The 71,674-nt window shown below is 48.0% G+C and overlaps 1 protein-coding gene across 2 annotated transcripts; it reads right to left on the reverse strand.

Annotated features, from left to right (window-relative positions):
* Window positions 1-16,507: 16,507 nt before the first annotated feature.
* Bend4 (BEN domain containing 4) lies at window positions 16,508-42,614 on the reverse strand. Of its 2 annotated transcripts, none has more exons than XM_051165060.1 (5): window positions 42,023-42,614; window positions 32,887-33,453; window positions 24,444-24,532; window positions 18,413-18,653; window positions 16,508-16,912 (listed from the first exon to the last, which is right to left on the reverse strand). In XM_051165060.1, the coding sequence occupies exons 1-5, from the start codon at window positions 42,549-42,551 to the stop codon at window positions 16,695-16,697; spliced, it is 1,644 nt and encodes a 547-aa protein (XP_051021017.1). In that variant the 5' UTR covers window positions 42,552-42,614; the 3' UTR covers window positions 16,508-16,694. The 2 variants fall into 2 exon arrangements, with proteins under 2 accessions (XP_051021017.1, XP_051021018.1); XM_051165061.1 differs by having other exon boundaries at window positions 16,772-16,912; window positions 18,484-18,653.
* Window positions 42,615-71,674: the final 29,060 nt, after the last annotated feature.

Consider the following 71,674-nt stretch of genomic DNA (forward strand, 5'->3'; position numbering starts at 1 on the left):
GGGGTAGGGATGGAGCTCAGCAGGTAGAGTGCTTGCCTACATGGACAAAGTCCTGGGAGTTAGCTCCATAAAGACAGGCATGGTGGCCCGTGCCTGTAACCCTAGCTCTTGGAAGGTAGAGGCTATCCTCAACTGTATAGTGAGTTCAAGGCCAGCCTGGGCTGCATAAGAGCTGTCTCAAAACAAAACAAAGACTATAACAAAAAGAAAACAACAAACAAAACTTCTCAGGGGTAGGGGGTAGGTGGGGAAAAGAGAAAGCCAGGATGCATATAGTAACATCAGGAAAAGTATACTTTTAAAGTTATCAGGGATAAAAGTTACCATATAATAAAGGTGTTAATTCTTCAAGAGGTCAAAGTAATCCTAGAAATTTATGTATAAATGTAGACTCTCAAAACACATGGAGCAAAAGTAATGGAACTGGAAAGAGAAACAGAAAAATCTCAAGAGACTCATATGCAACAGTTGGCAGATAGGTACTCAGAAAGTGTATGGCAGGCATGAACAATGCCCTTATCTGACATTTCAGCACCGTCCATCCCGAATCAGCTGTCTTCTGACGGGGAGGGAGAATATTTGCCAATACAGACCATCTGCTTGGCTATGAAAAATAATCTTAATAAAATTAGCAGATTTTAAATCACACCAAGTATGTTCTGTAATCACAGGGAAATTGACTTAAAATCCTACCAAAACCATGGAAAATTAAAATATTCAACAGCAGCACAAAAGATGGGGATGAAAAATGGAAGGGCAGTGTGAGGCTGTCACAGTTACTGAGACAGCAGACTTTTATTTTATTTTATTTGGTTTTTGAGACAGAGTTTCTATATGAAGCCCTGGGTATCCTGGACTTGTTTTGTAGATCCAGCTGGCCTCAAACTCACAGAGATCCGCCTGCCTCTGCCTCCCGAGTGCTGGGATTAAAGGCGTGCACCACCACACCCGGCACACACTGCCCCACTTGTACACGGGAGAATTGCTGTAAGTTTTCTTTCCTGTTTTCTGTCAGCATGTAGAGACTGATCCTATGCATATTCCCTGTCAGGGACATTCTCAGTAGGGTTAGTTCTTTCTTCTCCCATCACAGGTGCTGCCGGCTCTGAAGCTGCCATGCACACACCAAGCCCAAAGCGGGCAACAGCGGTACAGCTTAGCAATCAACCCGTCCTTTAAAACTTCAGCATGCTTGGATCAAAGTTATTTATTTACATATTAATGCTATCTTTAGAACAGTTGTGGGTTCATTAAATACATCAGCCAGCTATTTAGTTTTCCTCTACCCTCCCCCACGTTGCCCCAACTTACGAGGCTTTTAACCCATTATCAACAGCTCACACTGGGATGGAATGCCTGTACAAGAAATAACCTACAATTGACATGATGTAGGCAAATGTAAGTTTACTTTAGGGCTCACTTGTGCATGAATGCAAACCTAAAATGACATGTATTCATCATAGCTGACCCTTCCTTCCTTCCTTCCTTTTTTCCTTCCCTCCTTCCCTCCCTCCCTTCTTTCCTGTGCTGTGGGTTGAACCTTGGACCTTGCCCATGTTAGGCAAGCAGCTTACCACCAAGATATGACCACAGCCTGGCCTTGACCTTACTCGCCTGCCTCTGCCTCCCAAGTTGCCGAGGTCACAGACGACTCCAGGCGTAGCTTCCATCCCACCTCCAGGCACAGTACCCTCAGAGCCCCGAACGCCCTCTGTGAGCATCTACTCAGCCCTCTGCTTCCCCAGATCCTGACAACCACCGACCCTCTTCCTGTCTCTCTGGTTTCGACTTTTCCAGAATGTCACATGGTTGGACCTTCCTTGGATTGTCTTCTCTGACCCAGTCACGTGTGTTTAAGGCCTTGCTATGTCTTTCTGAGACTCAGTCGATGGCTCATTCCGCTGCTGTTCATCACCACTGCACTTGTTGGATGCACCACAGCTTTTATCATTCAGCCACTGAAGGACTGCTTGATTGCCCCAAGCTCAGGCAATTAAGAATAAAACTGCCACAAACGTTCGCTTGTGTGAGTTGTTTTGGGATGAAGAACGTTAGTTCAGGGTGCAATTAGCAAGGAAGATGATGGCTGATTGCATGCTGTGTTGGGTTTTCTGAGAAACTTTCCCACTTATTTACAAAATGGTGGAACCATCTCACTTTCTTCTGCATCTTCAACAATATTCAGTGTCCTGGATCTAAGCCGCTCTTTGGGGAGAGGAGTGTTACTCATTTTATTTTGGGACAAGGTCTCATGTAGCCCAGGCTGGCCTTAAAATTTTTATGTAGCTAAGGCTGATTCAAAACTTCTCCTCTTCCTGTCTTTTTTTTTAATTTTAATTTAATTTTTTTATTAATTTATTCTTGTTACATCTCAATGGTTATCCCATCCCTTGTATCCTCCCATTCTTCCCTCCCTCCCATTTTTCCCTTATTCCCCTCCCCTATGACTGTTCCTGAGGGGAATTACCTCCCCCTGTATATGCTCATAGGGTATCAAGTCTCTTCTTGGTAACCTGCTGTCCTTCCTCTGAGTGCCACCAGGTCTCCCCCTCCAGGGGACATGGTCAAATGTGAGGCACCAGAGTACGTGAGAAAGTCCTATCCCATTCTCCACTCAACTGTGGAGAATGTTCTGACCATTGGCTAGATCTGGGTAGGGGTTTAAAGTTTACCGCCTGTATTGTCCTTGGCTGGTGCCTTAGTTTGAGCAGGACCCCTGGGCCCAAATCTGCCTATCATAATGTTCTACTTGTAGGTTTCTAGGACCCTCTGGATCCTTCTACTTTGCTATTCTCCCATTTCTCTTCCTGTCTTGATCGCCCCAGTGTTGGGGTTACAGGTGTGTTCACCACACCCGGGTTATGGGGTGCTGGGCATTGAACCCAGGGCTATGTGCATGTCAGGCATGCACTCCACCATCTGAGCTGTGCCTCTACCCCTGCATCATGTGGCAGATTTGATGAGCTGCCAGCCCATTTTTGAGACAGAGTCATCATCTTAGTTACCCTGTAGGATTTCTGAATAGTCGTTGGTAAATATTTTCTGGCAGACTGCGATATATTAATCTCTTGAGAATATCTTTCACAGAGCATAACACTTTAATAGTCAACTATCAATTCTTTCTTTCACGAATAATCATTGTTGTCAGATCTAAGAAGCCGCTGCCAGGTCCAGGGGCACATACATTTTGTGTCTCCCGTGCAGCTAAATTAACTTCAGGAAGGATTGCAAGGTCAGTGCTTAGATGGTTTTTGTTTTTGTTTTTACAACTTGGATGCTTGTTGCAGTACAATTTGTTGGGAAAAGTTTTTTCCCCCGTTTTGCATTTATTCAAGTTTCTGCCCTTTGGGGTACCATAATGTTTTGATTACTCTAGCTCCTCACTACATCTTAAAATAAGATCACATCATTATCCAATGATACAGCTAGACATATGCCACCAAGTAAAACCTCCAGCTCCTGGAATGAGTTGCATCTTGTTGAGTCCTTGGCCGTAGAGACCCATGGGGCTCCCCTGGCCTGAACCATCATGGGCTGTTTATTGCCAAGGCTATCACATACTCTCCACAGCCTGACGGTAGGGTCCTATTGCAAAGACAACACTTACAGAGAAGCTGAGCTGGTACCAAGCTGGAAGCTGCATCCCTACTGACTGTCATTCATGGTGTTGGACGGTACTCAGTATAGTACTAGAGGAGAAAGGTGACTATCACCATCATCACCTAGCTACAACCACCACTGTGATGTGCATCAGTGACACAACCACTGTGATGTGCGTCAGTGATACAAACACTGTGGTGTGCGTCTGTGATACAAACACTGTGATGTGCATCAGTGACACAACCACTGTGATGTGCGTCAGTGATACAAACACTGTGATGTGCGTCAGTGACACAACCACTGTGATGTGCGTCAGTGATACAAACACTGTGGTGTGCGTCTGTGATACAAACACTGTGGTGAGCATCAGTGATACAAACACTGTGATGTGCGTCAGTGACACAAACACTGTGGTGTGCGTCAGTGATACAAACACTGTGATGTGCGTCAGTGATACAAACACTGTGATGTGCGTCAGTGACACAAACACTGTGATGTGCGTCTGTGACACAAACACTGTGATGTGCGTCAGTGACACAAACACTGTGATGTGCGTCAGTGACACAAACACTGTGATGTGCGTCAGTGATACAAACACTGTGATGTGCATCAGTGACACAAACACTGTGGTGTGCATCAGTGACACAAACACTGTGATGTGCGTCAGTGACTCGCTTGCAAGACATTCTGGCACAATAGTGGCATAACTGTTATGAGGGCAACCAATCACTTTTTAAAAAATTAGTTTTAAGGCCCACTTAACGAGATGGAACTCATAGCTGATAATGCTAAAGTGGCCGGTAACCTGAGACTAGCTAAATCGTGGGTCCAGGGGAAAACCTATTACTGTTATTCTGCTAAAGCTGTGCTTCTCAGCCCTCCTAATGCCATGGAGTTACTCGTGTTGTGGTGACCCCCCCAGCTGTAAAATATTTTTCATTGCTACTTCATAACTATACTTTTGCTAGTGTTATGAATTGCACTGTAAATATCTGTGTTTTCCAATGGTCTTAGGAGACCCCCATGAAGAGGTCATTTAACCTCCAAAGGGTTACAACCCACAGGTTGATAACCACTATGCTAAAGGAACATAGCAATAAAATGACCTCTAATGACACATTATTACACCCAGAGATCAGTGCATCACTCAGTCCTCATTAGGGAAGCTTCTTGCAGTACATGGAAAATTATACACAGACTGGGTTTATTTCCCAGCATCCACACAGCAGCTCACGACTATCCTTATCTCCAGTTCCAGAGGCTCCAGTGCCCTCTTCTAGCCATTTGAGGACCAGACATGCACATAGTAAGCATAAACACATACAGGCCATTTCTTCAGTGCTACTGTTGTGATTATTTTTAAAGCTATTTATTCTGACTCACATTGCTCAAAGATGATTCCTTCCTTCCTTCCTTCCTTTCTTTTCTTTCTTTTTTTAATTTTATATTTTATTAATTCATTCATATTACATCTCAATAGTTATCCCATCCCTTGTATCCTCCCATTCCTCCCTCCCTCCCTTCCATTTTTCCCTTACTCCCCTCCCCAATGTCTGTGACTGAGGGGGACCTCCTCCCCCTGTATATGCTCATAGGGTATCAAGTCTCTTCTTGGTAGCCTGCTATCCTTCCTCTGAGTGCCACCAGGCCTCCCCATCCAGGAGACGTGGTCAAATATGGGGCACCCGAGTTTGTGTGACCACTTTGGAAATCTATCTGGTGCTATCTCAGAAAACTGGGAATAGGGCTTCCTCAAGACCCAGCTATTCCACTCCTTGGAATATACCCAGAAGATGTTCCAGCACACAACAAGGAAATTTGCTCAACCATGTTCATAGCTGCCTTATTCATAATAGCCAGACATGGAAACAGCCTAAGTGCCCCTCAGTAGAAGAATGGATAAAGAAACTGTGGTGCATTTACACTATGGAATACTACTCAGCTATTTAAAAACAAGGAATTCCCAAAATTTGTGGACAAATGGATTGAACTAGAAATGATCATAATGAATGAGTTAATCCAGAAGCAGAAAGAGTCAAATGGTATATACTCCCTTATATCTAGACACTAGCCCAAGGGACATGTCCCATGAAAGTCTTCATTCACCAGGAAAGTGGGACAGAGGGGAGGACTTCCTATTGGGACTCTAGGTGAGAGAAGCCTGGGAGAATAGGGGAAATAGAAGGATCCAAAGGGTCCTAGAAACCTACAACAAGAACATTATGACGGGAGGATCTGGGCCCAGGGGTCCTGCCCAAAGTATGGCACCAGCCAAGGACAATATGTGCAGTAAACTTCGAACCCCTACCCAGATCTAGCCAATGGACAGGACATTCTCCACAGCTGAGTGGAGAGTGGGGACTGACTTTCACACGTACTTTGTCTCTTTCTTTCTTTCTTTCTTTCTCTCTCTCTCTCTCTCTCTCTCTCTCTCTCTCTCTCTTTCTTTCTTTCACACAGTCTTACTATGTAGCCCTGGCTATGTGGAGCTCACTATGTAGGTCAGGCTGACATTGAAATTGCAAAGATTCACCTGTCGTCTGCCACCATGCCTGGCATAGCACGTTGTTCTGTTTGCTGGAGACAGGTTCTCACTAAGAACTACTTTTTAAGAATGAAGATTACAGGGGCTGGAGAGATGGCTCAGAGGCTAAGTGCACTGGCTGCTCTTCCAGAGGTTCTGAGTTCAATTCCCAGCAACTACATCGTGGCTCATGACTATCTATAATGAGACCTGGTGCTCTCTTCTGGTGTGCAAGTGTACATGCAGACACAACATTGTATCTATAATAAATCTTAAAAAAAAAAAAAAGAATGAAGATTACTAAGAACTTTTTTCTATATGACAGTCTTAACCATAGGCCTCAAAAGGAGAAATAAGCAAACCCACAGTCCGGGTGCTCTATTTAAAAAGCAGGCCGGGAGTATTAATTTTTTTAAAGATTCTTTTCTTAAATTGGTGTATGTGTGTGAACATGTGTGTAGGTGCCCAAAGCAGGACAGCCGAGGGCATGGGTCCCCTGGATCCGGACTTATAGGTAGTTGTGAGCTGCCTGATGCCAGTGATGGGAATTGAACTCTGGTCCTTTGGGTGAGCAGCCAGTGCTCTTAATACTAAACAATCTCCTTAGCTCGTACACTATTTTTCCATACACAAGGAGTATGTGTCACTTTTAAAATATACTATTTTTATTCTCTGAGAATTTCATATTTGCGTATATTTGACCACATTAACCCCCCCCCACTCTATCCCCTAACCACACAGATCCCCACCCATATCAACCTCCCCCTCCATCTACCAGCTTTTTCTAGGCCATATGATAAGCTGTAGCCAGTGCACTGCAGCCTGTTGGTGCGCACTAAGACACTCTCGCATTAGCTACGGGCTGCTCATGGAAGAAACTGAGCCGAGCCTGGCATGTCCCTAGTTTACCAAGACCTGGCCGCTCAGGAGCCATTTGATTGTCTCTAAGTAGAGGCCTCAGGGTTGATCCTGTGACCACGTGTAGATAACTAAGAGGTCCCCTGTGCAGTTGGAAATGGTTACGGGAGCACGCAGGCAGTGGTGGCGGCAGAGTCTGCAGTGGGCACATACTTGCAATATAAATGGGCAAGCTTGTCTGGCTAGCAACATGAGAAGGATGGTTCAGGCCCCAAATAGTTGTCCTTTAAAACATTTCCTTATAACCATCAGCTATTCAAATGACTAAGGACCAGGCACTTGCTCTCCTGGTCTCAAGGAAGCCTCTTTCAGCCGCCTGCTTCATCTGTGCTAGTGTTTTCTCTCTTCCCTGCCTTGCTGTGTTGGGGGAGGGGGTGTGGCTGGCTGGACACCGTGGGTTATCCACACAGTGAGGTTTCCAGTGTGTTCAGTTAAAGGAAGATGGGAAGGAAAGGATCCTCAACCTGGCTCCTCCCTCGCAGTGCTCCTCGGATGGCACTAGCAGCGAGCCCTCTACAATTTCAGGGAGGCCCTGCTGGCGTCACTCCTTCTGGCTGCCAGCACCCTCCCAACTCTGAGTCTGCCTAGAGAGTTTTGAAGAGTTTCAGGCCACCCTGCTCTCATCAGTCACTAAAGTCCCGGAATCAGGTGTTCTCTGCAGCCGCTGGCTGAATACCAGGCAGATTTTAAAATGGGGAGGGAAGGAAAGGGGGGAGAAAGTGACCCAGCCAGCATCTGGTAGACACCAAACCATAAGGAAATGACGCTATAACTGACAGGGCTGTGGCTATGTTGGCCAAACGTGACTTGTCTCTGGCTGACAGTCACAGACCTTTATGAGTTGTGGCTGTCCTCTTCCCTGGGAGACTGATGGTCTCGAGCCCACTGAGGCGAGAGGTGCAGGGCTTGGAAGGCCGTGAGCATGACGGAGATCCAACACTCAGCAACCACTCCAGGAGCTAGTTCAACTTTAACCAGGGAGAACAAAAGCTAGGTAGCCTTTGGGGAGTGGGTGGGTGGCTTCCAGAATACTTTATAATTGGTTGAAGCCGCTTTAAGGATGATTTTCTACAAGCCGAAGCACACTCCTATCATATGAACGGGAACACAGCACCTAATTATCGAAAGGGCGCAGGGAGGAGAGAGGTAGCAGGGAGCTGTGTCAAGGGCCATATATCAAATGTGGTTAGGGGCATCTGTGTCTAAAGACACTCTCCCAGAGGCCCTGTGGGGGAGAGGGAGCCCTACACCTAACACCAAGTCCAGGGAGGACTGCAACCACCAACAGCAGGGCCCTCCCAACAATGAGTGAGTCCTCCTCAGCACAGTTTCACCTTTGGAAACAAGTTGCCCAGTGGAACGTGGGACTTTTCTCATTATTAATAGCTCTGTATCGGTTTTTTCTCTAAGTTATACAGCCATTGGCTTACACCGGCTCGACGAGAGCTAACCAAATATGCCACTACCCAGGCATTACCAAACTCTTGACTAATACACCACGTAAGCGCATAGCCAAAGGGATCATATTACACCAGGTTCCTTAATTAGGTCAATAGTATACTGAGAAACACTCTTTAAGCAGTGCCTGTCTGGAACTGTGACTATTCTGGGCATTTCATAAAAGTGCCACTGTATTCAAGGTTCATCCACGTAGTACTGTGCCCTCTGCTTTTAACTCAGTGCCTGTCTGATGTGCGGAGACACACACAGTTATTTGGGCATCTGGGTTACTTCTTCCTTTAACCACTGCACACACAATGTTACGAACAACTGTGTTCCTACTTTTATTTTTCTCGGACTCTGTGATGGCTACTATCAACTTGAGAGGATCTAGAATGGCCATGGGGTCGGGGTTATGGGGATGTCAGTGAGGAGGTTTCTGAGCTCCCACGGGGACCCCCACTTCATCTGCAGGAGGTAGCCATCCTGCTATCCCGCTACCTGTTTAAGGCTCTTCTTCCTCCACGGGACTATAGTTCAAGCCCGTAGTTGATTACCCTATTCCATGAATTCTAGGGCTCCTTGGCAGTCAGCATGGCGGCAGCAGCCCGATACTTACAGGCCAGAGCTATGAGCACCGCATCCTAAGAGCCCATTCCGTCGTTACTGGGCAGCTTTCTATGCTTCAGGTTTAGTTTCCTATTTTAGACTGCAGTACTTGAACTTGGAATTTATTTTGTTAAAAGTTTCAAGTAAACTATTCTTCGGATGATACTATAAAGGGAATTGCTTAATGTTGGGGGGGGGTTTGTTGTTGTTGTTGTTTTGTTGTTGTTTCGGTACAGGAGTCTGAACCCTGTAATTTAGCTGTTTTCTTTGAGTCAGGCTTACGCTGGATGGGCCTTGTTTTATTCAATTCTCTCAGTGCTAGGGTAACTTTCATTCAACTTTAAGCAATATTCTGATTCTAACCAAAATTACTTGGGCTGAAACACTTAAAAATATTTTTAGGGCCGGGCGTGGTGGTGCATACCTTTGATCCCAGCACTCGGGAGGCAGAGGCAGGTGGATCGCTGTGAGTTCAAGGCCAGCCTGGTCTACAAAGCGAGTCCGGGACAGCCAAGGCTAACAAGGAGAAACCCTGTCTCGAAAAAAAAAATTTTTTTTTATTAATATACATTGATGTTTTGACTGTCTGCATGTCTGTGTAAGGGTGTCGGATGACTGGGACAGGAGCTACAGACAGTTGTGAGCTGCCATGTGGGTGCTGGGAATTGAACCGGGTCCTCTGGAAGACCAGCCAGTGCTCATTAACTGTTGAGGCATCTCTCGGGCCCTGAAGCATTGTTCTTTAGACAAACTTACTGGCTAAACTTTTGAATCTTGATGGCAAAAATAAAACACCTTTGTATTTTCTGGAAAAATGAAACTTTTGACATAATCTGCCTCACGAGATATTTGTGCTTCTGTAATGGTCACGTCAGACACATTTTCCGCAGTAAGTAAAAAGGGGAAGCTGCAACCGCGTCCCTGTCTGCTTCCTGCTCAACTACCACACAGCCAATACCTGTGCATGTGGAGGGTTGTAGGTTCCAGCTTTAAGGGGTTCCTAATAGCTCATACTCCTTTGAGTTATAGGACATTACCGGTACTTCCTCCCCCACCCCCAGCAGCCTGCCTACACCCTTTTTTTTTTTTTTTTTTTTTTTTGGTTTTTAGAGACAGGGTTCCTCTGTGTTAGTCTTGGCTGTCCTGGACTCACGTTGTAGACCAGGCTGGCCTCGAACTCACAGCGATCCACCTGCCTCTGCCTCCCAAGTGCTGGGATTAAAGGTGTGCACCACCACCGCCAGCGCTGCCCACACACTTAATAGGCCAGAATAATTTCTGGTCACTTGCTGGACGTAACAGACTAGAGAGCTCTCTTAGTCACATTTATTTATTTATTTATGTGGACTGCCACCTGCTGTGGTGTGTGTGGAGGTCAGAGGGCACCTCCTGGCAATTAGCTCTCTCCTTCACTTACGCCTGCAGGAGCAAACTCTGTTGTTTTTAGGCTTGGTGGCAATCCCCTCTACCCACCACGCCATATTGCTGGTTTTTTATTTTATTTTATTTTTAAACAACAACAACGATGATGAATTGGCAAAAAGCAAGTTAGAGGCCAGGAAGATGGCTCAGTGGCTAAAACACTGCCTGGCAAGCAAAAGAACCCGAGTCCTGAGTTTTTACACCCAGAACTCAACACAAATGCTGTGTAGGTCGCGGCCTGCATGGAACTGCAGGTCTGGAAGGCAGGGACAGGGGCTCCCCACTGCAAAGCTGGCCAGCATGACCAGCCTTACTGAAGCACTCTGGGATCGATTGTGAGAGGCTGCCTAAAAAATAGCACGGCAGAAACACAGAGGAAGGGTCCTGCTATCAATCCCAGGCCTCCACAATGTATATACAATGTGGACACATGCTCACACACATGTGAACATGCATACACATACACTCACATACCACACACACACACACACACACACACAGAGAAAAAGAAATAAAGTTAAACATCTAACAGATAAGTTGACATTTATTGTGCAATTTTACCCCCAACAGAACATGTAGCATTCTAGAGGTATATGAGGTAAGAAAATCAATATTCCAATTAGAACACCCGAAATAATTAGCTCTAGTAACAAATGTCTCTTATAATTAAAAATATTGAATGTTTAAAAAACTCTTATAACATTTTAGGTTCCTAAAAGAAATGGCCTAACACTTAAAAAACAACTTACTCTTCTATATAAATTGTTCACAAAAATTTTGCTATTCTATATTATACTATGCATTTTAGCTTTATTAACATATCCCTAGTGTGTATGACTTCTACACAGTACAGTCAAATAGAAATTATTCAGAGAAGCCACAAGACTCCAACAATAAAAATATTAGAATCAATGGATTTGTCACAGTTTCTCCACAAGTTTTCATCATAGAAAATAGAGTAAAGGCAACTGGCCCCAGTGTTTGCTGCTACATGCCATTCTGCAGAGGAGTGACATGAAGGTGAGGCTTAGCCCTGGGCAGGGTCAGGCTGGATAGTGACCAAGTTCCCTGTCTGCCTCTGACAGGCCTTGCTCCCAAGAGGCACAAAGCCAGGGCCCTCGTGGCCTTGACACGCTCTGGAAGAATGTTAAAGCTTAAACTACAGGGACAAAAACAACAGGTCACTATATTCTTCACACAATCTCCTCTACAGGTCTCACAGTGACATCGTCAATTAAAACCTCTCGTTCCACCAAATTGGAAGCATCAGGAGGAACCGCCAAAACCAGCCACGCACAGAGATAGGAACACTGGCCGATACCCAGTGCTGTCACCAGATGATCCAGTCACAGAATGCAGTTTTCTTTTACGTACCTGCGTCTTTGCACAGGGAACCTAGAACACAAGTTGGCAGGAACTAGACTTCTGATGTGTCCACTTCCTGTAAGAGTTTCTGGTCTCCCTCCCGGGGTGTCGTGCAGGCCAGCCATCATGCCAGCCTTTTGAGAGCTCCTGGGTTTCAGATGTCTATTATTTAAGCACCTGTATACTTCCAAAGCAGATTTAACAATACAAACGCCATCTTTCCCTTGATAGCATCAGAAAAAAACAAAAACAGAAACAAAAAGCTTACTCCACAGTGTTGGCAGACTTTGATATCGATGCTTGACTGGGGCAAACAGAAAACGACATTCTGCTTACTGAGCTAAAGTGAGCTTGGGGGAGCACCCTGGCAGGAACAGCCCTAAGAGCAGTGGGGAGTATCCCCAGGAGAGGGTGCATTAAAGTGCTTATCAAAGCCACTGGCATGTAGGAATCAAGAGTCACACTAAGGTAGCTGTAGTTAACTATTGCTGTGGGAGTGAGTTCTATTGGGACCAAGTCATCCTGCGACATGCCGAGGCATATCTGGACACTTGTACCCGCACCACTGTTCAGGTCGACCCAGGTTTTTGAATGGGTCTCACTAGCAGATGTGATTTCATTGCTATTTGGGGAGTTGTGAATCAACAAGAGTACAGCCCTTCCAGCCTGCTACGGACGCTTAGAAGCCAAGTTTCTGGTAATTTCCTACCTTCAATAGTCAAACTGACAAGGCCAGTCATTATGCGTGACAGTCCTCCCTGTATTTCTCAAAATTCAATATACGATGGGGAGTGCGAGTGGCCTCTAATGTGTAAATGTAACAAAAGTTTTAAACTGTACCACTGAAAGGTAAGTGGCGATGGGGTATTATTTTTGCCCTCTACATAGCTGATGTCAACTCTTTCCTCTCCTCTAATCTCTCAATCTCTCTCTCTCTCATGCCCCTGGCTGATAATGCAAGTAGCTTTCCCATCAGCTAAGTGACATTTCCCTCCAGTGTTTCGAGTGGTTATTTTTATCCAGTACTTATATGACTGAAAGAAGCCATCACCATGTTTACAAAAATACCTCATAATGACACACACTGCTGTTTCGACACATTTGCATTAGAGTTGTGATTCAAGCATCCCTTTTGACGTGTTTGCCAAGCAGCGCTGGCAAGTGTCGCCACATTAAACACACACCAGCAAGACTCACACAGTTTGTGCAAATCCAGTTTCTATTACACCTCTACAAATCCACATGTGAAAGCTGTCACAAACTAACACTGACCTGCACTGTGAGGTGATCCAGCATGGACTGAGGAAATAACACATTTTCTAAAACTCACCAAAACCAAGCCCCCCCCCCACCAAAAAAACCAAACCCAAAAGCCTTTAAGCCCCCAAAAGATAACTGGCCTATACAGAAACTAAGGAGGTAGTCAGTGGGGTGGGGGTTAGCCCAGAGCACGTACTGACGAAGAACTCAAATGAGGGCAGTGTGTGCTTGAGTTCGGGACATGGCTCACATCTTCCCATGGAGCGCCATCCACTTCCTCAAGAATTGCAGGAAAGAGGCACAGGTCACTAGATAGCAGGGGTATGTAGAAGTCACACACCTGCAGATTCCTAAGTTTGAGTTATTGTTTAGATTTTGTGTAAACATCTAGTATTTCAAGAATTGTTACTGAACTGAATGAAAAAGAAAAGCCAATCCTGTCGCCGTCAGTGCGGGTGGCCTGTAGAGTGCCTGCATGCTGAGACTCACTGTCACCCTGATGAAGGGCAACATGTGAACCAGGTGCTGACTACAGCTGTGAGCACTGACACGAGTCCCCAACACCCGACCAAGAGATGACAGCACTTCCTGTACTTCTCCGCTCTCTGCTACCATCCTAGGGGAGCCTTATGAGTCACATGGTGACAATCCCCTAACTGCTGTGACTGACGAGGAACAGGGCTAAAGGCTGGCAGAAACAGCTGCAAACCGAAATGCTTTAGGTTTCTTGATGCCACAAGAGGCGTCACACACACACACACACACACACACACACACACACACACACACACACACGCGTGCGCGCGGGTTGGTGAGAAACGTGGCCTTCTCAAATGCAGAGCAGAGCTCTTCTCCAAGGGTTCCAGGTCCCAGGGTCATCACAAGGTCATTCCAGTGTCACCCTCCTCCAGGCAAGATCTGTGCCTGGGGAGTCAGATCACTGTGAGAAGCAGGCATTTTAATTTGGAAAACAATGTGCCATGACAGTGTCACTATTGACTACGGAGTCTCTGATAGCTGGGACACCGGCCCTACCTAATCATTGACAAAAACCCCGCCACATTTAGTCACACCAGCCTGGCAAACACATTTTCTTTTCCTCTCACCAGTGAGAGGGCACATTCTGAGATGTCTGTAACTCAAGTCTACTTCCAAGCAACACTAAATGACTCAGAGGACTAAGTCTTGAGTTGAGAGAACAATACGTCTGACTGGCAGAATGACGTGAGTGTGTGTGTGTGTGGGGGGGGGTTGTCAATGATAGCCAACATTGTCAGACCTCCAAACACCAAACCAAAAGCGTTGGAGAAATCATGACAGCCAGTTTTAAAGGTTAAGTTCTGAATCCCTGGCAGAGGTGACCCCTTTTGCAGGCTGATTTTACACTCACGTGACCACACAGGGAACCCCGTGACCTGAGGAGCAACACAGCCTTAAACAGGTACCCACCCAGTAGGAGAAAGAGCTGGCAGAGGATTTAGACAAGTGGCTGACTGCTGGGATCAGGCAGAGAACTACGCTAAGGAGAATGGCAATCACATCTACAGAGGAATGAGAGACACCTGGCTGGGCTGAGGACTGCTGGCTGTGGATGCTGAAGGCCTTGGCTTCCTCACAACGGCCAGTGTCACTTCCACTGCCTCAGAGCTGGTTACCCATGGCCAACTGCTTGACAGAGCAAGACACTCACCTGGAGTGAGAATGAGGGGCCATGAGCCTAGGACGGGAACCCTTTCAAAAGGCAGAAATAGCAGCATGGAGTTTCTGTCCCCCCCCCCCCCATAGCTGTGGGAAGCCAAAGGCTCGGGAGAGTTGGTACCCAAAATACTTCTGTCACCCATAGTGAAGACACGTACCACAGAAGGCTCCAGAACGATGATGCACACAAAGTCTGTGCAGAATCCTTAAACTTACAGCAGAGAGGCTCAGCCTGCAAGCGTGCATTCCTTAAAAGCAGTTGTTAAACACAGCTGCAGTAGCCCTGGCAACACAAAGGGATGATAGAAATGCAGATGAGGAGATGGTGGGCCCCACCAAGGAATGTGGAGAATTCCTAGGACAGACTTCCAGACCTTGATCACACATTAAACACCCCTTCCTTTTGGATAGCCAAAGACTCTGGTGTCTTCCACTGTAAAAGACAAGCTCATCTAGTCATTTTGTTTACTTCTACAGTGTTCAAAATCTGGTTGTAAATACTGAATATGATGGATGTGTGATTTACTTGGACAAAACTGGCCTCCCCAAAAGTCCTTTTCTAAATGGATACTCAGTCTGAACTTCTATCTCATTTTCAAAAGTCTTCACTGTGTTCGTAGATGACATTCACGCGGGAAATAAATGCTGCCCATTCAGCTCTTGGTTTCATGAAGAGCACAGTGGTCTCGGCTTGGTTTAACAGAGCAAGTCTCTCCTCAAGCCCACAGCTGAGTCCTCACCAGCAGCGATGGTAGCACCTCTGTAGCCTTCGCTAGGAAACGGTTCCCGGTTCCCTGGGCACCAGCAAGCTCACCCGCGGCTCCCATGGATTAACCGGGGAAGCGGAGCGGGAACTCCAGGGCTTAGCTGGCAGAGGAATCACGGGAAGAAGAGGCACAGCTGGATGAGGCGTCTTCATCCATGACAGTGGGAGACAGTTTTATATGTTCTAACCTTTCACTAGCCTAGGAGAGCCTCAAGTTTCAGAGAAATCACACGGCACAATTGTCAGCCTTGAAGCTGTGGGTCTACAACACCAGGCCCCTGACCAACAGCAGCCGCCGCCAGCCACTCCTCGTGCTGGGTCTTACGAAACAGCTGGCTAGCGGGGAATTGCACTGAAGCCACCACCTAGGCAATGGACGCTGTGCACCTGGGAACTTATGAAATGAAGAATTTGAAAACGGTTTCGAATCTTTGGATGTTCCCTAAAGAGAGTCTCCTGCTCGTGTGACCAGAGATGAGTCTGCTTTTTGTCTGTAAGGTAACAGAGAAGTACCTGACCTCCACATAACCACCCTCTAGAGACATGGCCTCTGCTCTCTGCCTTCACGTCACCAAGAGTTTTTAATATACCGAAGCTTGCAGTGGCATCTGTCTTGTGTCACTGCCGAGAACTCCGAGTTCAAGTTTTTGGAAAATCGAAAGAGAACTTACTTGAGTTAAATGAGAAAATGCTGTCGCTTGTCCCTTCCCCCATGTGCAGGAACACAAACTGAGCCTTCCCTGGAGACCAGCTCTGCTCAGGAGGCCAGGCTGACCTGACGATCTGGGACAGGAGACACCCTCAGTGTCTAGCTAGTAGTGACTTCATGTAAACTGTATTCTTTCCTGTGACATAATACACCCAAAATCCACTGTAGGTGCCCAAGACCCACCCTCCCCCCCAAAACCCTAAAGTGGATTTCCATCTGGGAACTGTGGCAGTGGGTCAGAGGGTTTTAAGTTCGAGAATGTGTAAAGTATGACGGAATAACATGCTTTGGACTCTCAGGTCACAAGAAAATGGACATTCACAATTGGAGCTCTTAAAACAAAAAATAAAAACACCACTGCGAGGGCGGGAAGGCCCTGTCCGCTAGTCCCCAGATCCATCCTGTGAGCTCTTGTTGAAGACCTCATCCTGGGAGGCCTGGTGATCCATTCCTTCATAAAACGAGCCGCCGTTGTGCAGGAAAGTCCCCACCGCGCGGCCCTGCCGGGCATGACCCACGGCATCGCTGAACACTTTGTTTATCTGCTCCTCTGAGGGCATCCACCAATCAGGGTTCGAGGTACAGTGCATCCTAATGAATTCTGTGGGAAGACAAACAACAGTAAGAAAGAGGAAACAGCTGGCTTTCGGGTAGATGTGACGGAAGGCAACGTAACCTACACCAGAAGCGGTTAGAAAAGTAGCATGGAGGCACAGTGCGATGCCATGACAGGGCCACTCGCCACACCCCCCTACCCCACACCAGTGTTCTCATGTGCAAGAGCAAAAGCCGCCTAAAGCCACTAGGGAGCACCTGCTGCTGGAAACAAAGGTGCGTGCCCCCTCCACTGTCGTCCCAGATTCTTCCCTGGGCCATCTGAGCTCAGAACCAAGCTTGCGCAGTGAGTGTTCTGCCTACTGAGAGCCATTTCCCGAGAAGGGATACAGGCGGCTTACTTTCTTATTACTTTGGCTGCACAAATAAGAAGCCCAAGCCACCACCTTTGATGATGTATTACGGTCAAGTAGCTAAATAAGATAGATTCTAGAAGTTTCCGTCAGCTTGGTCATGCTGAGTTAAGTGGACTTTCTGGACTTGTCCACAGGACGTTATGGTACTCATAGTAGTTAATGCTGGTATTCTTGTGACAGTGGCTTCCCAGGCACAGGTCACTTGCATCAGAATCACCTAGGATGGCTGAGAGCCATGCATGCAACAAGCCGTCAATCCCCGCTGAACATGAATCTGTGGGGTGAGCCAAAGAAGCCACGCTGCTGCTCCGCAAACAGGACGTGTGAGCTTTGGGCAGCAGGGGACACAGAGTTCAAGTGTCTAGGGGAAGGCCACATCCTGAGGTGGGCACAGAGACAAGCCTTCCAACTGTCAAAGGATATGCAAACTTTGGATTCCTATGCAGACTAAATGAACATGTTTTTCTAGTCAATAAAACTGGGACTGAACTGTGTAGCGCCTTCTGCCGTGTTTTCTGCTCTACGTTCTGGGACAGTGTTCTGGTGGCCCTGCCACGTTTCTACTTGTCTGTGTGTGCTGGAACCTGCTCCATCGACGGCCAACTCTGCAACCTCTTCCTGACCTGCAACTGGGGACCAAAGCAGCCACCAAATATCAATGCAACTGTGTTAGCTAAGCAGAAGGTTTTATGGGTAAAGTCAACTTCAGGTATGCTTTCCAAGTACTCCAAAAGAAGCAAGCCAGATGGAGGGCCATGCCACCAAATTACAGAATGGCACATCCTCTCTCCCTGTGTGTTGCCCCCTGTGCTCCAGCCTTGCTGAACGCGGCCTCCTCTGCCAGCAAAGAAGGTCTGACCTGAAAGTGTGGAATATGAGGTGCTATGGGAGGCCTCTGAACCCTCACACGAGAACGAGGCTAAGGCAAAGGATTGTTTACAGAGCTTCTCAACACCAAGCAGATGGGCCACATGAACCTTAGAAGGTCTTGGTGCAAAGATTAAAAAAAAAAAAAAAAAAAAAAAAAGAAATAAAAACACAGTAACGGCTGAACACTTGTGTGGGGAGCCACAGCCAATGCAGTGAAATGGGGTCACAGATGGCGGACGCTGAGGGGAGGGATGCAGTACCTCGGAGGCACGTGACTTTAACTGGATCCAGAGGGCGTCTTTCGGGACCTGTCTCTCCTGACTGCACTGACCTTTTCCTTTTCCCAAGGCCGCATGAGTACTTAAGCTCGTCGGTGGTGAAGACAAATCTGATGAGGTAGCGCAGGAGCCGCCTCCCGTCTTTCTTGGAGGAATTGACAGCCTCGTCCCACTGTTTGCTTGTTATGTAGACGGGGTAGCTGTTCAGCAGCTGCTTGCTTCCCTGGAAAAGGAAAACATGTTCTCATTACCCACTGAGTCAGCCAGCCAGAAGCCAAAGTCATCTCCACTTCAAAGGCAAACATGCTTTTTTAACCAAGTGGCTTTGCTGACAATGAACCGGGCACTGAAGAGCAGAAGTAATTGCTCACTCTCAGAATGGGCACTTTTCAAATTACATTTGCATTTTCTATAACAAGAGCCAATGAGGTATAATAAACGCCTTTGAAAGGGGAGCTATTTATAACTCGCATTTTAACAGGTAGGTTAAAATGTGTCAAGATCCAATGACAGGGAACACTATTTAAATATAACCTGTAACTTTCCCTTTCAATCTATTAAATATGCGAAGATTACTTTGAAGAGTGTGATCAAACAGGTCCCTTCATCCTCCCTCTGGCAGTTCAGTTCTTAGAGGAATGGCGCCAGCAGTCTATTTTAATAGGCACTACCTGTGTTTAAGGCACCTAACCCATGATTGTCACTGTGTTACACCGAAAACATAAAACGAATGGGTTTAAAAGGAGAAAACTGAAAAAAAAAAAAAAAAAAAAAGAATGCAAAACAGCTTTTCTCAAATTGTAGCTTCTGCAGATGCAAACGTGTCAACTCAAAAATTTTCTTTCTTTTCACCTTCATAATTTATGTCTACCATAAAATTCCCAAGCTAAATAGCTGCAGTGGGACTAATTACTGGGACTTCTTTAACATTTATAAGCCATGTTTAGTCAACTGCACCCACGCAACCATTACTTTAGTTCTGGCTGTCCATAAAATTCTACAGTCCAGGACAAATTAATTAACCCATGATCTCAGTTTTAATGTACTTCTTCCCCAGTAATTAAGGTGTACAAAAAAAAAAAGGAAACTCATTCAGTTTTACAACTCTGAAAATTTACCACAAGTCATAAATCTGGCACCATTTGGGTCTGACAGAGCTTTATTTCAGAAAGTGCTTGCTTATTTAACTGCAGGGAAGGTACTGGTGTGAAAGCTAGCAGGGGAGTGGGAAAGGGTCTGACTAGGAAATAGCCACTGCAGAGTGCACACAGACACTTCACGCCATTCCTGAAGGTGACAAAGTGACTTGGTTTCCTTTAAGAAAAAAAGGCAGTTGAGGCTACAGTTTATGCGCTGAATTCAGACAGACCAGCTTTAAGATGTCTTATTAACTTGGGAAAACTACCTGCACCTGGAGTTAAAACATAGGCACCACACTGGCCTTAGGCAGGCGACAGGTGGAAACGTACAAAGCCCTGTGCGCAGGTGAGGAGCCCAGGGTCCACAGGATCTTTCAGCCCTTCTGAAAGTAGGAAGTGGTGAGAGCGCAGTGTGAGTGCAGCCTTGGGCAGTGCTTGCAGGAAGGAATGAGGAGCCAGGCCAGTGTGACGGACGGTTGGCCAGGCTGTAGAACACGATTCTTAAGTGAAATGGCTGATGCTGAGGGGAAAATAACTCACTGCTTCTCGTGGACAGAAAAGAAAGGGGCTTAGCGGCTCTCCAGCAGCGATTGACCTCTCAGCCCCGACGGTGGGTGGGGCTTAAGAGGGGTGGACCCCAAACTGACCGAGAATGACTCATTCTAAAGCATTTTCCCAGAAGCCCTTTAATAACAGCTGTACTATTTGTTGGACAACTAATGGGTGGTCTGATGCATTTGCCCCAGGTAGTACAATTATCAAGCCAGGAGCTGAAAAGATGACTCAAATGTTAAGAGCACTGATTGCTCTTCCGGAAGGCCTGGGTTGAATTCACGTGACCGCTCACAACCATTTGTAATTCTAGTCCCAGGGCCTGAGGACCAGTAAACACATGGTCCACACACAAACATGCGAACAAAAACCCTTAACAAAAACAAAACAAAACAATGCAGTTATAAAGTTGGGCCATGGGTACAGCCTGGGGAGGGGACTATCTCAAATTCAGCTCTTTCCTATCAAAACAGGACCAAGACACCATAGTCACCAAACATGATGGCCCCCACCTGTAACCCAGCACTCCAGAGGCCCAGGAAAGGGATCTGTTCAGAGTTCTGAAGCTAGTTCCAGCTATATTGTGAGACCCAGGAGAGTTGAGTACAGAGTGAGATCCTGCCTCAGAACAGTCGACAAAGCAACAATTACAGGTCACCAGTTTCGGTTAAGGTGTCTGTCCATCTCCCAGCGTGCTCTCAGGAGGCCAGGGTTCGTATGCTCCCAGAGCTGGGGACAGGGCCCAGCACACAGCAGGTGCAGTGACCGATGTAGCACAAGGCTTACTGGCATGACAGGCACAAGGGAGACACCCAGCAACGGTAGTTTGTAGTTAAGAATTTAAAACCAGGAGCTAGAGAGATGGCTCAGTAGTTAAGAGCACCGGCTGCTCTTCCAGAGGACCTGGGTTCAATTCTCTATACCTACAGGGTGGCTCACAACCATTTGTTGCTCCAGTCCCAGAAATCCAATGCCCTCTTCTGGCCTCTGTGGGCACCAAAGGCACATAGTGCACAGACATTTATATGCAGGCAAAACACCTACTCATGAAAGATAAAGAAAATCAAGGTTAAAAAAAAAAAATTCCCTTCTCTTATAGCCTGGTGGCCTTAGCAGCAGTGGCCTTAGAAGAAAACTGTAGTCATTTCCTGAACAGTAAACAACACAACAACAACAACAACACCTGCTTCCCTGGGGCTGGGGTGCTTACTTGCAAGGAAAGATTATGGCTCTACCTTACCCAGGTTGTATCCTTTTCCCAAAGAATCACGCCCCAAGTGGGGTGGGGTAGGGTGGAAAGCTGGGCCCTTAAACTATTTCAAGACCAGGGTCTTTATGACCAGGGAGCTGGCAATCCAAGCTGCTTTTTCAAATCTTTGAGAAAATCACAAAGTCCTGCGCAATTCCAAACTGCCGCAGTTCAACATAAAACATGGGTCTCATAAAATGCAGTATTACCATTTGGAGGTAATTTACCTCAAGAAACAGAAGAAAGAGAACCAGTAATTTATAGCCCCAAACAAACTCAGAATGCCCTGTGGATTGATGGATGAGAGCTATAAATCTGTTTTAGCATAATTAAAAGAAATAAAATGTGATAAACAATAAAAATGAGAAAAATTTCAGGTGCCTAAAATGACAATAAAAATAAAAAAATAATGATGATGATAGGCAATAAAGTTTAAACAGCCCCATCCAAGGAAAAACAGGCACCCCCTGTCTTTATCTATTTGTGTGTGTGGGGGGTAGGAGTGCACTTTTATGCCTACACATGTGGAGCAAAGGCGTCAGTATTAGGGTTTTCTTTAAATGACTCTCCACCTTAAATTTCTTTTATTTATTTATTTATTTATTTATTTTTTGAGATAGGGTCTCATTTTGTAGCCTTGGCTGTCCTGGAACTCACTATGTAGACCGGACTAGCCTCTAACTCACAGAGACCCTCCAGCCTCTGCCTCCTGAGTGCTGGGATTAAAGGCTTAAGGCATATACCACCACACCTGGTCTTTCCACCTTAAGTTTTGAGACAGAGTCTCTGACTGAACCCAGAGCTCTCCAACTGGCCAGGCTGGCTGCTATCAGGCCTGTCCGCGCCTCCCCAGGGCTGGGGTTACAGCTGCATGCCACCACGAGCCACTCCAGGCTTGCCATGTAGGTGCTCTGGCGGTAAAACAAGTCCTCCCACTCACAGGTAAGCACCTGTGCTTTATCAGCTGAGCCACCCTCCCAGTTCCTCTTCCTATTTTGGGGAGACTGATTATGCAGTCAGTGAGCCACTAACAGGTTACCAGCCCTAAGCTTTTGTTGAGTCACAGAGAAAACAAGCCTGTCTTCAAACACTATAGCCAAATGGAAGCTCACAGGGACGGCCTTACAAACTTGGCCAGTTCTGATTTTCACTTCAAATGTGCTGTATGAGAGCAGAGGCAGAGACAGGGAATCAGTCACGTCCTGGAGCAAGTGTGCATTTCACTTGTGTATAAAGCATAAAATGTCAAGTTAACAAATGTGGTCTTCAATTATGGATTTTACATTAGGCCTGATCTTTAATTTAGAAAGACAACTTTGTACTGTGCAAAGTGCACAAGGTAAAGGAGTGCATAGGGTAGCCAGGAAGGAGGAAATTAAGATGGAAAGTTGGTAGGAAGAAGAAACCCAGCAGAGGGCAGGAGCTTCTGCCTTGGCGTGGGGGAGCCTTTACAGAAGGACAATGCAAACACAGGTCGGGTGCACCCCAAGGCCACCCCAAGTGACAGTGATGCAGAACTGAGCTGTGGGGACCTTTCAGCCTTCATGTGACAGAGAGGGGGAGGGAAGGGGGAGTAGGAAGAAAAGGAGGAAGGGGAAGAGGAGAAGGGCAGGAAGGGCAGCATCAGCTGGCTGAGACACAGCAAGAGGGAAGGACGTGGCTAAGGAAGGGTGGATGGAGAAGACTGAGCATGGAGGACGGACGGAGCCTGCGCTGACACAGACCACGGGGGCAGTGAGAGATTGAGGCATCAGGCTGCAAAGGCACCTGGGCAGGGGGGGCCTCCTGCAGATCACTCAGCAGTGGTGATTATAGGGCGGAAAGGCAACAGAAACAGAGTGGAGCCTGTACAAACGAGGCCAGTCTTAGACATGTTTAACCATCATTGGAAAGCGGGAACCATGAACCTCCCCCCAAGGCACTGGGGCGCTAGTTGAGAGGAGCAGGGTTTAAGAGATGTGTGGTGGTGTGGCAGGAGGGTGCTGGCAGAGGGTGCCGGGAGCCTGTGGTGGCGGTGGGTGGAGGGGGGGAGGGAAGGAAGCAAGCACAAAGGTGAGGAAGGGAGACTCCAAGCCACGCTCTAAAGCCTAAAGCCGTGAAGGCAGGAACATAAAACTAGCGTCGAGACAACCGCTCTACACGATGGAGCCTTGAGGCTTCTGCTACCTCAGAGAAAGAGAACAGCTGTGTGCAGTGTCTAGGGTACAATGCTGAAACCCCAGAGAGCTGGTGTTAGATACCCCAGAGAGTGCTGGTGTTAGATACCCCAGAGAGTGCTGGTGTTAGATACCCCAGAGAGTGCTGGTGTTAGACACCTCAGAGAGTGCTGGTGTTAGATACCCCAGAGAGTGCTGGTGTTAGATACTCCAGAGATTGCTGGTATTAGACACCCCAGAGAGTGCTGGTGTTAGACACCCCAGAGAGTGCTGGTGTTAGACACCCCAGAGAGTGCTGGTGTTAGACACCCCAGAGAGTGCTGGTGTTAGACACCCCAGAGAGTGCTGGTGTTAGACACCCCAGAGAGTGCTGGTGTTAGATACTCCAGAGAGTGCTGGTGTTAGACACCCCAGAGAGTGCTGGCGTTAGACACCCCAGAGAGTGCTGGTGTTAGATACTCCAGAGAGTGCTGGTGTTAGATACTCCAGAGAGTGCTGGTGTTAGACACCTCAGAGAGTGCTGGTGTTAGATACTCCAGAGAGTGCTGGTGTTAGACACCCCAGAGAGTGCTGGTGTTAGATACTCCAGAGAGTGCTGGTGTTAGACACCCCAGAGCGAGGGACGGGCGCGCTGGGTCTTCATCCTGCCTTCCCTGCAGCAGAGGAGTGGAAGACTTGTCTATGAAGTTTAAGTTGTTCCTTTCAAAGTGCAGATGAATCTTTGTAAATTAAATCTGCACATGATCCTTTCCCACAGAATATGTGCCCACAGTAACAGACCCACTGAGTTCCCACAGTCAGTAACGTGCTTGGCCAGCCAGTCTGTTCCACAGAGACCGGAAGCCATTTAGCAGGCTGGGCCTGAGGCGAATTCCACCTGCAAGCCTGCACCCTTCCTCCCGGAGGCCAGTTCCTACCTCGGTGGGCTGGTCAGCGGGCTGCGGCAGGAGCTGGTTGTGGTGCAGCAGCACGGTCTTCAGGTAATCGAGGACAGTCTGGCAGGGCACTGGAGGGAGGAACAGAAAGGGCTCAAGTTAGCTAGCATTCAACACGAAGACGAAAAACCAACAAGCTGCTTGCCACTGATGCCTGCTGGGAAAGGGAAAATCAGTTTCTCCAATGGTGTATCAGCCACACTCCAGGGTGAGCCCCTGTCCAGGAATAGCTGCCAACACAAAACAGCATGTCTGGAAAAAACAAAAATGTTTGTGTGTGTGTGTGTGTGTGGGGGGGGGGGTAAGATGTCAGGTGCCCCTAATTTCACCAACCACCCAAAAGTGGGTTGATAGTCGGGTGCTCACCACTAACCAACTATCTCAAGAGGCTTAAGTAGGCACCTGCTGCTCTTCCATAGGACCTAGGCATGGCTCTAGCACCCACACTGGGGCAGCTTACAACTGCTGTTAACTCTAGCTCCAGGGGACCCAATGCCCTCTTCTGGTCTCTACAAGCACCTACATGCACTTGGTACACATGTGGAGTGTGTGCGTGCAAGTGCACACTAACATAAATAAAATTATTTTTTTAATTAAAAAACAAAAACAAAAACTGAAATCACCTCCGAGCTTCTTCCCCTCCTCCCAACCTCCTAGATTCCCCCTTGCCACCCCCCCCCCCCCCCCCCCCCCCGAGACAGAGGCCTCCAGATATTCCCTTCAGGGCTGAGGAGAGGAACTCTTGGCTGACACATTTGTGGACACCTGCCTAGACTTACACAGGGGAAGCTACAGAATCAAGTGAAATGGTTTCTTTGGGAGCTTTGGGAAACAAGACAAAAGAAAACAGCAACAACCTCTCCCGCCTTCCTCCGAGTCAGTCGTGAAAATGGAGACTGGTGAGTAAGGCAGGGATGAGTTAAGGCAGCCGGCCCCACTTGCTATACCATTAGGCCAGCCCAGGATCCAATGCAAGCCAGAGCCAGCAAACAACAGAAAACTACTTGCCCTTTCATTCTGAAAATGTACAGCTCATGGGCAGCAGGGCAATTCCCAAGTGAGGACATGACACCTGCAGATGGGGACCCGTGTATTCCAGGCTGCCTGTGTGTTCCTATGGCCTACAAGAAGAGGTTAGGGCTCATAGCTACCAAAATACCAGTACGGCACTGAGGAGAAAACTACTCCCCCAGAGGCCTTACATGGAATTGCATCCTTGGGCAAATTAGGAATTCAAGCAACCCACTCTGGCTGGTGAGAAACCGAGACCCACTGGGCAGGTGTCCTTCATTTCCCTTGTGCACTCTGCTGTGGTGAGAAAATGGAGAGAAATACGGAAGCCTCTGCTGGAAGGCGAGGCTGCGTGTGGGGGTGCACATCTGTACAGCCAACAGTGGGAAACAAGGGAACCTTCACAAGTTCAAACAGCGGCAGCATCTTAGAAAGGCTCAAAAAAGAAGCCAAACGCACCTGGTGCGCCTGTCACGGCACTGATGTTTCTAGCCTCCTTCCCACTAAGGAACAACATGGCATTATAATGCTCACCACATAATCTGAGGGGGGGGGGAAAGGCAGAGACCTTTGCTCCAGCCCTACCTAGTCTCTAAGGCTGCTCACCGGGGAAAACAGCTAACTATCTGGTCAGGGTCCCTCCAGCACCTGGAAGATAAAAGCGGACTAACAGTTCTACAGTAACTGTTGGGTACCCGCTGCCTCTGACATCAGCCATTCGATTCTGGGCAAGTCCCCTGACCTCACTGACGCTGTAAAACTGGGGCGTCCACCTACCGCACAGTTGTTACCGCGAGGACCAACTGAAGCAATGAGAAGCAGAAGCAATGCCTGCTGGGAGTTCCCAGGGTTCAAAGTAGCAGTCTAGTGAATTTCCAGCGCATTTCTCCGAGGCCTCCCCAGCGCCCGTACGGGTGAACAGTTCCCATGTAAGGCTCTTCCAAGCAAACCGCTACAGTTTTTCCCCATATTAAGGCCAAGCGGGTCTCCAGCTGATAATTTTTAGTGATAATTTTTCACTGATATTATTGCAGATATAGGAACTAACCTCCATGCCTCCCAGAATCACTTAGCTAAGGCTAAACAGGCAAATGGTACTACCTTTTAAAAGAAGAAAGAAGAAAGAAAAATCACGTTTCTGGATGTTGGTAGAGCATGTTTATAATCCAAACACCAAAAAGGCGGAGGCAGGAGGGGAGTGTGGGCTGATCAGGAGCTAGCCATCCCCTCGCCTCCTCTTCCTGGATGACTGGATGAAAGGCCTGTGCTGCCACACCCAGCCAACATCTAGATTAGTTTCTCTCTTTCCCTGGAGCACTGTTTTATCTGCCTGGCTAGTCAACAGCTTCAAACTCTTCAAAATATGACTCAATAGCTTTTTCTGGGTGTGGTGGCGCATGCCTTTAATCCCAGCACTCCAGGAGGCAGAGGCAGGTGGATCTACAAAGCAGGACTACAAGAGACACCCTGTCTTGAAAAACAAAACAAAACAAACAAAAAAAGGCTTTATAGAAATGCTGAGGCTTTTTAATTGCTGACAACCCCAGCTATCTGTTGTGTTTAATAATCTTCAAGCAGCCGAATCATACAGTCTCTGTGACGGAAGTTCCTGAATGGAAAGTCAGATGACCAGCGTTAAGTCTGAAGTCTCCTACAGTTGTCTGGTTGGTTTCAACAGGAACTGGGACATCAGGACGGCAGGCTTCACTTGCCCTCAAGCGCCATCACCTTATCAGGACATCAGGAGACACAGACTCACTTAGGGTAAACAGAGGCTTGAACACAACTTCATCAGAAGCACACGGGCCGTGTGCACGGACTTTGGGAAGGCTCTCTCATGAAGAGTGTTATTGCCTGAACTGGACACTGAAGAATGCATTTGAGTTTCTGGAGGACAGCATATTTTTGGGGTGGAAAGAACAGGGGGTTAAGACAAATGTCTGATTTCCCAAGTCAAAACCATCTAATGACGTTGGACACTTGGTGGATGACGGGCACTGAAGGCTGGATCTCCAAAAATGCTCAGGAAGCAAGCCAAGCACAGGTGTGCTTGCCATGTAATCTCGGCGCTGGTGGGAAGCCAGGCAGGAGAAATCAGGAGTTCAAGGCTGTCTTCAGCTACACAGGACCCTCTCTCCCCTGAACAAATAGGAGCACAGAGAAGCGAAGGCCCGATTGTAAGGGAACATGAATCTGTGGCTCTGTGGCTCCTTTCTGACGTCAGACATGGCTTATATTGTGGAGAAACACCTCAAGTCTCTGTATTGCTAGGTACAAAACGGTTACTCTCTCTCTCTGTTCTTTTTTGGACAAGATGGATTCTCGCTGCATATCCCAGGAGGGTCTTGGACCCTCTCCTGCCTCAGCCTTTTTGGTATATGGATTATAAACATGCTCTACCAACAGCCAGAAATGATTTCTCTTTCTTCTTTTAAAAGACAGTAGTGATTTACCTGTTTAGCCCTTGACAACACCAGGGACTAGCAGGGTTAGCTCCCGGACCTTCAGCTTAGTGAGTCACAACTCCCACTTGGATTGTCTATTTGCAAGCTGCGTCCCTGCTAAGGTATGCTTGGAACTCCCAAACTGGACCTTCTGCAAGCCGTCTGCAGACTTGTGCAGAGCAGTTTAGGATTTGTCAGTTGCCTCACAAGTGTCCCAGCTCTTATGCTGGAAACAAGTGTCCCTGTCACAGTTACTTAGGGTCGTCCCTTACATTTCTGTTTGTGATGTCACTACTAAAATGACCCTTCACGGGAGTACCAAGTGCCAACACCCCATGCACAAAAGGAACGAGGTTACACACATTAGCTGAAGGTGCCGTCCGGTAGGCCCCCAGTGCCTGTGCTTTGTGTTTCGGCTAGAAGCAACACCACAGTGCTCACTAACTCACTGGCTAATTCAGGGTATGTGGTGACTACACAATATGGCTGGCTACCCTGGCGGTGAGAACTGACGTCAGGGTGGAGGGTTACAACTGGACACCACGTCAGAAGGCGTGGACTCTGTAACCCTGCATCTCCGAGCTCCCAACTTCCTGGTCTGTCACATGAAATGAATGGCTGATGTGGGCAAGAGCACAGAGTGTTCTCACTCTCCAAGCCGTCTCTCCAGCCCCTGAAACCGAATGCTCACATGCTAAATAAATAAATATTTTTTAAAAAGAAAAGAAAAAAAAGAAAAAGAAATTAGACTGAAAACTTACGCCATACCAAAAAAAAAAAAAAAAAAAAAAAAGTAAATAAATAAATAAATAAATAAAACCACCAATTCATAGACCATAAGTAATAAAAACTACAGAGAAGACCTAAGTATAAGACCACAAGTTATTCCTACCAGAGAAAGCTGGCTCAGTCAGTAAACCATTTTCCTTCCAAACACAACGACCTGGGCGTGGCTGCAGCTCTAGCGCCCATGTAAAAGGCTGGGCACAGTGGTGAAAGACAGTTTTCTGGGGCTTGTGGACCAGCCAGCCTAGCCCACATGTGCACTACAGGACAGCGAGGGACACCCTCCTTTCCCCTGTCCCCGTCCCTCTACACACTGAGCTACAGGACAGTGAGGGACACCCTCCTTTCCCCTGTCCCCGTCCCTCCACACACTGAGCTACAGGACAGTGAGGGACACCCTCCTTTCCCCTGTCCCCGTCCCTCCACACACTGAGCTACAGGATAGTGAGGGACACCTTCCTTTCCCCTGTCCCCGTCCCTCCACACACTGAGCTACAGGACAGTGAGGGACACCCTCCTTTCCCCTGTCCCACCACACACTGTGAGCTACAGGACAGCAAGGGACACCCTCCTTCCCCTGTCCCCTGTCCCTCCACACACACAGGAAGAGCCAGGTGTGCTGCTACCCACATTCAGAAGCCCACTGCCATCTATAAGCCTCGGAAAGGACACCATAAAGTCATGGGCTCACAGACAGTAACGATGATGTCCACTGTTGGTGTGATCAAAGAGGGGCGTCCTCTGCAGGCAAAGAGTATGGGGGTTTCATTTTGTTTGTCTGTTTTTATTTTTCAAGACGGGGTTTCTCTGTGTGTAGCCTTGGTTGTCCCTGGAACTCACTCTGTAGACCAGGCTGGCCTCGAACTCACAGTGATCACCTGCCTCTGCCTCCGGAGCGCGGGGATTAAAGGTGTGCGCCACCACTGCCCAGCTGGAGGTTTCTAACAAAATTAAGCATAGCACCATCATATGGCCCAGAATCGCCCTTCTTGGAATACATTCAAAGGAAATAACACTGCCACCTTGTAAAGACACCCACCCTCCGTGTTTCCTGTGACATGGAAACGGGAAGTGCTCAATACAGCTTTACTCAGTCCTAAGAGTGAGCTGCCTCAGCGCTGGGACTGCCGTGTACCACCACGTCTAGCTCTCCATCCTACTTAACACAATCCCAGCTCTGTGTGAAATGGCTACTGGTTCAAGGTTCATGGACAATCCCTCAACTGGTCTGGGGCATACACAGTAACTCTAATGACCACTAGACTCCTTTTCATCCAGTGTCATTCAGTGTCTGATCATCAACAGTGCTCATGAGGGGCTGGAGAGATGGCTCAGAGGTTATGAACACTGTCTGCTCATCCAGAGGACCTAGGTTCAATTCCCAGCACCCACATGGCAGTTTACGACTATCTGTAGCTACAATTCCAGGGGATCTGGTACCTTCACAGACATATATGTAGGCAAACACCAAAGCACATTAAAAATAAATAAATATATAAATAAATAAGTGCTCAAGAAATTATGTTGTTTTTCACTTTTCTGGGGCGTCCGGACAGTGGCAGGCCAACAATGAGTTATCCCTGACATCAACACCTGACCTGGTTGAATCCTAAATTTATATGTCAAGAATGCTGCACCTGGTTAGGACTAGGTTTAGTAATATTCTGAGCATTTGTGTCACCTCTTCCCACACTCTGGCCCAGGACGAGGCTAAGGAGGAATGCCAAGAGTGGCTGTTAAGCCAGCAGAGGCTGCTGGTCATGGCGGTGAAGGCCTGGTGTCAGTCTCTGCCCCTGCCCATCTCTGAGACACTGTTTTCTCCCCCGGGAAGAAGACACTTGCTGGAAGTCAACTCATGGCGAGTGGGCCGCATCTGCAGGGCTGGCAGAGGTGTGAAACCACGGTGCATCATCCGTGACCACCTCTCCCTGACTTGGGGAGACAGGGAGAAGCTGTAAGAAGTGTGGTTCCACACAGCTTCTAGGCTCTCCCAGGACGTTTCCTGAAGGCCTGACAGCCTGGCTCGGAAGGACCTCACGACTCTCCTGACCCCACATTTACTTCTCTTGTCTCTCCTTCTGAGACAGGTCCCACCATGCATGTTCTGAGCTGAATCTCAGCTCCATTTGGAAAAGTCTTTTAATGAAAGATGGAAAGCAGATTGACTTTTAATTTGCCAACTCTATGCACGTGTGTGTGTGTGTGTGTGTGTGTGTGTGTGTGTGTGTGTGTGTGTGTGTGTGTTTATGTTCTTTCTGGAGACAGTTTTCACGTAGCTTATGCCGGCCTCAAATTCCGGTAGCCAAGAATGACCTTGAACTCCTGGTCCTGTTGGCTCCACCTCGAAGGTCCTGTTACTACCGATATGGACCACCTCACCTGGTTCTGGTTAGACAATCATAACATTTGTTTCTGGTTTTCTGTCCAATGTGTCCCAACAAACAGATGGGGGATAACTGTAGCACTTCCTATTTCTAGACGAGCTACCAATTATATTGCTGGTGTGTACACACACACACACAAACAGGATTAAGCACAAGATATAACTTATGTTTGTATGTATTTTATCAGTCTTAAAATTCTAAAATTCCTTTATTTTGAACATATGAATATAGCTATTTGAGTATGTGGTTACCCATAACCGTGTGGTTTGTGGGGTGTGGCCCTGACTTTATCATCTTTGAAGGGGGTCACATGATTAAACAAGCTCAGAGATCTTGTTCTAGCTAATAATGTTGGTGTCAATGTAAGTCCCCCCCCCAGAGATGAATTCAAAGATACACATGAAATTAGTACCTTTTGTTTTTTTCTACATTAATAAAAATGCTTTGTTTATTTTTATTTCATATGCACAGGTGTGTTGCCTGCAAGGAGGGTGTTGGAGGCCCTGGAACTGGAGTCATAAACAACAGTGAGCTGTCACATAAGTGCTGGGAATTGAACCCACGTCCTCTGGAAGAGGAGCCAGTGCTCTGAACTGCTGAGCCATCTCTCTAGCCCCCAAGTACATTTCTTAACAGCAGAGGAAAAATCATTAATAACAAAAGCTCAGAGGATTTTTCATAAGAAAACTTACAACTCTAATCCTCTAAAAATGGAGGATGCTTAGGAGGACTGCCTCACACCAGGGCATAAACAGTGTAAGGCCAGCTTAATTAATGGTTTACCTTTGACTTAGTAGTTTGCCATTTCTAAATTAACTTTGGGGGGGAAGGGGCTGCATGCTGAGAGTTAGGAAGGGAGGACCATGGAAGAGATGGCCAGAATAGGGCGTGTTCTTCACTCAGTACCAAAATCTGCTTGTGCAAAGATGGTTCTGCTTGCATTTGTATGGGAGGATGCAGAGGCCATATTTAAATAGAGGCCACCGCCGGGTGGTGGTGGCGCACGCCTTTAATCCCAGCACTAGAGAGACAGAGGCAGGTGGATCTCTGTGAGTTCAAGGCCAGCCTGGTCTACAAAGTGAGTCCAGGACAGCCAAGGCAACACAGAGAGACCCTGTCTCAGAAAAAAAAAAAAAAGAAAAAAGAAAGGGTCGGGCATGGTGGCGCACGCCTTTAATCCCAGCACTTGGGAGGCAGAGGCTGGTGGACTGCTGTGAGTTCGAGGCCAGCCTGGTCTACAAAGTGAGTCCAGGACAGCCAAGGCAACACAGAGAGACCCTGTCTCAAAAAAAAAAAAAAAAGAAAAAAGAAAGGGTCGGGCATGGTGGCGCACGCCTTTAATCCCAGCACTTGGGAGGCAGAGGCTGGTGGACTGCTGTGAGTTCGAGGCCAGCCTGGTCTACAAAGTGAGTCCAGGACAGCCAAGGCTACACAGAGAGACCCTGTCTCGAAAAACCAAAAACAAAAAAACAAAACAAAACAAAAAAAGAAGCCACCTTTAAAGGACTCTCAGACTGCTAGCAGTCCACACACATGAACGCCAAGGCATCACGTACAGGAATTACTTATTTACTAATAGAAACACCCTCATGAAGACTGTGGGCTTCAGGGCTTGACCCAAGAACGTGAAGCTAATATAGACAAGACAGGCCAGTGCTTGTCCTGGAATTTCTGCCCGGTCTGGGCGAGCCAAGGGCATCTTACACACCCTGGCCTTACCCCCATCACTACAGCTATGCACACGTCCATACTGAGGCAGAGTTGAGACAACCGAGTGCAGCACGTGGTGTGAACACTCACCTGGGATGCTTTCTAGTTTTCTTCTGAGCTCCTCATTTTCCTGTTGCAGAGAGATAACCTCCTGCTCCAGCTCCTGGCACCGAGGGCAGTAGCCCTCCTCTTCCTCCTCCTCCTCCTCCTCCGGCAGCGTGGAGGAGGATGGGTGACCATGAGACTCAGACGTCGCTGGGGAGGTCCAGCCACCTAATGTATGCACTGGGGAGGTTGAGAGAGGCTCCACATCAGCCAGGTGGCCATACTCACTGACTGATGAGGTGTTTGGAGTCGGAAAGCTCCCCGAGAGCAGGTAATTTTGGAGAGAGTCAGTGAACACTCTCAGAAAGGCAGAAGTCTGTTGTTTTCTTTGCATATATTGCATCTCTATGTCTATGTTGTCAGGGGTCTGACTCTGGACCCCTTTCACAATATGACACTGGTCCTGTCTTTCGTTATAGCTAGAGCCTTCCTGCTTGACGCAAGAGATCATGGATTGAGAGTGGTTGGAGTCCAGAAGTTTTCCTCCACAATTTAAGAGACTAAGAACACGACTGCACTGCTGGGCAAAGGCATCCAAGATCATCCGGCTCTCTGGAAAGAAGTAGGAGAGACATCAGTAACCAAACGCCCGGCACAGCAGAAGCAAGGCGCTCCATTTCCAGCTTAACCTCCCAACCCACCACAGAAATGACACACAGCCCCGTGTTTGTCTGTGACCACTGGGTGGCACTGCCCCTGCTTCTGAGAAATGGCTGGGAACCTTGTGAAGATGGCCCTCTCTGGGCCGCACAGGTCTGAACCCACACCCCTGGCTTCATTAATATCCTTAGTGCTAACGAATCGAGCCAGCCACTGCAGACGCGATTCCTCATTGATAGGAGGCCTTTGTGCAGTCATGGCTGCTATTTCTGGAGTGCCCTCTTGCCCCTGCATCAGCTGACACGATCCCTGCCACAACCACGCAGCTCACGTACACAAACTGGAACAGAGAGATAAGTCCTTGCGAAGAGCTTACTAGAATCTAAGGTAGCCAACCCACAGGGCTCTGCAGGCAGAGGATGAACGTGAAACCAAAGTGTCACCAACTCCTGCTCGCAAGTCTCCCTAATCTGGAATTCCTGTCAAGGCCAGTGTTCAGAGAGACACAGCAGCAAAACAGGTTGTTTCTCTTCTCAGAGCCATTTGCACTGGACCGTCAACTCTCCTAAAAGGACAAGAAGCATGGGTGCCACGAAGCCCACACACCTACTCTAAGCACCATCAAGCAGAAGAAAGTGAAAGGCAGAGGGAAGCTAGTCAACCTGCTACAGGGGCAAAAGGAAAAATTCTCAAATCCTGAAAGCATTATCTACTGTTGTCCCAAGGCACCTTAAATGATACAGGAACAGGCTGCCTCTCTCCCCTCACACCACGGAGAAGAAGATGTCACGACACACTGCAGGGCTTGCTCAGCAGCAGGACAGCCCCTCAGATCTCTTTTCCCCTTTCCCAGATTAACAGTAACAGACAAAATACTGGAGTACTCGGGTGCTGGGAACTCTTATTTATGATAAAAAAAAAAATGTAGCTAGCTACTGCTTTTTCTGAAAACACTGGCTGTTTTCTTTTTTCTTTCTGAGAAGGGGTGGGGGAATTCTTGTAAGTAAAAAGTAGTGAGATGTCTGAGGTCTTCTTTGGGGTAGAAATGACAGACGTAAAAACCCTCCAGGAAACCTCAGCCTGTGTGATGAATGAAAGCACAATTCTAGCACTCTGTGTTATCCATGAGCTGCCATACAGATGCGTCGCCACAGCCACGCAGAAGGCCAAAGAGAAGGATCATTTAAACCCAGGAGTTGGAGACTAGCCTCAGCAGCACAGCAAGGCCCCTTCTCAGGAAAAATGGGGTTGGGGCAAGGCAGAGGCGACATGGAGACTTGGGTCTAATGCTCAATGTCTACTGTGGTTTTTTTCTTAGCACATTTTCATGAAGTAAGTAGGTATTGGGGGGTGGTGGTGGCCCAATGTCCTGTTTCAATTGTTTAACTGGAAGACATAAAGAAATTCCAGCAGTGCCCCCAGTACACTGATCTACCCATCTCCCAAGCCTACACATTTATACCATTTTGGGGGATTCTGAGCCAAAATTCTTCCGTCCAGGAGAGGACTACAGACGACACTGGGATGGGAATGTTAGGCTGTGACGGTGCTTCAAATACACCCACTGAGGAATGGGTGGTTCATGTGTCACACTAACACAAGGACCCATATAGAGAGACATGTGTGGGGACACGTGTTTGTAATCCCGGCACTGGGAGACTGAGGCAGAAGGGTTACCCTGGGGCTCTCTGGATGCCAGCCAGCCTAGCCTAACTTCTAATCAGTGAGACCTTGTCTAACACAAGGTAAAGGGTGGGGACACAGCTCACGAGCGAAGAGCTTGCCACAAGCACGAGGACCCGAGTTCCATTTCCAGCACCTAAATAGAAAGACAGAGGTAAGGCAGCAAATGCCTACAACCCCAGCACTGGGGAGGCCGACACAGGAAGTTAATTGGGGCTTGCTAGCTAGCCAATCAGTAAGGTCCAGGTTCAGGGAGGGACCCTGTCTCAAACAAACAAACAAACAACAAAAACTTAGGGTATTGTCTATATAAAAGCTGCCTAACTCAAAAGGCCCCATCCTTAACTGAGAGGCTATTGGTGACTGATAGCTGATGGAAAATGGTTTTTGGGGGGCGGAGTGGCCCCTAGTACATCGCCCATGCTCCAGTGGACTGCCATTCCCCCATGCACATATGGACGGTGCTAACTGGACTTAGTGGGTTATTACAAAACAGATACTAAATTGAGGGCCGCACTCGTGGGTCAGGGTACAGGGAGGAGCTGGGAGGCGGTCAGATGTGGCCCTGTTTCATTATGTACATGGGTGAATTCTCAAAACATATAGGATGGTGCAATTGAGGAAGAGACCTGATGTTGACCTCTGCCTCCATCAACTGAATGTATAAACACAGAGTCTTTTGTTTTTATAGTAATTTCAGGTTTACCCGGCCAGGGCTGGGGGTGGGCATAAGACCACCTTCGAGAGGTTGAAGTTCCAGACTGCTTTCTTCTCGGTACATTTCCTTATTTTCTTATCTTAAAAAAAAAAAAAAATCATCTATGTGTGAAGGGGTGCATGTGACTATGACACACACCTATAGAGGTCACAGGATGACCTCAGGTGTCAGCACCTTCTACCTTGTTTGAACTGTGCCATCACTTCACATGCCAGCCTTGCCCCACAGCACCCAGACACTCTCCCCTCCCGCCACCTGTCTTGCTGTACAGGGTGCTGGGATTACAGACTTACACTACAGCATCTGGCTTTACCTGGGTTCTCAAGATCTGACGTGGTGAGGCCCTCACACTTGCAAGGCAAGCACTTTATCCACTGAGGCGGCTCTCCAGTCCACTTCCTCATCTGGAGAGCAATACCACCCTACCTTACCCTTCCTAAGACTCTCCTGTGACAAGGTCAAGACCTAGGAATCCTTCCAGAAACCTCTTGAAGGCTATGCCAGCCCCTGCTCACCTGAGGTATCTAGCTAAAAGCACACAGCATGGTGCAAGAGCTCAGGAGTGCAGACCAACTTAGTGAAGATAAAACAGAGTTGGCAGAGAACAGAGCGGCTCTCGCAGGGTGGTTTCAATTGGTTGGCTCTCCATTGGCTCAGCGGCCTATAGGCAGTGGCACTATTAGGAAGCGTGGCCTTGTTGGAGGAGGTGCGCCACTGCGCGGGTGGGGGAGGGGGTTGGCTTTGAGGTCTCCTTTGCTCATGTGGAAGAAGAGCCTCTTCCTGGTTGCCTGTGGGAAGCCAGTCTTCTGGCTGCCTTCAGATCAAGATGCAGAACTCTCTCATCTCCTTCTCCAGCGGCATGTCTGTCTGCACGCTGCCATGCTTCCCACCGTGGTGATAACGGATGGGACCTTTCAAACTGCGAGCCAGGCCCCAGTTAAATGCTGTCCTTTATAAGGCTAGCCTTGGTCTTGGTGTCTCTTCAGAGCAATCAAACCCAAACTAAGACAGCTCGCTCAGCTCAAAGCCCTGAACTCAAACCTGTACATCGATGAAGACAGAGTCCTGCTCTGTAGCTCGGCCCTACGTCCTCGGGCACCATTTCTTTACTGACCTAAGCCAAACTAGGAAGCAAACAGTTGAACCACACAAGTGGAGAGGTGTTTTTTACTTCCCTGTTTTTGTTCTTTTATTAGTAAAATCAAAGGATGGTATTGAGTGGGGATGCTCAGTTCTAGCACAGAAGCAGTTTCACTCACTTTAATCCTATAATCCCACACAAGACCTTAAATTGTATTTACTGTTTGCATTTTAAGCACCACAGTCCCAACTGATTACAGCCCATACACCTTTAACATAACCTTGACAAAAGGGATGAATACAAAAAGAAAGGCTAAAATAGAACTGACTGGAAAGAACCGCTCAAACACAATTGTTCAGTGTCCTACACAACACTGAGTAATTTTAATCATATTGATGAATCACATTACAGCATAGATTTTAAGGGGGGAAAATCTGACTTAGGGACAAACGTGATTTGTTTTCTTAATTGAAGGATAAGCTCATAACATGCTGAGAAAAAAATCATTATGCAATATACTACATTACGAAGATAATCTATTAAAGTACACTCAGGAAACCAGAGAATTAGTGATGATCACAAAATAGCTTCTGCCTGCAGATGTGAAAAGGGCATAATTCTGAATTTGCTCTCAAAACTGATCTATAGGAAAAGAGCAATGGTAAACCTTTAAGGTTGAATTTTTCCCCTCTTTCAAACCCTTGAAAAATCTGGGCAGTATATTTTAACACCAACATACAAAAGAGTGTGATGGAAATATTACCATCGCCCTTAGGGGGATGATTCTCTTTCGTTTCCTATGTACGACAGGCAGCAGCACCTCAGCTCCTGGGCAGACTGCAGTCAGAGACGCAGGATCTGTGCAAGCCCGTTACCACTAAGAGACACATGTCTGCTCCCTACAAAGGTAACCGATGACTGAGGCCCTGGAGTCTTAACTGAACAACGGATGAAGGCGGGTTTTCGTTTTCTTATTTACCTGTTTATTTTAAATCTCTTGTCATAGAGTGCCTCACACTTAGTGAAGCACAAAGTCTACAAATGCCTCTCCCTGACTCCCACACAATGTTAACAAAGCACAATCCCACAACCCTCTGCTGACCACTAACGCAATGTGACTTAACAGTGCGGCCTACTGGGAGATAACACTGTTCTGCGAACTGTGCCCACCCGGATTCCAAAGTCTAAACTCATTATTATTATTATTATTATTATTTTTTAAATTAAGATTCTCATTTCTTCTGCGCTGCGGTTTTAATCCACCCTAAATCTGATAAGTGACTGACAGGAGGGATAGAAGCAGGCAGACATCGCCTCCTCTCTGCTGTGACGGCCTTCTTTGTAGGGAAAGCAGAGCACAGAACGTGCCCACCACAGCCGACCCCTCAGAGAATTCCATCTCTGAGAGGGATATCACAGCACTGAAGATTAGCAGTAACCTTTTGATTTTTAGCTCAGCCAAGGGTAAAATATGTTAATGTTAAAAACGCAGAGGCAGAAAGATTTCAGCGGCCTATTCTGTATGCACACACTATGTCTTCCAAAGGACTTCCGGCTAGTTCAAAACAGACGGTTCCCTTAAAACACTAACTTCTTTTTAAGAGGACTTCATGGTGTATGGTACAGCAGACAGAAGTTGGAAAATTAGAGTGTCTTATAAAACAGTGCCATCGTCTTAAATCAATGAAGGATGTCTTTAAAAAAAAAATGCCATCCAATTCTCCCCCACCCCCCGAAATGGCAAACATCAACACAGCAAAACAGGATGCAATTTTTCTAAATAAATAAATCAATGATGTGTCAAAAATTAACAGATGAGTTAATATACTCAGTGCTATCAAAAGCAGGTGGTGCCTCCTAATATTCATCCTGCTCAGTCAATCCCTGAATATTTTCTGGACCATCGGTATATAAAATAGGATGCTGCTATTTGTGATGGCAAACAAAAGCAATCATGCCTGCCAAGCACATACTATAACAGGCAGCATTTCAGCTCTGCTAGACAGAAAGTAATTAGAATGCTTTTAATGTCCAAAAGAATGATGCTGATAGGCTGCCACAGATGTGTAGATTTATGAATATTTATATGGTGGTTTATGGCTGACACTTTTATCAGTTGAAGAAGATAAAATATCTGCCTGACTCAAAAGCTTGACAGTCAGGTTAATAAAATCTCATTAAAGAGAATGACCTATGCAATTATATAGGATTTATTGTAATTCATTTTTGATTGTACTCTGCTTAAAGATGCAATTTCCCATTTCCTGATGCCAAATTTAGGCTGCATATCAAGATCTACGTGGGTTTTAACTCTAAGCCTCCCACAGAGGAAAACTATGCTTTTAAAAACCATGATGTATTACCCCTTTTAGGGAAAATTATACTCTTCATGAGATTTTTAAGAATGTTGAGGAAAAAATCTATTTTTAATCATGTATTTCTTTTCTCAATGGCTTGTAGCATTTAATGGCAAATAGATTCACTTCAACCCTTTTGTCTTTCACCACATTTGCCCTGGACAGTCAAGTCTCATCTCCTCTGTGCTGAGCTCACTTCTCACTTATCACACTGCTGTGACTATTTCAGCTGACAAGGCGGCCTGAACACTCATCGTAATTATCCTACTGAGAGAACGCAACAGGCAGAGCCCCACCTGCCCCACCCCGGTGAGCACACACAGACTCATTGGCTCAAAGTGGCACTAGGGTCCCTAAAAGAACCAATCAGCTCTCCATGTGGCTGTCCCTCTGACGGTCACTCACATCGCTGTGCCTGCTGAGAGATGGTCTGTCCCCGCCCCACCCAGAACATTCTCTGAGACACACAGAAGAAACCATCTATCCAATTTCCATCTCTTCAGCACCACTGCTAGGTAGGCACCCAGCTCCACACTCACATCCTATAGGCCTTACCCTAGAGACCGTACTAACAAAAACCAACCATTATAAACAATCAACCACCCCCCACACTACACACAGATACACACACACACACACACACACACACACCCAGAACAGCCTTGAGACAACTGGTGATACTGGAAAGTTTGAAGGCTAGCCAAAAAAAAAAAAAAAAAAAAAAAAAGCCCCTTCCTATCTTCAGATTCAGTGACAATGGCTTCCTCCTTGTGACAGAGACATGCTAACAAATGAAGGAAAGATGACAGAGGAAATTTCTAGAACAAGAGCGGCCATGGAAAGGCTGGGAAGAAACTGAGGCAGGGCAGAGTAACACCGTGATGGTGGCAGGGGAAAAGCAATAGGTGGATGAAAATGGTAAGGAGCCGGGTAGACTCCAGAGTTCCGGAGGAAGTGAAAGACTGAAAGACAACAGCTTCAAAGAAGTGCACGTTCAAGGCCTGAACCAGGCAGAAAGAGGGGCTCATCTGGAACCAACATTATACAAGAGTGCGAGATAGGAGAGATGGGAAAAAGGCCCCACGTTGCTGAAAAAACAACACAGAAAAGAAAAGGCTGAGCTGGGGTAAGGGACACACTCAAGAAGTGGTGTAGAGACTGACACACGAGAGCCTCGGAGAGCCAGTTCCAAGCCAGTCTGAGATACAGCAAGACCTTGTTTAAAAAAACAAAACAAAACAAAAAACCAGAAACCAAACAGAACATGGGCAGGAGAGCCGAACAATGAATATAAAAACATAACGGCATAGGGCAAAGGTAATGGGGACAAGAAATCACCTCAGAAGCAGTAAAGCAGAGAGCCCAAGAACCCCAGCTCAGAATCTCTAACACCTCCAAATCAGAGGATATGACAGAAACAAGTCACTATAACCTGTAATTAGATTTTTTTTTCCCTCCAAACCAATCTTTCGCGTGTCAAAATATTGACAAACAGCAGAGCTTTTAGCATAGGCATCTATAACTCCTTCAGAGACAATGGCCAACTCTTGCCACTAAGGAAAAACAACAACAGTCTTCGATTCGCTGACAATCTGGAATCTGGGAGGCTCTTTCTTAAGTGCCCTGAAAGGCCTGAGCAGGAACTTTAGTTCTGATGAGGCCATAAACGTGGCGGTGTGTCCTTCCTTCAGGAGCAGAAACTGGGTGCAGGCCTTGTACAGTGCTCTCTCTCATACTCCCTAGAGGGGAAAACAATCTCAACCTCTGGGCTGACGACCCCATCGGGGACACAGGAACCAGAGTCTCACCGACAGGGTGGGCACTGCAACTCTGCTCTGCGAATGCCATGGAATCCCAGGCTGCAAGAGAGACCCCTCCCTCCTCCTCCTCCTCGCCGCCACCCCCCCCCCCCCGTGCCCCAACCCAACAGAGCATCATGTCCACAGCTGACTGGAGTGGGAGACCTACGTGACTTCGCCACGGATAAAGCACGGTGTGTGTGTGTGTGCGCGCGCGCGCGCGCGCGCCATCAAAACCAGAGCGCACAGAGGAAAAAGAAACCCAGAGACCCCAGGAAGGGCCCAAATGGCCTGGGGCTTCCCGAGGGGGCGGGGACCTTCCAAGGCCTGTAGGCAAAGAACCACCTCTAAGGGCGAGCACACAGCGTGGCGGGAAAGGAAAGTGTGGCGTGGGAGGGGGTTAAGTGAAGTGGCGGGGAGTGAAATGGGCGTCTCCGAGGAGTCACCACAGCCCGCAGTCGTCGTCCGACACCCCCACCCCCCCCACGCCCCGGGCCTGTGCCCTCCCCAGTAAGACCACCCTCCGGGGCCTCCAGCCCTCCCGATGCTCGCCCAGTCCCCCGCGCCCCACGCCACGGAGCCACCTGTTAGGCGCGCGCGCCGTCGGAAGCCCCCGGGCCTCAGCTGCGGTGCCGGGGAATCTTCCAGAAGTTACTACTGCCCGAGCGCAGCCCGCTCCGGAGGCCCACGGGGGACTCGCGTGCACAGCATCCCCGTACCCTCCGGTCCTCACGCCACCCCAACCCCCGGTCCCCACGCCGCCGCTACTCCACCTCCCCGGTCCCCACGCTACCCCCCGGTCCCGCCCCGGACCCCCGGTCCCCAATCCCCCCCCCCCCGGTCCCCGAGCTCCGCCGCCAAGTTGGCGTCCCGGAGTCTATACCTGCGCTGAGTTCCAGGCCGGCGCCGTCGCTACCCGCGCCGCTGCCGCCCGCGCCGCTCGCCGGGCCCGGGCCGTACCTGACGACGGCGGCGAAGGACGACGACGACGACGCGGCGGCGGCGGCCGTGAGCAGCGGTGGCGGCGGCGGTGGCGGCGCCGGAGTCCTCGGGTGTCCCGGGGGCGCGGCGGGCGTGCACGACGGCGACGACGACGAGGCGGCGGCGGCGGCGGGGCCCCGGCCTGAGCCGGGCGGCGGCGGGTAGGACGGCTGCGTCGGGAAGGGCGGCTCGCTGCTGCTGCTGCTGATGGGCGGCACGGCGGCGAGCGGCGCGAAGGGCGGCGGCGGCGGCGGCGGCGGCCGCGCGGGCGGCGGCTCCAGCAGCGAGGGTCTGTCGTAGCGCTTGGCCAGCGCCGGCCGCCGGCTCGGGAACGTCTTGAGGACGCTGTAGGGGCCGCGCTGCTTGTAGATGCGGGGCGCACTGGGGCCCTCCTCCTCCTCCAACGCCGCCGCCCGCATCTCCGGCTCCATGCCGAGCCTGAGGCCCTGCCTGCCCCGCGCGCGGCTCCGGGGGTGGCTCGGCCGCCCGGCCGCCGGCTCTACCCCGGCGCGCGCCGGCGGGAAGGCGTGTGTCTGCGCCGTGGCCGCCGTGGCCGCCGCCGCCGCCGCCGCCGCCTGTCGCTGAGCCTGGCATCTCCGAGCCCCCGCGCGGGGGGCCTGCCGCCCGGCGCTGATTGACAGCCCGCCTCGCCAATGCCTGGAGGGAGAAAGGAGGCAAGGAGCAAGTGTTTAGGGTAATATCTGCTAATGATGATCGGGGGGGCGGGGGCGGGGCCCCGGGGCGGCACGGAGAGCCCTGCTGGCCCGCGCGATCCGGGCCTGGGACAGGGTCCTTGGATGGGGCAAGGAGCAGGCCGCGGCCTCGACGGGGGGTGGGTGGGACCCGGGTAGGGGAGTGGGGGTGGGTGGGTGGGGGGAAGGTAACCTGGAGGGCGTCCTGGCGGGGACAGGTGGAAGAGGTGGGGGTGGTCCCGGGTGGTCTCGGTGGCCGCGGTTGCCGGCCGGGTCCGAGCTTTGGAAACCAGCTCCCGGCGCCCTGCTACGTGACCTTCCAACTCTCGGAGTTGCTCGGAGGGGGTGGTACCTAGGAGTTAGGGCGGGGTCGCCGGAGTGCAAGGGTGGGACCGGTAAGTTCTTCTAGAAGGAAACTACCACCACCACCACCACCCTTTCTCCCGCTCCCTCCCCCCTCCACCCCCTACTTTCCGAAAAGAACGTCTCGAAGGACTGGACACGGGCTGCTGGGAGGTTTGTTTGTCCAGCCCTTAGGGTCTTGCTGTCCCAGGTCTGGCGCCTGAACGTGAAAGCGCTCAGGGCCTTCTTGGGCTTGCAACACTAGGCCACTTGTTTCTCTCCGTAGGGGGACTGTGGGGGAGAGAGGAAGCAGAGGGGCGGCATCGGTTCCTCTCCATTCTACAGATTTGAAAACTGAGGATCTGCAAAGTGAAAAGAAATTATCCGAATTCGCACAGAGGAGAAGGAGGAGGAGGAGCTTGCGAGTGAGTTGCACTGGTGCACGCAGGCCTAAAGGGGACAAAATGGCCTCACGCTTTCCTCTGGAATGGTGACTGCTTAGACATTATTATTATTGTTGTTGTTGGTGCACGCAGGCCTAAAGGGGACAAAATGGCCTCACGCTTTCCTCTGGAATGGTGACTGCTTAGACATTATTATTATTGTTGTTGTTGTTGTTGTTGTTATTATTATTATTAATGCATATACTTTGAAAGACCACAGTGACCTGGGATCTCCTCATTTCCTTTCCTGCCCTGGGACCTCACTTCTTGCGTTGCTTGTACTAAACTAGCACCAGCAGGCCAGGAATCCGTGGAGCACTGGATCTCAGTACTTGTTTGAGTGACAAAGACCTAGGTAGTTTGCCGGGAGCCGCCCCCGCCCCCCAAGGTACTTCAAATACAAGGAAGAGTTTTGGCCTCTGCCAGCCACCCGTCTTATCTCGAGGGATCGTCCTTCTTTTAGGCCTACCCCAGTGCCAGCATCCCCTCCGCCCTAGCTTGGCAAGCTCGTCCATCGTTATCCAGGTCCTTGATGGATGACCCTCATCTCTCCAGTCTGGGGTTGATTTCTTATTCGCAGCTCCCCTTTAGTTTTGGGAGAGTGCCCCATTTTCTTCTGGGGTCCAGGTCCTTGGCCTCTCATTTCCCAGATCTCCCTGCCTTTGCAAGAAGAGTTCCCCTTCCTTTCTGGAAGGGTCTGTGTTTGCAGAGTCTGTGTCCCCTCCACTCCACCCCCCTGGACTGTCTTCCCCTCCTCTGCAGGCTCCTCAGATGGCGCTGTACCCCTCCTCCATTTATTAGAGATGAAATAAATAATGCCATAAATAAAAGTATTTGGGAGTCCAGGAACTGTCAGGGCTGATTAGGGCATAGAGGACATTTTCTTTCTCATTATGCAAAAGCATTTCATGGAGAAATAAAAGAGGTTTCATTGTAACTCATGCATGTCATATTTCAAGGAATTCAAGATATTAATCATATTTAACATTATTTGCAGCGTTTCGTCTCTCCCTGGCTTCTGAAAACTGCTAAATGAGGACACGTGGATCACCAGGGAGAGGAGGAGCCAGGCGCGAGAGGACGGTGAGGAAGTAATGAAACGCAGGGAGAGGCAGGGAGAGTGGGAGGCCAGGGAGATGCTTCTCAGACACACAAGTGAGAAGTGGGGAACAGCTCCTGAGACAGCAGATCTACAGAGGAGATAAATGACAACATGCCTCCCCACACCTCCCTGTCTAGAGAGCAGTTCAGAATCTTTCCCTCCCACTTTACCCCCTGGTAATTTGCCAGTAACTCCTGGCTTTTGAAAAGAAATTAGGGTGGTCAGGGTGGTGGTGATGGGGTCTTAGAAGAAAACCTTCAGTCCTCTGGTAAATAAGTGATTTCCTATACCTGTGTGTGTGTGTGTGTGTGTGTGTGTGCACGTGTGTGCGTGCGCGTGTGTGTATGTGTGCGTGTTTGTGTGTGTGTGCATGTGTGTGTGTATGTGTGTGTGTGGCAATTTCTTGTCTATGTAGATTTCTTTTTTGTTTTAAGATTTATTACTTTAATTTCTATTGGTGTTTTGCCTGCATGTGTGTGTGTGCACTGCATGAATGCCTGGGGCAGGAGGGTCTGGAACCAGTAGCACAGACAAGTTGTGAGCTGCCGTGTGGGCGCTGGGACTCAAACCTGAGTAAGAACACATGCTCTGAACCACTCAGTCATCTCTCCAACCCTTATGTATATATCTTACATTTATGTCATGTTTGCCACTCAAACACCTTGAGAGACTGGGCGTGATACTTCCTTTTATGTGTTGCTGACTAAAAGGACCATTTATCATGTATATGTGGCCATTTCTATAAAAGTAAATACTCAAAAAAAAGTGGTTGCTATAGTTGGGATCTTCTCTAAGCATATGTGCTGGGAACTTAGTCCCCACCCCACCCCACCCCCCAGTGGAACAGGACTGAGAGGCGTGGCCCAAGGGTAGATGACTAAGGGCATGGGGGCCTGTGTTTTCAAGCTTCGATTGGTGCCTGTTTACAAAAGAGCTTGCGATTGTAAATTCAAACTCTTGAGTGCTCACGTGGGTGACGCCTCTGCCGCGTTATGGTGCCTGTTACAAGAAGGAGAAGGAGAAGAAGAAGGCCCTAAGCAGATGTTGCTGCCCATCATCCCTGGGCATCTCAGCTTCTGGGATGGGAAAAACAAAACCACCTAATTCCCACTCTTTATAAATTGCCTAGTTTGTGGGATTTTGTGATATCAGGACAAAACATACTTCATATAGGCAATGAGAAGGGGATTGTGGCAACAACAGTTTCTTTACAATGTGGGAATGACTAGGTAGTAGGGGATGGAGGAATTTGGGAGAATAAGCTTGGAAAAGCCTACGTTGCTATGAGTGGAATGTTAATGGTGAATCTGGTGAAGACTCAGAGCTATAGGACATGTGTGGGACTTTTTACAGTTAGTTGACAGTTTTCATCAATGGTAGAAAAGTAGGGCTTGGTGGTTCACACCTGTAATCCCAGCACTAGTCCCCTAATCTTGCACTCACGTGGGAGGCAGAATCAAGAGGCCTGACCTGTAATACATACCCAAACAAACATACAAAAACAAAACAACAAACAAAAACCAAACAAAACGGAGGGAGGAGAGAAGGAAGGGAAGACCAGTAGGCTGAGGTAAAGGTCACTAGCAAGCCTCTGACGAAAGCTTTGGGACTTGAAGCAAAGGCCATCTTTGTTTTATGGAACCAGGCAGTGGTGGTGGCGCACGCCTCTAATCCCTGCACTCGGGAGGCAGAGGCAGGCGGATCACTGTGAGTTTGAGGCCAGCCTGGTCTACAAAGTGAGCACAGGACAGCCAGGGCTACACAGAGAAACCCTGTCTCGAAAAACAAAACAAACAAAAAGAACGTGTGTAAGTCGAGAGTTCTGCATGAAGTGAGATGGCTGGTGGAATAAATGTCTACGCAGTTGAAAAGCCTTCCAAGGGCTGCGCAGCTGCTTTTGGCTGAGAGACTAGAGAAATGATTTCAAGATGGAGTTTATAATTAAAGGGGACGCAGAGCAGAAAGGTGGGGAGATTTGTAGCCTGGCATGTTAAAAGTGAAAAAGCATGCCCAGGAGGGAATACTGGGTATAACAAGTAACCCTTTGGCTCAAGAGATTATTCGAGTTCCGTTGCTCAGCTTTAGTCATCAGGACCATACTCCTGAGCTCTTTGAGACAAGCCAGGGCTTTGAAGGCAAGGTTTCCAGAAAGGTGTCTGCTGCCCAAAGCCACCTTGGAAGGCTCCCATGTTCTGTCTGGTGCAGTACTCCTGAGCTACCCCAGGTGTGCCAAGCTGGACCAGGTTACCTCAGAAGGGGAGAAGTGGTAAGCTTTGAAAGTATCTGTGTATGCTGACTTGGTGTATAAGCCATGGGATCAATTTTCAAAGAAATGTTGGACTGTTTGGGGGCTTCAGGCCAGAGAGCCATGGTTACTACAGAGCACCCCAACTAGCGCAACGGTTAGTGAACGCCTATCCCCCCAAATTGTGGATTTGCTAGTGAGTGTCCAGCCCCATCCTGGGAAAGCTCAATAAGCTGGCCCAGCAGAGGCTGGGAAATGGGCACCCGACACTTTTGAGGCTCAACCGCTTTCGCACAGTGGTTCCCAACCTTCCTGATGCTGTGACCTTTTAACATAATTCCTTGTGTTGTGATGACTCCCCTCCCCCCGCCCCAAAACCATTCTTCATATCTGTAAGTTTGCTCCTGTTGTGAATCATAATGTAAACCTCTCACACGCGACCCCCGTGAAAGGGTCATCTGACAGCCACCAAAGGGGTCGGGACCCACAGGTTGAGAACCGGTGCTTTAGGGCATCAAAGGAGGTGGTGGCCAGTAGTTATTCCGTAGTCCCAAGATTTAAATGCTCACCCTATTGGGTTTGGACTTAGTAAATGTGCATCTTACCATCACATTTGTGGTTTTGAGATAGAATCTCACTGTGGCCTAGAGCGGCTCAGAAGTGACTGTGTGGCAGAGTCCAGGCTAGAATTTGAAGCTATGCTCCTGCCTCAGCCTCCCAAGCTCTGGGGTTACTGTGCACTGAGGTTACAGATGTTAGCCACCGTCCTTGGCCTGTAGTTGTATTTTGGAAGTCCATGGTGTGTTTGAGTTCGCTGGCTCCCACTTGGAGGGCAATGACCCTCAGGATGAATCAAAGTACCTGACTTAGGTGCCACTCTGTGACTTGTGGACTTGGAAGTTGGCACTGGAGTGAATTTAGACTTTGGGGGACTTTGAGATGGACAGTTGGGATTTGTATATGAAAACACCATGCATTTTGGAGGACAGGGGCAGAGTACTAATGATCTGAATGTGGCTCCCAATATCATGTCGTAGAAATGATCCCTAGTGTAACAGTGTTGGGAGGTGGTTAGGTCCTGGAGGCTGTCCCCTCGTGAATGGGTGCATTGTGGAACATATGGGCTTGAAGCCTCAAGGACATCTGGTGCATGCCCTCACCCACCCATATAGCACGGTCGGCCATGTTCTAACCAATCTGACCCTTGACCTCCCAGTTTCCAGGACTATGCTCCTAACGAAGCTCTAGTGTTTATAAGCATCCGGGGAATTCTAGCACAGTGTCACAGAACTGAGTTAAGACAGTGGCTTAGCTTCGCTTTCTACAAAAGGTCTTCCAGAAGGAAAATAATTAGAAACGTAGAGCGGTTGGTCACCTTTCAAGTCCTCACACAGGCAGCTCCCTAGCCTGCATCACCTGTAATCCAAATGCTTAGGACACAGAGCTAAGAGAATCGTGACTGTGAGGCCAGTCTGGACAGCTGAGGAAGACCCTGCCTCAAGACAGCTAGAAAAGTCGCTAGTAGTATAGCTTGGCAGTAGAGCACTTACCCACCGTGCTCAGGTCACCTCATCCTCACCTCCAAGTTTAGTCCTCAGTAATCAGAAAGAAAAAGAGGGAAAGAAAAAAAGAGTTCTTACTAATTATTCCTTAGAACATGGGATGGATGCTCATTCCCAAGTGTGGAGCAGTATACCCCCTAAAACTTGTGACTGTCACCCCTTCCACCTGGGTCACACTGAACCCAGCACTGTGTGTGGATGTGTGGAGCGGAGCTCCCTGACGAGGCAGCATCTACTGTAGTAAAGATCCCACGGCCTGCCCTTGGCTGACTAGAACACTGATTGTGAGTTGATGGACACTCAGGGCCAAAATGACTTTGGGCCTCTTAGGCTCTTCAGTAGGCATTTACCTTCAACCCCCTGGGTCTAGCCTAACATTCTTGTGGCCAGGCTAAGCCCTCGCAGTGTGTCACTAACCTTAGCTTCTGTCAGCTCTAAAGCTAAGAACATTCCTGCACCTCGGCCTGTGGAGAAAGAAGGCTTCCTGCCTGGCAGTGTTCTTGAAAATGCATCTGTCTGCCACCTTATTTGTTCTGTGGCTGTGAACAAAGGCTCTTCTGCAGTGGGCACACTGTTCAGAGAAGCCCAAATCTGTGTGCCGGGCCACGGTCACTCGTCTTTGGCTAAGAATAAGCTGTTTTCTTTCCCCCTTGAGTGTTAAGTTGTTGCTTTACAACTCTTTGGCACAAATGCACCAGAGGCAAACACTTACAGAGTCACCCAGGAAACCCCTTGCTTTCCTCTGTGGTCTGGATCGTCGGACACTGACTGTGGCCATGTGCCCTTGGCTGGGGAGAGGCTTACAGAGACTGATGGGATGGTAATTGCATGCATGCTTTATATCTTTTTAGATATTTACTCTTAACTCAAAAGTGCGGGAGAGTGAACTTTTGAAAGCAAGGGGCTGTATATGTGGACAGGGTGAGATTTTGATTGGCAGCATGTCAATTCCTTGAGCCACCCAGAATATAGCTTTTAAATAATAACTCAGCATGGGAAATGCCTTTTATTGCACCAATTTCAATGATATTTAATGAGCTTCTGATTGACTGTTTGATCTCCCAATGTTTTGGGCTGCTTTTAATTCATTTTGTATAATAGAAAAAAAAAAGTAATTGGAATAAAACTTTGTGACAAGATAATGCCCTTCCCCTTTGACATTAAATGTCTGATTAGCTGCAACATTTTCATGCTGAGACGACGCTGCAGCAGGCACAGGAGTGTGTACTGCCATTCCATAGGAAGTGACTGAGGTGGCTGAGGAATGTGCTGTTGCTCTGTTTATTGCATAGTGAAAGGGGGTGGTGCCTGTAGACTCAGACACACGCGGGCCCAGAAGGGAAAGATGCAAGATGCAGACTGTCTGAACAGTGATGGAGATCTCGCTCCCTCCAAATACCTCATCCATCCACCCAGGTTATTAGTCAGAAATGTTTATTGTGGATCTGCCATGTGCTAGGTGTCTTTATGGGAGCTGGGGATACGGTGGTGTCCACCAAGGGAATGATAAATTAGTCCCAGTCTTAGACATATTTACCGAGAGGCATAATTATTGGGGAGAGTGGGGTAAGTGTGTTCTCATTCACAGTCTCTCTCTTTCTCCCATGTATCCCAGGGAGCCTCACACTTCCTACATGGTAGAGGATGACCTTGAACTTCTGACTCTCCTGCTGTACCTCTCATTTTCTGGGATTGTGGTTGTGGGTTTTTTGTTTGTTTGTTTTTGCAGTATGAATCAACTCATGGCCTTGTGCTTGCCAGGCAAGTACTCTATCAGCTGGGATACACTCCCAACACCTGTGTGACATAAGTTTTATGTCAACTTAACACAATAGAGCCGTTTTGAAGGAGGGAACCCCAACTGAGAAAGTGTCCCTATCAGATCGGCCTGAGGTGCACTTTTCTACACTGAAGGCTGACGTTGGCTGGCCCAGCTCGGTGTAGGCAGAGCCGTCCCTGAGCTGGTGGTTCTGCGTTCTATAAGAAAACAGGCTGAGGAAGCCAGAAGGAGCAAGCCAGTAAGCAGCACCCCTCTATGGCAACTGCGTCAGCTCCTGCCTCCAGGTTCCTGCCTTAAGTTCCTGCCCTGACTTCTTTCAGTGACGGAACGTGATATGGACGAAGCATAAGCCAAATAAACCCTTTCCTCTCCATGCTGTATTTGGTCGTGGTGTCCATCACAGCAATGGAAGCCCTGACTGAGACAGGGCCTGTCACTTCGACAAAAAGGCTAATAGTTCACATGCGAGAAAGCCAGCCCATAAGAACAATCCAGACCAAAGGACAACAGGCACAACAACTCTTAGGTGTGGTGATTGGAGGGAACTGAGAGAAAGGCAAGAGTTACGAGTGAGTGTTGGGCAAGTGGCAGAAAGAAGACAGATCTTCTTGCAGGCAGAGCAGGGACAGGTTTGCCAAAAAAGATATTAGACACATCCTAACTTTAGTGGGGACTCAGGAGGGACATTACCAGATTTATGTTCTTAAAAGCTAATTTTCAGCCAGGCTGTGGTGGTGCACATTGTTAATCCCAGCACTTGGCATCAGAGGAGAGGGATCTTTGAGTTCGAGGCCAGCCTGGTCAGAGTGGTTCCAGGATGGCCAGGGGCACATACACAGTGAAACCCTGCCTCAAAAGCCAAACACAATGACAATAAATTCTAATTTTCAGAAAAGGTACAACTGTGACTCTTTTTTTTTCTTGTTTTTATTTATTTATTTATTTTTACTAATTCATTCATATTACATCTCAATAGTTATCCCATCCCTTGTATCCTCCCATTCCTCCCTCCCTCCCACTTTCACCCTATTTCCCCTCCCCTATGACTGTGACTGAGGGGGACTTCCTCCCCCTGTATATGCTCATAGGGTATCAAGTCTCTTCTTGGTAGCCTGCTATCCTTCCTCTAAGTGCCACCAGGTCTCCCCATCCAGGGCACCAGAGTTCATGTGAAAGTCAGACCCCACTCTTCACTCAGCTATGGAGAATGTCCTGTCCATTGGCTAGATGTGGGTTGGAGTTCGATGTTTACTGCACGTATTGTCCTTGGTTGGTGCCAGTTGGTGCCATAGTTTGAGCAGGAGCCCTGGGCTCAGATCTGATCATCATGATGTTCTTCTTGTAGGTTCCTAGGACCCTCTGGATCTCTGTATTTCCTCATTCTCCCATGCTTCTCTCACCTAGAGTCCCAATAGGATGTCCTCCCCTCTGTCCCACTTTCCTGGTAGGTGAAGACTTTCATGGGACATGACCCTTGGGCTAGTGTCCAACAACTGTGACTCTTATATAGACACAAAAGCAAATATGTGCTAGAGCTTTTATTTGGCTTAGTTGGTAGCCTCATGGTTTAAAGGAAACTGCATATTTAGTATAGAACAAAGGCAGGTTAATGGATGTATGGACTCATTGTCCAGGGGAAGTGAGCAGAGGAGGAAGGGAACCTTTTCCAGTAGGGTCAACTTGGATGTATAGTAGTTATCTAACTTGGAAAGTGAAAAAAAAAAACAAAATAAAATAAAAACAAAAGTAAAAACAGTGAAAGCCAATGAGAGAATACCAAGAGGTAACTACAAAAACAAGTGTCATTAGACACAACAGTCTGTCCTGATGAAACACAATATATATATATATATATGTGTGTGTGTGTGTGTGTGTGTGTGTGTGTGTGTATTTAAAGATTTATTGGGGGCTTGAGATACGGCTCAGTGGTTAAAAGCATTGGATTCTCTTCCAGACGTCCTGAGTTCAATTCCTGGCACCCACATGGCAACTCAGAACTATCTGTAACCCTAGTTCCAGAGGATGCAACACCCTTTCACAGACACACATGTAGGCAAAACACTAATGCAAATAAAATTTAAAAAAATTATTTGTACAATAGTCACTTGCATGTACACCTGCACACCAGAAGAGGGCATCAGATCTCATTTTAGATGGTTATGACTCACCATGTGACTGCTGGGAATTGAACTCAGGACCTTTTGGAAAAACAGACAGTATTCTTAACCTCTGAGCCATCTCTCCAGTCTGAAACACAATATTTTTTTCTTCACTGCTTTAAAAAAACCAACCAAACAAACAGAACCATTTTAAGGATTATTTTAAATTCATAGGAGCTCGAAAAGGTGATACAGAGAAGTTCCAGGCATCTTTCACCTAGTTTTCACAAGAAGTGCACATTGTGTCCTTTTAGATACCTACTTGCATGAACTATGTACCCTTCTGAGGTTTCTCACTTAATTTAATGTCCTTCAGACCCACCTATGTTTGTTGCAGGTATCAATAGCTCTTTCCCTTTTATGACTGCATAGTAATCTGTGGTATGGGTGTGCTATAGGCTTTTAGCCAGTCCTCTTTTGAGGGACATTATGGCTGTTCACAGTTTGAGTCGATTACATGTATAGCTAGCTACTCTGAACAATCATGTGCAGGTATTTTGTGTGGAGGTAAGTTTGTTTGTATTTTTGTTTTCTGAGACAAGGTTTTTCTCTGTTGTCCTGGCTGCCCTGGATTTGCCAGTCTCAGTCGTGGGGAAATCTAGCAGTCTAGCAACAGCAGGCAAACGCAGCAGGACGAACAAGCAGCCTTCCTCCTCTGTCCATCTCCTTGAAGTGCTCTTCAAGCCTTCTTCCACTCTCTGGGCTGATATTTATACCCTCCCAGTGTCCTCAGAGTTAAGATATCTCCAGCTGGCAAGGACCACAACCCTCTCTGAGCCACATGAGACTGTTATCAGATGGCATGGACCACAACCCGCATGGAGCAGCTATCAGCTGTGGACAGACTAAAGCAGCCGGATGTCCTAAACTTGGGATGAAAACAAAAACATGTCTACATAACATAACTGAGTTTTTAAAGAAACTTCCAAAATATATACACACACACACACACACACACACACACACATATATGTGTGTGTAATATACATATACATATACACATATTATATAATATAATTATAAATAAATGTAAACAGATATATATAAATAAAATCAGCTTCCATTCTACCCTCCATTGTCTTCTCCCTCTTCAGGGTGAAGCGCAGAGTTGCAGTTTACTGACTGAAGGTGACCCTTTTCCTCTCAGAGCCAGTAGCACATGGTAGAGGCAGGCATGTTGGACTTGCCATGTGAGGGAATGAAGTTAAGAGCTGTGGAAATGCTAGGTGTGGTAGTGCACGCCTTTTATCCCAGCACTCGGGAGGCAGAGGCAGGCGGATTGCTGTGAGTTCGAGGCCAGCCTGGTCTACACAGTGAATTCCAGGACAGCTAGGGTGACTCAGAGAAACCTTGTCTCAAAAACAAAAACAAACAAACAAACAACCCCCCCCCCAAAAGAAAAAGTTGTGGAAGCAGTTAGAGAAAGGGCTACGGTTCCATGGGACATGGTGGCAGCAGTCGTGCTAGACGGACCTGCGTGAGGACGCGGGCTGAGCACATTCAGGAAGCACAGGTTGTGTTGTATGCAGCTCTGAGCAGTGGAGAGGCGGGCCTTTGTTTTGAACTTCTGTCATTTGCTTCTTCTCCCTGCTCAGGGGAGGCCCTGCCTTCCCTTCATTCTCCTGGATGAAGGCTGTGACATTTTCTTTCCTTTCTGTAAAGGAGGGTCTGTGGAGCCTTCTCCCCCCCCCCACCCCCGTTTTTCAAGACAGAGTCTCTCTGTAGACCAGGCTGGCCTTTAAGTCACAGCTATCCGCCTGCCTCTGCCTCCCGAGTGTTGGGATTAAAGGTGTGCACCACCACGCCCGGCAAGTGATATCTTTTTAAAGAATACTTAAGGGAGTCATTTTAAAAACTGAATTGTTTCTTTTCACTAATAGTGCTCTGGATTCACGAGAACTCTTGTAAATGGTCAGAGACCCCAGCTGAGCCTACACCTGAGGTACCCACGAGGGTACCTAGGGAATATCTGGTGCAGAGTAGACACACATGCTCCTGAGATGTTATCAGCAGCATCCCTCATCTTCCTCCTACCTGGCCTAATCTTCATGTCCGTTACCCTTTTTGGGATGTGTCTGTTCCTTGGTAGTCCGCATGGCCCCAGAGGCCGTCAGCGTGTGCACAACATCCATTTCCTATCAGATTTAGAAGTGTCACTGATCGCCGTTGCCTAATTGGGTCTTGATGATGGATTGTTCACCCAGGGACGCTGCCAATATTATAGTGTGAGTGTCATTTTCCTTGAAGCAAAGAGCACTGAAAAACAAAGCGTTGAAGAGGTTTCCCCACACTCACAGTACATTTGAAAAGTCTAACTGAAATTTCTTCGATTTAAGTAAAGTAGCCAGTGTCCCCTTTGAAGTTTTGGTTCTTATTCTGCCCTTCCCTTCAATTCCTAAAAAAACAAAACAAAACACCCCCAGAGAGCAGAAATCACCGTGGACAAAAATAGTAAGTGCTTGGTGTATTAAAGAAAACAAACAAACAAAAAGGGATGCTGAAGCCCAGGAGGGAAAGGAAAAAGAAAGTTTAGAGGTTAGATAGCAGAGAGACAACGTGAGTGGGATCCAGTTCTTAAGTTACTACGGCCGGGTCGGTTTCCTTTTTGCCTCTGCTAGCTCTCTCCCTTCCTAAGGAAGGACGGGGTGGGGACTGGCCAGGTTGGACTGTGTCTCAGTGTTTAAGCCGCAGTAGCACAGCTGCACGGCCTTCCTTGGAGAGAGTCCTGAAGTGAGCCAGTGAAACACAGTCCTAGATGTCGGCAACTTTACGTTTTGTAACAACACATAGCATATATAAATTAATCCATGCCATTAGTCCCCCAGCCCAAAAAGCATCTAGATTTGTGTGGTTGCCTGGGGCATTTCATAGCTTGTTAACAGAACTTCTGTGAGCAACCATACTTCTGTTAGCTTTGGAAACAAGTAGAAATATGTTTTTATTGAAAGAAAAAAAAAAAGAATTCTTTCCCACTGTCTAGGTTGGTAGATGCTTTGGGTTTGTCCTCTGGGCTAGGAAATGTTTCTTGTTTGTTTGTTTTGAGTGTCTTCTTCTGTCTTTGCAAAGCAGCCGGTGTTACCTTCGTGGGTTTCAGGAAGATTAACAATGACTTTTAGGCCCTCAGACTTCTCAGCGGGCGAAGATGCCGAACCTAATGACCTGAATTCAGCCTCCAGCTCCCACGTGGCAGAAGGAACGAACCAACTCCTGCAAGTTGTCCTCACACACTAAAATAAATGCCTTACCATTTCCTGTCACTCAGACTTCTGGGTGATTCTCCTTACCACTGTGGCTGAAATGGTGACCGGTGACAAGGTCTTAGCTGCTTTGTTTTATCAGGCCCTCGTGAGAGTCTCCTAAGGCAGCTGGAGCAAAGTACGGCAAAAAATGTCTTGTTTATTTTCTTAGGGCTTGGAAGGTTAAAAGTCCAAACCCCAAGCCAAGTGTCTTATTATGTACCTGCAGAATAGCCACCCAAAAAAGCTGAGGCAAGAGGATGACTGGAGAGCAAGAGATCACAGGCTGTCCTGGAGAACACAGCGAGATCCTACCTATATTATTTAATTTTATCCTTATTCCGAACATAGTATTTGATCAAAACACTTTAAAAAGAGCCAGCTCGGGCTAAGCGTGGTGGTGCATGCCTGTAATCCCAGCACTTGGGAGGCAGAGGCAGGAGGATTACTGTGAGTTCGAGGCCAGCCTCGTCTACAAAGTGAGCCCGAGACAGCCAAGGCTACACAGAGAATACACAGAGAAACTCTGCTCTGTCTCGAAAAACTAAAAGAAAAAAAAAGTAAAGGAGGAAGGTCTTGTTTTGGTTCATGGTCTCAGCCGGCTTAGTCCACAGTTGTGTGCTTGGGCAGAAAGCGTCACGGCTGTAGGAACCTGTGGAGCAAGCATGAAGAGAGCTGTAACTTCATGCGGGACAAGGAGAAGAGACTCCATACAGGGAGACAGAAGACCAAAACAAGACCCCCAGAACACCCCATGCAGCTGGCTCTACCTCCCACCCTCCAACCCCTTTCAATAATGTCATTATACCAAGAACCCACCAAAGAGTGACTCCATTCCTCAGGTCAGCACCCTCGTTACCCAGTCTCCTCCGGAATCGATGCAGAAACAGCGAGATGCGTGCTTTACCTATTTCCCTGTCTAATCACATCAGCAAGGTGCTAAACCAAACAACATCAGGACTGGCTCCTTGTGAGGGCTCCAGGGAAGGAGCTGCTTATTTCTTTTTCCTACCTTCTGATTGGTTGCTGGCAGTCCCTGAGGTTCCTACCCCAGTCTCCTTCCTCCTTTACCTTTACCCAGCATTCCCCATTGTACTTATTGTGTCTAGATATCTTTTAAGTCACCTGACTTATAATACTTTCTTACTATAGTCCTGGCAAGTGAATTACATGCACCATAGACTATGTGGGTTATATGATCTTCCATATTTAGCAGAGTGAACCGTGACAAAATGTCAACTCTTGAGTTTTAAGCTTTTCAAAATCTTTGTAACTTCATGAGGAGGGACCTCTTAAAGGCGCACACTGTGTGGCACAGCTTTGGGTTCTTAGTAGGGCCACAGAAGGCCACAGAACACAAAGCCGATGCGTGTGTCCACTACAAACAGACACCAGCATACGCTCAGCAACATTAAGTGCTTTACTGGGCTTCCCAGGGAATGCTCAAGATAGACAAGGCCCACTTTTCTGTAGTCTCCCATCAAAAATTATAGGTAGCAAACTACTGCAGGTTTTGACATACTTGAACATAAGGAATCAGGGGTCTAACCGTCTGGGGGAGAATTTTGGAATACTGATAACTGAATCTCTTTTCTAGATTAAAATCAAGTATCTGGGATGAGACCTTGGCATTGTTAGTTTAAAAATCTAAAACTATCTAGGAAAGTAGACGGGCATAGTAGCTCATGCCTATAATCTCAACAGTTGTTAAGATAGGGCAGGTTGCCGTGCATTTGAGGCCAGCTTGGGCTACAGAACGAGAAACAAACACAAAACCCTCTAGTCTGTCTGTCTATGCTGGCATCACTGTGTAGTCTAGGTTAGCCTCAAACTCATGGCCAGCCTCCTGCCTCAGCCTTCTGAGTCTTACAATTGGTAAGCTAAGGTGGATTGCTGTGAGTTTGAAGCCAGTCTGGGCTACAGAATGAAACCTGTCTCAAAAACAAACAAACAAACAAAAGACAAAACAAAATTCTTCAGTCTGTCTGTCTGTCCTGGCATTCACTGCATAGCCTAGGGAAGCCTCAAACTCATGGCCAGCCTCCTGCCTCAGCCTTCTGAGGGCTGTGATGACAGGAGTGCACAACCATGCCTGAGCATACGGTTATTTTTAGAACCACTGCTTGAAGTAATACCTTTGTACACATAGTTTAGGCCTGTCGCCAGGAAGGTAAGAATGCCGTGCAGCTACCTGAGGACATTGTCGCTTGTGACTAAACACACATCTCTGGGGACAAAGTTACTGCAGTTAGAGAGCAACCACATTTCCTTCACATCTGTACTAGGGACAAAGCCCAAAAGAAAGAAATGCATTCAACACAGAGGGCGGAGGCTCCAAGGACACAGGTTTATGGGGATGGAGGAAACATAGAAGTGAAGGGCGTGCACTCGGCACAGGTGGGCGCCTTCCATGGGAGGTGAAGGCAGCAACTTAAACTTCCAGCCCTTTATATTATTACACTTGGTTGCCAGGGACGGCACTGAAGGCAAAGTGGATTTAGGGCAGAGGGAATGTATTGGCTTCTTCCATTCCCAAGGTTGCTAAGGAAGGAAAACATTAGAAGGAAAACATTATCCTTGGGGTTAGAAACAGGCTCACTGATTGCAGAATTTTTTCCTCTCCATCCAATTCTCACCTCTCAATTTGCAGCAGCTATGACCCATAACAGAAAGATAGCTATCCCATGCCATCCTGGAACCTTTCATTATTGGCTGAAATCATTTCATGAGTAAGCTGGGGTCCCCGGGACAGCCTAGAACTGTGTATGGGGAGATTTGCTTCCTTTACCAAGGAATGCTGGGTAGATAGAAGCACCTGCTTTCTCCTGCATCTTTGAGAGAAAGGAAATAAAATGTTCCTCTTTTCAAGTTTGAATAAAAACCATTTCCGTGTGTGTGTGTGTGTGTGTGTGTGTGTGTGTGTGTGTGTGTGTGTGAGAGAGAGAGAGAGAGAGAGAGAGAGAGAGAGAGAGAGAGAGAGAGAGAGAGAGAGAGAGAGAGAGAGAGAGATATGAAACTGTTCCCTAAGTTAAGTAGAAAGTCTTCTGTGAAATTATAAGGCAAGTGAAGAGACAGAGGCCATACGGTGGCCTGATGACCCCAGCGCTCTCCCCCCCCCCCTTTCCCTCTCTCCCTCTCCTCGTTCGGGAAGTTCAAAGGCATTGGTCCAGACTTGTTTGCTAACAGATACACCAATGCACACAGACTGCATGATCTTCACACTCCGACTCTGTCACCCAGGCCAGGCCTTCACTGGGACATGCATGACAGTGGCTTTTCTTAGGTTCCTCTCCTTTAATTAAAGAGCCCAGTTTTTACCCCACTTTGGTGTCCAGGCTCTTCGGGCAAGGTCATCTGTGGATTCCGAAGATGAAGGCAGACTCATGGGTGGGTACTTCCTTTGTCTTGGAGAGCCTGACCCTTGAACTTATGAGTTCACAGGTCTTTCACAGTTGAGGCTAGCATAGGTGTTCTGGGCTCCACACACCTATTTCCCAATATGACGTTGTTTTCTCGATGGAGAGTAAAGTTGAGAGCACCCCCACCCTGTAGAAGCTTGCAAACTGCCTGCCTTGTGGAGCTACATCCAGTGGGACAGTGTGGAGATCGGAGGCTGTATTCTGTGCTGAGCACTCGTGAGAAGCGAGCTACCAAGAGGCCAGGAGCCAGGCCTTCTGGAGCCACAGCGGCTGTTTCGTCGGGTTTGACTCGTTGTGCCACTGCACGGGTTCTCCTGTCTGTGTGAAGCGTCCACTAGGCAGCGTTGTTTTGAGGTACTTCATCAGTGCCCAGCACAAAGAGCTTTTGGTAAAGATTTGCTCTTCTCTCCCCTCCTCCTGGCCCCTCCCCTGCTCTCCCTGGCTCCTCCCCCTGCCCCTCCTCCTGGCCCCTCCCTCTGCCCCTCCTTCTGGCCCCTCCCCCAGCCTCTCCCCTGCCCCTCCTCCTGGCCCCTCCCCCTGCCCCTCCTCCTGGCCCCTCCTTTGCCCCTCCCCTTGCCCCCTACCCCTGCCTCCTACCCCTGCCCCTCACTGACAGGTCCAGATTGAGTCCTGGGTGTGTGTCACCGGGATCTGGCAGTCAGCATGTGCTGCTGGCCCTTCCACAAGCCACACAAAATGCGTGAGCGTGGATCCGCGTCCCTGGATCTGGATTCTCGTCCCTTCCGTGTGTGAGATCCTTGGTGGGTTCTGTAACCCTAGATGGCTCAGGCATGCCACTGTGTCCACTTTCTCATGGAACCAGGGCGATCACTCCAGACTCACTCTTTTATGGGATAAACAGCCCACGGATGCCTGCTGCTGCGACCAAGGGGTAACAGGGAGGGTGGGTCAGGCCACCCGGGATGCACCCTGTCTTTCTTTGCCTCAGCAGATGAATGATATCCATGCTATCCTACACTGAGGCTTTCAAACCTCCTCTATTTTGTCCCTGCCTCGCTCCCAAGTTTTTGCTATTCTGGATTTCAGAAAATAGTTCAGTTGCCAAAATTGGTTGAATGAGCTACTTTTAAAATCAGTCAAGTGATAAAAAGCACTGCTTTGCTGCGTATTTCTAACAAGTCCCCGTCCTGTAGGATGATAATGACAAGAGCAAAGGACCTCAGGAGAACTCCTCTGCTGTCCTCTCCCAGGAAAACGTCCATTGTGCGAGTCCCCTTAAACTGGAGGAGCAAGGTAAAATGAAGGCATAGTGAAGGCAGGGGTCCCCGGCAGGTGATCTCACATCAAGGTGCCCAAAAGATGGAGACTAAGTCTGTCTTTCCTCAGGTCCACAGCGCGGCCCTTTTTTGGATGCTGGTGTAGTCCTCTCTGGATGGCCTGGGGCTTTAACCTTAGCTGTTTAATTTAAAATTGGTTCAGTAGCTCATGTTTATGGATAAATGAGTAAAACAGTAAAGATCAAAAGCAAAAAATAAAATTACTATGGAATTCAAATATTTCAGAAGCCTGAGCCCAGTAAACGCTAGTGAAGTGTGGTGTTCGGAGCGGGAGGCCCCCCACTCAGGATAATGCGCCTAACAAGGAAATGAGATTGACACAGTGATTCTCTGTTCCCTTCTCCCCCGAGGTTAGAGATTATGCGGCGCCTGTTGCTGTTTTTAGCTTCTTCGGTAATTCCTATGGTGAGAGACGACACTCTGCATATTTGTCACGCTGCTCTTCTGTCAGGTGCCTGGATCTTTGAGAAATGCTGTTCTCCTCTGAGGTATGAGCCCCGCCCCCCCCCCCCCCCCCCCCAGGAAATGCTGTTCTCCTCTGAGGTATGAGCCCCGCCCCTGAGTTGCCCAGTGCTTCTCTCCCAGGGCTCATGTCTTTATTTATGTTCGGTTGCCAGGGAATTCCGCGAGTCTGTCTGGCAACAATCAGTGCAGGGTGAGGTGATGTTGAAGGGAGGCCTGGCTTGATAAAAGGTTCGCCCTCATCCGATGCCTGCTTGTACACTCTAGGCTTTCCAGTGGGCAGGGGAGGTGAATTCCCCACAGGGAGACCAGGCTAAAGCTGGGTGAAGAGCAAACTGGCTAGGCTCACTTATGACAAAAGAGTGTGGAGGGATCAACTGCTTTGATAATTGATTTTTAGAGCTGGGTACTTGGTAACAAGTGTCCTTAGTGAACCCAGCTGTATTAGCCAGGGTTTCCCAGAGGCTGGTAGACAGGGTAGGCAGATTTGACACGGTTTTATTGGCAGTTTATGATGGAACAACAGAAGGCTTAGCACATATCATTAAGGAGATTAGAAGTTACATTCTGATCCCTGAAGCCTTCGCTGTGCTCAAACCAGTCCACTTAGGGTTTGAGTGATGTGCTGACTGCCATATATATTCCAAAAGCCAAGGGAGCTTGCACACCTGACCAGTGTGGCCCCGGAGCTGTGCCGGGTGTGGCCAAGGGTACACAATGTACATCATGAGGCAGCTTTACAAAAACTTCCTGAAAAGTGAGCAGTTTGTCATGGAAATTCCTCTACAATGTTACACTTCCCTGTCTCAGTGGGAGAGGATGCACCTACTTCTGCAGCGACTTAATGTGCTACAGCCAGTTGGTACCTGTGTCCCCCTTTTCTGAGAAGAAGGAAGAGGGGTGTATGTGGGGGAATGGGAGGAGAGGGGGCTGCAATCAGGATGTAAATAGAAAACAAAATAAAACACACACACACACACACACACACGTGTGTGTGTGTGTGGGGAGAGAACCTAAGTTGTCCAAGTTCATTGTGGAAAAGGCAACAAAGAAAAAAACAGTGACCACCAAAAATATCACCCATAATACCACTAACCACAGATGGTGACTATCGACACTTGGACTTACAAGCATCTTGCTGCTTTTTTTTTCTTTTAGTTTATGTGCTTACATGCTTAGCCAATACAGAATTCTATCACACAGCTTGTTTAAAGTCCCTCACTTTTTTTTCTCCTTTCTTCTTAAAAATGATAGTGGGCGGCTTAGGAGTGTGGACTGGGAGCTGGTCCTTTTGAGTGATGAGGCAGTGTGGAGCAGTTTAGTTACACTGCTTTGCTTCGTCAGGAAGCTAGCCCAGGGAGCCAGCAGCAGCCGTCCCCTTTAAGTTCCAATAAAATATGAGATATGAACTATGCATCACACAACAGATATTATATGGAGAAGTTTATTATATGAGCATGGGGAGAGAAGGAAGGTGAGAGGGGCACCCCAGACAGAGAGAGACAGAGCGACAGGGGTATAGAGGCAGCAGGAGAGGAGGGGGAGAGGGAGAGCAAGAGCAAGAGGAAGAGAGGAGAAAGAAAGAGGGAGAGAGGGGGTGAGAGAGAGAGGTGGAGAGAGGGAGAGGGAGACAGAGGGAGAGGGAGAGAGGAAGGGAGGGAGGGAGGGAGGGAGAGAGAGAGAGAGAGAGAGAGAGAGAGAGAGAGAGAGAGAGAGAGAGAGAGAGAGAGAAAGAGAGAGGTGGATTCGTCCTTTTATATACTCCTGGGTAGGGCCACCCTGGGGGGCAGGTAGGCAATGACGGCACAGGTTTCTAGATAGAGTGGAGCAGAATCCTAACAGTTCTAGCCCAGACTCCCTCACATGTCTTCCATGCTCCCTTTTCCTTCATCCACAGACAATGCTGTCTTCCTTGCTTCCTCTTTGTCTTCTCTGGGAGACACCCCTGATGTTTTCAGTTTGTAGCTTTGTGGAGTTTTACCTGGGCTTTTGACTTTTATTTTTCTTGAGTTAAAAAAAAATTTTTATTTATTATAGTTTATTCACATTACATCCTGATTGTTATCCCCTCGCTCTTATCTTCCCATTCCCTCCCTCCCTCCCTCCCTCCCTCTTCTGCCCTATTCCCCTCCCTTAGGCCTCTGATGGAAGGAGACTTTCTCCCCCATCATATGACCACAGCTTATCTGGTCTCATCCAGATAGCCTGCTTCCCCTTCCTCTGTGTGCCCCCTGGGCCTCCCCACCAAGGGGAAGTGATCAAACTGGGGCACTAGAGTTCATGTTAGAGGCCGTCCCCTCTCTCCTCACAACCGTGGAGAATGAGCTGTCCTTTGCTAGAGCTGAACAAGGTCCTTGGTTGGTACAATAATTTGTGCAGGTCTCCCTGGGTCCAAATAAACTGTGGTCCATTTACACAATGGAATACTACTCAGCTATCAAAAACAAGAAAATCTTGAAATTTGCAGGCAAATAGATGGAACTAGAAATGATCATTTTGTGTGAGGTAGGTAACCCAGACCCAGAAAGACACACACGTTATATACTCACTTATAAATGGCTATTAGCCCAACATAGATGTTGTCTGAGAAACTCTACCCAGCAGGGGACAGATACTGGGACTTGAAGCTGGCCTCTGAGTGAAGTGCTGAGAGTTGCATGAAAAAGCGGGGGGTGAGGGTGGTGGTGGAAGGAACCAGAGGGGTCAGGACCTCCACAAGGAGCCCATCAAGCCTGGAAGATCTGGACCCAGGGGGACCTGAACAAATTGATGCACCAACCAAGGACATTGCAAGCAGAGAACCCAGACTCCCTCTTCAGACATGGCCAATGGACAGCTGATTCCCACGTCGGGGAGGAAGGAGGCGTGACTGCCTCTGACATGAACTCTGGTACCTGTGATTTGATCAGTGCCCCTTGGCAGGTCGGCCTTGTGGTCGCTCAGAGGAAGGGGAGGCAGCCTATCCTGATGAGACCTGACAGGCTAAGGTCAGATGGTGGGGGACTGGGACAGATGCTGGGACTCCAAGTGGAGCGCTGAGAATGGTATGGAAGAATGGGCGTGAGTGGGATGGAAGAACCACAAGGCTTCAGGAGCCCCACAAGGAGACCATCAAAGGCAGCGGATCTGTACTTTTGACTTTTTTGAGAGAAGGTCTTGTTACATAGCTCAGGCTGGCCTTGCATCTGCCCCAACAGGCAGGGTGTGCTTTGGGCTGGAAAAACATTGTCTGCTTTAATTCCTGAAGATTCAGTCTTAGGAATCATTAGGCCTTGTCCTGTCCCCTCCTTTGTTTCTTCTCCCCTCATGTTTTTGCTGTACCCCAAAACTTCTGACTGGACCACAGCTAATTTTTTAGTATGGGCCCAGATTCTGTAGTACCTAAGACCCACCTGACAATGGAAAGAGACACTTCAACCTGTGCTGTCGTGGACATCTCTGTAGTGTATTTAAGCGACAGAAAATGGAAATTTTTGGGAAATGACCTTTTAGCTCGGCTGTGCGAACCTCAGTGAGAATGCTGAAGGTGAGTTGGCGGGTATTACAGGAGTGTTTTGGAAGCCTTTTTTTTTAAAAAAAGGCAAGGTCTTATTATGTAGCCCTGGCTGGCCTGGAACTCACTCTGTAGACCAAGGCATAGAGATAGATCCACCTGCTTCTGTCTTCCAAGCACCAGGATTAAAGGCGTGCGCCACCACAGGCTGCTCTCATTTTGGAAGTCTTAATCTTCTTTTTATGGCTTTCAGGGCCTGTAGCACTGCCACCCGAGTTTAATAAAAGTGTCTTGGGTCGTGTCCCCTTCCGCTCAAATAAGATGGCTTCCCTTCTTACTCAGGCCACAGCCTGTCCAACGCAAGGACATCTCTGTCTGTCCTTGATGTCACCCTCTGTCCTCATCATGGTCCACCCGGAGCAGTGTGGCTGTTTCTGAAAAAGTTAAGGCATGCTTGTCCCTCACTTGCTGTCCCCTCCCTCCGACCCACACCTCTCCCTTCTTCGGCTCTGCTCAGACTGTGGTTATGGGTACGGTCTCAGTGCAGGTATGCCCCCCCCCCTGAGAAAAGCGCTACGTCATCTTCTCAGTGAGGCCGACCCATAGCAGCCCCAGCTGCCAAAACCTCCACCCTGAGGCCATCGCTTTCTTACAGGCCGTGTGACTTTTCTGCCTGCCCTTCCTATCCTAGCCCGAAAGCAAGACAAGCACACAGGGTTGCTTGCCGCAGTAGCTCAAGCATCTAGAACAGTGCCTCACTCGATAAATATTTGTCTTCAAGGGTCAAATGGGCACGATCAGGGAACCTTTCCTATGTAAACATAGATGTCTGCCCACTGGTGGAATCGGGGGCCTTTTGTAAAGTAGCTATAACGTAAAGCCCATTTGAGTCTTCACTCTCATTGTGGACTTAGATACGCATCTCCATGAAGAAAAAAAAATTTCCCCAGGAGATTGAACAAGGATTGGGAAAGCTTCCAAGCCTGTGGTGTTGCTGGCTGCTGCCAGACCTGTGGCCTGCTCTCATGGCATTCACTTGTAAGTCCTTGCTTTTTCTTGACACTTGCAGCCCATTGTGGTAATTCTCACATGATCTCTGTCTCCAAGGAGGGCTTAAAAAAACTGTTCAGCTTTTGTCACTCCGTACTCACTGTGTTCTGAGCTTTCCCTCCTCCTCCTTGTCTTCCTCCTCTTCCTCCTTCTTCTCCTCCTCCTCTTCCTCCTCCTTTGAGTTAATATCAGCTATGAGTTGCTAGTCACCCACTACCTCAGAGATACAAGTGGAATCTCAACACTAGACATGCAGAGTTCACGTCTGTGTCATCACTCGCCCCGCAATATCTCTAACCAACAGTGCTCTGAGTGCTCCAAGGTGAGTCCTGCCACTTCTGTGCCAGATGTAGACACCGCTCGCTGGCTGCCTAGTTCTTGCCTTTCTCTTTGGCTTTGGCTTCTCCTTGGCTGAGATCTGTGACAAAGGCCACCCACATGGGTGGGCGTACACACTGAAAATAGCCAGTTCCTACGTCAGTATTGCTTTCTTTTGATTCTCCCAAGGCTGTGGCCCTCCTAGAGCCGGGAGGAAGTGACATGTAGGGCAATGGGCCCAGTGTCTCTGGGCACTGACAAGCATTGCTTGGGTGTTTTTCTATATTTCTTGGGTTTTTGCTCTTTTGTTAGTTTACTGTCTGGCTGAAACTTTGGAATGACAGTTGGCCTAATTTCTGGTATTCCTATAGAAGTTTTAGAAATCTCAAGGGCAGTTTTGCTCGGGGCTCAAGCCTGAGATCCGTGGGCTCCCTGACCCATGTAGAAGCTACTGCAAGGATTCGAATGATCGGATGAGGGAGCCTGGGATGGCACACACCCAAAGAGAACACGTTCCAAAGAGTCACTGTTTTTATCTTGTGTGTGGGAAACTGTTACCTCAACAAAATAGGTCTTTTACAGATAGACATGGTTGGGTAGACAGCTCAGTGGCCAAGAGCACTTACTCTGCAAGCCCGAGGACCCGAGTTTGAATCCCCAGCCCCCACATAAAAGCTGGGCATGAATACCTTTGCCTATAACCTCAGGGTTGAGGAGTGAGTCCCAAGGCTTTACTGTCTGGCCAGCCTGCTGCCAAGCTTCTGATTCAGTGAGAGACTCTGCGTAAGGTAGAGAGGGACAGAGGAGACATCTGATGTCTGTACATGGGCATGTGTGTGCACATACATACACAAACACACGATACTTATGTAACTCACATGTTTTACTCATGTGTTTCTTTATTGTGCAGGTCGAGCATTTGCTCCATGTTAGAGGACAGACATCCAACAGTGAGCCACAAAGCATGGTTCCTACCCATCTGGAGCTTGTCGCTGGTCTAGTAGGGGGACAGCTGTTGAAGAGACAGAAGCACAGGGGTTCTAGGGGAGTGAAGAGTAGTAAAGGCAACGTCCAAGCTTCCTGAGGCTGTGTGGGATGAGGACAGCGGAAGGCTCCTGGACTGTGAGAAAGGAGGAGGCAGAGACAGTGTCTCTGAGGGACTGACAGGTGAGGCCGAGGAGGAGCCATCCAGAGACGAGGGCTCAGGCAGAGGGACCACTCAGTCTTTAAGATCAAGGGTTCTATAAGTTGCCAACTGTGAGTCAGAACAGGGAGCTCCAGCAGGTAAGCCTCAGCTTCCAACACCAGTTGCAGGAACATGGGCCACAGTCTTCAGACCTGTTTCCTGTTCTGACAAAGCTTGTGTTAAGAGAATGTGTAAGAGTGCTTGGGTTTCTGATCTGTGTATATATCTACCTATCTATATCTATATCTATCTATCTATCTATCTATCTATCTATCTAGATCTGTCTGTCTGCCTGCCTGCCTCTGTCTGTCTCCTTCCCTCCCTATCATCTATCTATCTTGTTTTTTCTTTTGTGACAGTCTTGCTGTGCTGTGTAATTTTATCATCTATCTATCTATCTATCTATCTATCTATCTATCATCTCTATCCATCCATGTATCTATCATCTATCTGTCTATCTATATATTATCTGTCTGTCTGTCTGTCTATCTATCATCTTTATATATAGAGATACATAATAATAACTATATAGAGATGTAGGTTAGACTCCTGGACTCAGGGCATGAGCGTGCAGATGTGGCTGAGCGAAGAGCAGTAGCACAGCACAGAATCCCAGAGAGCCATCAGAGGATGCTGCAGGGCAGCCTGGGAACGGGAAAGAGAAGAGGATCGAGACAGTGACACTGACACCAAGAGGGGAGGCACTTTCTGAAGGAGAAGTAGATTCAGCTTCTACAGGCTTGGGGACATTCAGCAAAATCTGAATGAAAAGCTAAGATAATGTGCAAAGTAACAGGCATTAGCGTCCTCGCTAAGAACTTACAGTGCCAGCCTAGGGAGCCGGGGGCAGGACTACGTGCTGGGCTACTTAACATAACCTAGCACATGCAACTCTGGATTGAGGCCCAGCACCAGAGAGAGCAAACAGAGTTTAAGAATAGATTGAAAAGCCAGGTGCCGTGGTGCAAACCTGTAATCCCAGCACTCGGGGAGGCACAGGCAGGCAGATCTCTGCGAGTTCAAGGCCAGCCTGGTTTATAAGGCAAGTGTAGGACAGTCAAGTCTACATAGAGGGAGAAAAAGGAATAGATTGAGAAAGACAGCAAGGCTACTCCAGTGAGAATCTGTGAGAGGAAAGAACAATTCTGAGTAAGTCTTATTATTGTATTAGCTCCATTTATAAGAGGGGAGATGGTGGGGCATGCACGTATTGAGGGATTACGAGCCTGGATTATGCTTACCAAACTCAAATGTCAAAGCCACAGAGTTTCAGACTGAGACCTCCTTTGAAAACAGTTTTGTCAGCCTAATCTAGTTAAGACATGGTCACAGTGGGATGTGGACCACTCTAACTCTAGCAAGGTGCCTAGAATGTGGTTTGAGCGTGGCTTCCAAAGTTTCCTAAGTGATAACTTTAGTCTCGACTGTGGTGTCAGAGATTTGGGAACTTTAGGAAGTGAGGCCTGGTGAGGCAGCTGCCCTTAAACAGATGAGTGGAGCCCAGGGGGGAACCACCAAGCCTTGAGAATGAGCCTGAGGCCGGAGTGGCTTTCTTGAGTTGGGTTTTGTGGTGTCTCGCACATTGGTTGCTCCTTTAGTACCTAGGTGAGGCAACCAGGAAGGGCTTCACCAGGATTCAGCCAATGCTTGCCCAAGTCCTTGGAGCTGTCAGAATTGTGAGGTAAGAAAACTCATTTTTCTTTGTAAGGTTACCATGTCTTAGTTATTTCACTAGAGTAGGAAATAGACTATTGCAATTGGTGTTCTTATGAAAAGGGAAGCCAATGTATGGTCCTGCAGACAGGCAGAATGCCAGATGAATATAGAGGCAGAACTTGGGATGGTGCGACCGTAAGCCAAGGATCACCAAAGGTTGTTATAGATGGGGGATGTTTAGACGCCAGGTGGTGTTGGAGGAGGGTCTTCTGTGCTGTGTTCCCAGATGCTGGTTTCAGTGTCCTGAGATCTGATTACCACCCTGCTGTGGGCATTGCAATGGATGTTGAACCATCTCCTATACCCATCTGATATAAGAAATGTTCCCCCAATCCCTGATTGGCTAATAAAGATGCTGAAGCCTGTGACTGGGCAGAAGAGAGGCAGGTGGAGTTTAGGTTTCTAGGCTTGCATGGAGAGAAGCAGGAGACCATAGCGCAGGAAGAGGGTTGCCATGGGGACAGACTGATGGACCAGAAGCAGCCCGGGCAAGATGGCTTATTGGCAATTAATTTGAGACATGTAGCTAGGAGATAACAATATAGCATAGAGAGTTAATATCTGCCCAGCTCCAGTCCTGTAAGCTTATAAAATAAACCACAGTCTCTCTCTGTCAATTACTTCGGAAGCTAGTGGGGTTAAAGAAAACTGTTACTTTATTACTTAGTATCTTACAAGGTAGGTGTCTCCACCCTGGCTAATTACCAAATAATCAGGACAAAGACATCTTGGATTTATAAAAGCTTTAAAGCACAGTAACTGAGCAGGTATCAACCCGCCAAGCTATTTTGCTATTTCCAGACCCCGTTACTTGCCATAATAGCTCCTGCCTGATTCACTTCTGTTCTATCATTCTGTGCTCATGGTCCGTATTTCCCCACGGGGACTTCCTCCTGTCAGGCTTCCTCTCTCCTCTCAGACCTCAAGCCGGAGAACCTAAGCTCTGCCTACCTTTCTTCTGCCCAGTTACAGGCTTCAGCAACTTTATTAACCAGTCAACTTTAAGCTAGGTAGAGCGAGGTTTATACAACAAAGACAGGTGTATGTGGGAAAGTGCTCCTTCCTCTGCCTGGAGACCAGGTCTTGGGGTCAGTAAATTAGCATTAGAATACATGGTATCAGACCAACCCCCAGCAAAAGATTGCTAGAAAGCTACCACAACCTATTGGAGAGGCCTGGGCCAGACGCTACCCTGGCACTTTTAGGGAGAAGACTATTTTTTTTAGGACCTTGTTTTTAACATGAACCCTTAGGACCAAGAGACAATATATTTGTGTTCAAGCTGCTCTAAGGCAGTCATTTGATGTAACAGCCCCCCCCCCCCGGGGGTGGACAGAGGGGAAAGAAGGAGGGACAGAGAGTGGGGTGGAGAGTTACTTCAGAACTTGGTTCAGAGATGGTGGAATGTTCTGCCTAGTAACCATTGAGGGAAATGGACTTAAGACTACATGGTAACATTAGGAGGACTATGGTCTTGTTTGAATGTGAAATATCCTCCATCGACTCTTATGTTGAAGCCACAGGACTCCAGTTGGTGATAGTATCTTGGAACATTCTGGAAACTTTGGGAGAGAAAGTCTAGCAGTAAGAAGAAAGTGACTAGAGCCTGGGAGATGTGTCCCCGAGAATTCTTCTTTCCTCCTGGGACCCCCTCTTCTTTCTCTCTTTGCTTCCTTTCTGTGTGGCATAAGCTCTGCTCTCTCTTGCCTTCACACTGTGGCCTGAATAATGAGGCAAAATGAATAATCCCGCCCCTTACTGTTTGCGTCAGGCATTTATCATCATTAATGAAGCTCTGGTAGAGGCCACGCCCAAGTTTTTTTGTGGTATGTTTCCCACAAAGAGGTCATTTCTAAAGTCTACCCTCGAGACAAATCTTACTGTGAATTTAAAAAAAAATGACCCCTGTTGAATAAGACCAATAAAATATAGTATCATAGGGCTTAATCCATAATGCTTTCAGAGATAGCATTTACTGTAAGCCAGCAGCATAAATCTGGGAGTATTGACAGAAAGTGTTCACACAGATGTTTTCAAATACCCCCAACTTGAGCAGAAAAGTAGGAGTGAACAAGTAACAAATTGCACTCAACAGTAGTTTAACAAATTGATTTCCACTAAAATGAAAATGAAGAAAGATTCATATCTTGGCTGAATATTAATTCTTATGCTCTTTATAGCAGGCCAAATTAATCTTTAGGGTGAAATTCATAAGTCAATGAAATGAAAACTACATGCACCAACAAGAAGAGCTCAAAATTTATTTAATGAGATGAAGCTGTTGCTTGACTCTTGTTCTTTCTTTCTTTGTTTTTTTGGGGACACCAGTGTACTCTCAGGCGACTGCTACCTATGTACTTCGTAAATGATCTTTGACGATATGTAGAAAAGGGCGACAAAGCATGCTCTAGACAGGAGAGGGGCTATTTTACGTCTGCACCCATAAAAAGTTGGTATGAGAATCTAGAAGAATTAGTGGTGATGTGTGGTATGAGGGTACCTCTCTGGGGCTGTTTCCTCATGGTGAGCACAGAGATAAGACCTACCTGCTGTCACGTGTGAAGGCATCCAGGAGAGTGTCCGCAGCAGCAGAAGATCAGAGGGCATGGGAGCACCTTCCATCTGAGGATTGGTTGTTAGGGGAGGCAGTGCTGGGAGGGAGGTGAGTCTGGGGATTACAGAAGTGGCTGGTCTGGACAAACACTTCAGAACTGCTTCATTCTAGTGTGTGGTTGACAAGTCACGCATTATTAAACTCCCCCGAGGTTTCCTTCTTCATCTGAACTTCTTATTGCTAAGGTTATGTATTGATGGCAAGAGACCACACACACACACACACACACACACACACACACACACACACACACACACACACTCGCATGCACACACGCATGCACGCACTCGCACGCACACACACACATGCATGCATGCACACACGCATGCACGCACTCGCACGCACACACACACACACACACACACACACAAACAGACACACTCCCCTTTCCCTCAAACAATTTTACTTCTGCCTGTTCAGTGCTTGTCAAAGCCATA

This window comes from Acomys russatus, chromosome 22 (genome assembly GCF_903995435.1).
Source record: "Acomys russatus chromosome 22, mAcoRus1.1, whole genome shotgun sequence".
Taxonomy (NCBI): domain Eukaryota; kingdom Metazoa; phylum Chordata; class Mammalia; order Rodentia; family Muridae; genus Acomys; species Acomys russatus.

Excerpts from the sequence above, each read along its gene's own strand:
- Bend4 (XM_051165060.1), bottom strand. The coding sequence starts at position 42,551 with ATGGAGCCGGAGATGCGGGCGGCGGCGTTGGAGGAGGAGGAGGGCCCC. Across the intron at positions 33,454-42,022 it reads CGGCCTGGAACTCAGCGCAG|AGAGCCGGATGATCTTGGAT; the intron begins GTATAGACTCCG and ends ACTTCTTTCCAG. Across the intron at positions 16,913-18,412 it reads TAAAGTCACGTGCCTCCGAG|AATTCATTAGGATGCACTGT; the intron begins GTACTGCATCCC and ends GTCTTCCCACAG.